Raw genomic sequence first — 65,696 nt, 5'->3', positions numbered from 1 at the left:
GGATGTCAACCAGAATTTCTTCTTCCTACAGAACAACGTACTAATAGCAGCCCCACAAACCTCCAATTCATCAGGTAGCTGCTGAAGCTCTTCTTGTCTGTATGCATTTCTCAATCATTTGTAAATTTGGGATTTGGGTAATGGAGGTGTTGGGTTTGCCACTCTTTTTATAGGGTGCATGACTATTGCCATTGCTGATAAATGGACCATGCTCTTATCTACCGTCTATCATCTCTACACTACTCTGATTCCTCCCCATATATGAAGATTTCTGTTTGTGTATATTGACCCTATCAGCACCAGTAAATTTTACAGTTAAGCAAAATGATGTAGTGGCTAGATGTTAGGCTAGGTCCTTGGAGACCAAAGTTGAAATCTCCACTGAGCCATGAAGCTCACTGGTTAACCATGGGGCAGTCACTATCTCTCAGCCTAACCTGCCTCGCAGGGTTATTGCAGGGATGAAATGGGATGGGTGAGGACCATGTACATAGCTGCCAAGTCTCCCGTTTTCCCCGGGAAACCCCCACTTTTCCGGCTGTCCCCAGCCGAAAAACGTTTTTTTTAGTTTTCCCCCGGTTTATTCTGGCGCGGTGGCCATTTTGGAACTGGGCGGAGCATGCTCAGAAGCGACTTTTGATGCTGCTCTGCCCAGTTCCAAAATGGCTGCAGCACGACTTCTGGTGCGGCAGCCATTTTGGAACTGGGCACAGCAGCATCAAAAGTCACTTCTGAGCATGCTCCGCCCAGTTCCAAAATGGCCACTGCGCTACTTCCGGTATGCTACTTCCGGTCTGGTCCCTTATTTTTCAGAGAGGAACTTGGCAGGTATGACCATGTACACCACCTTGAACTCTATGAAAGATGAAAGATGGGATATGAATGTATGTAACAACAAGAACAACCGCCACCGCCACCACCTTCCAATTAGTATCTTCTCATCCAAAACTCCTGCACCATTGAAAGATGCCTTTCACTCTCTCATGTACCATTTAACCTGTTTCTCTGTTGTTCTCCAGATGAGTTAATGGTTGTACTCCCGAACCACTCTCTAGATCAAAAAAAGCAACCTATATTTATTGGCCTCAGAGATAAGAGCTACACCCTGTTCTGTGTGAAGCCTGGTGAAGGCCAACCTCAACTAAAGTTGGAGGTGAGTTTCAGGTGTAGTTGTAGTTCAGTTTCAGTTGTTAAGTTCACTCTGTCCTGAGAGAGCTGTCGGTAGAGCATGAGACTCTTAATTTCAGGGTTGTGGGTTCAAGCCCCACATTGGGCAAAAGATTCCTGCATTGCAGAGGGTTGGGTTGGATGGCCCTCATGGTCCCTTCCAACTCCACAGTCCTATGGCCCTAAGAAATTACCTTGTCATGAAGATAGTGACTATATTCCAATGCATGTCAAGAGCACCATTCTAGAGTCTATGACACTCATCAACCTCTGTTGAGAACCAACCCTGGCCTGAATAGACAAATATCCTTGGTTTTATCTCCAGTCTATGTTTACAGTTTAACTTTTTTCAATAGTTCAACAGGTCTGAACAGACTAGTTCTTATCTAATGGAAGTTCAAAGCATTAGGAAATGAATCTAAGTAATGCTGTATCTGGTTGGATATTACCTGAACCACTTATATCAGAAATGGGTTGTGTGTGTGTGTGTGTGTGTGTGGTTGTGGTTGTGGTTGTGGTTGTGGTTGTTGTTGTTGTTGTTTTGCAATTCATCCCATCTACACTCTCTGCATGGTTATTAACCTATCCTGCTGGTTATAACATGTTTTTGTTAAAGTCTGTGACTGGGCTTTGGAAAAATAAAACTCTAGTTCCTATCTTTTCAAGAGTACTTATAGAGTTGGGATTAAAGGTGGAGTCCTTCTCGGTAGATCTTTGAACCCCTCTCTCAATAGTCAGGCAGCCCTTATACAAAGGGAATCCCCCATGTCACAGAATATGTCACAGAATATGTTTGTCCTCTATGATTAGGATTATGTATATTCTGTGCTAAAGACAGTCCTGGTATTCTGTACTAAGATGACTAGTAGTCTTTGCTTACAGAGGAGGAATACTGAGACCTAGGGATACTTCTCCACACTTTGTTTGGAATGACTATCTTTTGTTTGCCCCCTTTTTACAGAGAATGCTTACATGGATGCACATTACAGTGTTTTATATATACCGGTAACAGTAGATTACAGTGCATTCTACATATCCTTCCTATTTCTCCCCCAGACATGATTGGTGGCAGTCTTTTTTGTGACAGAATGTGATTGTTGCGCTAGCCTACCCAGTGTGGACAGGCAAAGCATAATTCCGGATTTTAGAGACTATTGTGCCTTTAATTAAAAGGTTCCTGTGCTTGCTGTTTCTGCCTGCTTCATTATGTCCTGTCAACACTGTTGGGTAATTAGTTCCAAACCGTCCTTTAATTAGAATGAACTTTAATTACTGGTTTCTGATATTTCCCCATTTATTTATTTTTTAAAAAATGAAGTAGTATAAAACACAGAGAAGAAAAACGATAATAGAAACTGTTGGCATGGAACACAAGCTTTGAAATGGACTATTTATTGTTAATCCAGAAACTATGCTGTCCAATTAATACCATGTGACTTTTCTATCTGAGTTTTCATGTTTTCTTAGGAGAGAGAAATTCGTCAGCTTTATGCAAAAAACGAGGAATTCAAGAGCTTCACCTTCTACAGCAAAACTGATGGGAGCGAAGAGACATGCTCTTTACAGTCTGCAGAGTTCCCAGATTGGTTCATAAGCACTTCACATGAGCCAAACAAACCTGTTGGTTTGAGTAAGCGAGGAGGGTCTGCAAATACTCTGTTTTATTTTGAAATAAAATAATTCATCAGCATAGATCAGAACCATTGTTTTTACGGGGAACTGAAAGCTGGAATCTGATATATTTGGGGTGTAGCAAAATGAAGTCCATTGCAGCATTATGTGGACAGATTAGGAAAGCAATTAATAACCCCCCCCCAAATCCATTGCTGATGCTATCTACTTTACAGCCCGATTAGCTGCATTTTATGAAAAGCAACAACCAACACATCAGGAGCAGTCAGAAGTTTCATGAACTAGTTATCAAGGTGTTATGTAGAGATGTGCAGAGAAATGTGTGAGATGAAGGGTTTATTTAGAAGATGTTCGTGCTTTTTCAATAAAAGGTAAAGGTAAAGGGCCCCCTGACCCCTGACCATTAGGTCCAGTCGTGACCGACTCTGGGGTTGCGCGCTCATCTCGCATTATTGGCCGAGGGAGCCGGCGTATAGCTTCCAGGTCATGTGGCCATCATGACAAAGCCGCTTCTGGCAAACCAGAGCAGCACATGGAAACGCCGTTTACCTTCCCGCTGTAGCGGTTCCTATTTATCTACTTGCATTTTGACGTGCTTTCGAACTGCTAGGTTGGCAGGAGCTGGGACCAAGCAACGGGAGCTCACCCCGTCACAGGGATTCGAACCGCTGACCTTCTGATTAGCAAGCCCTAGGCTCAGTGGTTTAACCACAGCGCCACCTGGGTCCCGCTTTTTCAATAGCCTTCAGAAAATTGTCTCAAAATGAGTACATGGTGGCATCTTACAATCAGGAAAAAATTGTATAAGAGAGGGAAAATATGGGATCTGTCAGTTTCCAAATGGGTATATGAGTACAAAGAGGCAGCTAGATATTAGAAGATAGTAGTGGGAATAATGTAATATTTCAGTGGAAAATAGAGCTCGACCCAGTGGTGTGTCTTTAATGATTTTTGTAAAGAACTGTGTCCCAGTAGAGAAACAAATCCCAATCTTACACATTGTTACAGTGGCATGAATAGCATTCGCAGTATCATGGAAAAGACTCAACATTACAAAAGATATATGATCAGATGGAAATCATTAAGTGGTCAGCTTTGAAAAGAAAGATGAATAATTATAGAAACAATCTTCTCAGCTAGTGCACAGTTATATAGGGAGAGGGAAGTCATTATTAATGGAAAAGAGAGGCATTTTATGTTTGTTATATCACTCCCCACTTCACTGTCCCAAAAGGGATCTGAGTGGGAGCACTTTTGCAAGGAGGGAGAGGCAAGAAGCTGCTACCTCTGATGTCACTGGCATTTGCCATCAGGGAGGAGGAGTGGACAAAGGCTATAACATGTCTTATTACCCCTCTCTTCCTCCTCCTTTCCTGAAGACAAGACACAGCACCCAACCCGTTTGCCCTGTATGCAGTGAGAGATTAGCTAGTCATCATAGTGGGAACTTTTTGTTCCTTTCTGAACTGGCTGGTGGAAGGAAATACTGTATTACAAGCCTGGAGCAATTAGCTGTGGGTGCCGAATAATTAGCTTGATTGGCTTCTGGTTGCTTTGCAGGTACATAAGTGTGGGGAAATGGGGAAGCAAGTGGACAGAATTGGTGCATATAATTATTACTATTAATTAAATTTGTATACTGCCCTTCATCTGTAGATCTCAGGATGGTTCGCAGTATAAAAATACAGGATTAAAAAATACATAATAAAAACAAGAACAAAACAAAAACAAACCAATAACCCTCCCTCAAACACTTTTCAGGTGAATAGTGATTCCAGAGACTTGCACAGAGGACTTTGCAACCTTGTGGGGCAAGTTATGGACCACTGACCTTTGCCACACATAATGGAATATGTTTTTTTTTTTAAAAAACATAATTTTTATTGATTTTACAAATTACAAAAGATGGTACATACATATACACCTTTTCCACCTTCTTCCCACCCCCCTCCATGGGTCCTCCCCTGCCACAGAAGTATCCCACGCAGGTGAACAGTCAGAAGTGGTCCATTTTATGATTGGGTTTCTGTCCTCCTCCCCCTCCCCTGCCCCCGAAGCCCCCCCCTGCCACCAGGGAGCTCCAGTGAACCAGGGCAGTACGCAGGAGTTCATCCATCCAACGATCTATTGTCATACCAAAAAAAAAGAAAATACAAAAAGAGAAAAAGAGAAAAAAGAGAAGAAAAAAAAAGACAAAAAGGAAAAAAGACAAAAAAAAAATTCATCATAATTGTTAAATTCATAATTGTTAAACCATATTTTGTGGGCTTCCCCACCCTCCCCCCTTCCCCGGTTTTCCTCCCTTATTTATCATCTTCAACAGTTTCATAGTTCATATTTTATAACATACACCTTTATATCTTATACCACTTTTAAACTAACTATTATCATTTTCGCCTATTGTCCACTCACTGAGAAATCAAACTCCCATTTTTTCTTCCCGTGCCTAATTTTTACCCCTCTATAGGCCTCCATATTTTCACCTTTTTCCAGAATCAATTCACTTTTTAAACCTATAATTATTCCCAAACTAACCTTACACCCCCCCGAGTACTGGCTCCACCCCACCAATCCAGCAAGTTCCCTAGTCAGCAGTCCAGTTATAGTCCTATTAACCCATCCTTACAATCACAACTTCACTTTCCCTTCACCCCACCCCCTGTTTACAGTCTTTTGCCATCCAGGCCTCCATATCAGACCCCTGAGCTTCTTCTCTTCTCTGCTTAATTTTTCCTTCTTCCCTGTGGTCATTCTGGAGTTCCAGTAAGTCCAATCGTGCCCCCCTCGAAGGGGAGGCACTCCATCCAACTTTTTGTAGAGTAAAATCATCATTTTTTTCGTGATGGGCTTCATTTTGTGTTAAGTCATCACAGTCCTCATCATTGTCATTCTCACATTCGTCTTCTTCAGTTTCAAAAGCTTCATCTTCTAAGAAATCATATTCTGCCATCATCATCTGGAATTGTTTCTGTAACACTTGCCGTTGTGTCTCCTCTTGACATAGTTCTATTCTTGCTTCCCACATTAAGGTCAAAACAGTCCGCTGAAACTCAGGCGGGTACCTTTTTGTTGACATAGTTCAGTCCTGTCAAGGTCAAAACTTGTCACATGGGGTGGAATATAATCGCAGTCTATTTTCTCGACTCCATTTTAACAAGCTGGCTGCATTCTTAAAAATAAAGTTCGAACTCACATTTCAAAAGTATATAAACCAAAAAAGAATTTCCAAAAAGTCCAGAGATAAAGATAGAAATAGAATTTAACTATAAATCCTGATCAACTCACTGGATTGTCTGGGCTGCCGGCTCCCGAGGAACAGAAAGGTCTTTCTTAGTCTTAACTTCTTTCTGCAGGGCAATCACAACCACAGTCTCTCTCCCCTTTTACCCTGCATTTAGGGGAGATTCTCTTTGATGCCTTTGAGGAATCCTTTTAAGTTGAAATCTTCTGTTTACGGCTTCGGGTTTCTGTTTACTGTCTCTTATGTTACCGTAGGGGGGGGGGTGGCTTCCTCTTTTCCCCTCTCTCCCAGGTCCAAATTGTTGCCTTAATTTACATTCCAAAGAATCCAAATTACTCACAGTCTATTCATTTGCTGAATGTTCTTTGAAGAATTGGCCACCTCCACTTCCCAGACTCGCAGCTTCGCACTCTCAGAGCAGCAATGTCAGCCTGTCCGCCGCGGTTCACCTCCTCGCTCTCGGGGGCTTAAACAAAGCCGATCCGGGGAGGAGAGAGCCCGCTTTTGGCGCCGCCAGGCAAAATCTGTCCCCAAAAAGCTCGATTTGGGGCTTTTAAGGAGGTTTCGCTTCGCTGGAACGATTCCCTCCACCTCTGAAGCGCCGAGGTCCGCTCCGCTGTGCGGACCCCCGTCTGAGCAAGATGGCGTGGTCAACCGGAAGCCCCATAATGGAATATGTATCTTGGAGGGTGGGGTGTGTCAGGAAAACCTTTCTCCTCACTTTTTTTTTTTTGAATGATAAATTTTTTATTGATTTTCCAACAAACAAACATACAAGAAAAAAAACATTATATACATCAAGATTGACAGCGCGACTTCCTTCCTTCCTTCCAGTAGATGGTAAGTTATTTCAATCTCATATCGTATTATTTAATTCATTATATATGTATCATTGTGGGAGTTATGTTATTACCACTAACGTTTTCATACCTTTATAATTAATTTTTGCATATTCAACAAATTTACTCCATTGCAATTTGAGTTTTCCTTCATCCTGTTCCCGGATTCTGTTGGTGAGTACGGCCATTTCCATATATTCCAGAAGTTTCGACTGCCACTCATTAATTGATGGCATTTCGTTAATTTTCCATTTCTGGGCTATTAGAATTCTCGCCGCCGTAGTGGCGTACAAAAAGAAATTTTTGTCAGTTTTTGCTATTTCTTTGTCTAAAAGTCCCAACAAAAAAATCTCCGGCTTTTTGGGAAAGGTGTATCTCAGAATTTTCTTTAATTCATTGTAAACCAAATCCCAAAACTTTTTAACCTTTTTGCACTCCCACCACATGTGGTAAAATTCTCCCACCGATGTTTCGCATTTCCAACACCATTTATTTTGATTTCTATACATTTTGGATAATTTTACTGGTGTTAGGTACCAACGGTGTGCTAACTTCATTACATTTTCTTTAAGAGTAGTACATGCCGTAAAGTTTAGATGTTCTCTCCATAATTTGGTCCAGCTATCGGTGGGTATATTGTGCCCGAAATCTCTCGCCCATTTGATCATACAATCCTTTGTCAACTCATCCAACGTGTACCAATCCAGTAGTAAATTGTACATTTTTGATAATAATTTTTGACTATTTTCCAATAATTCAATTTGAAATTTCGACTTTTTTGCTTCAAAGCCAATTTCTCTCCTATCCTTATTAAATAAATCATTAACTTGATAATATTGTAGCCAACCGGCGAATTTATCCTTAATCTGGTCATAAATTTTTAATTTAAAATCATCTTTCGTTTTTACAACAATATCCTCATACATAATTCCTTTCCTATCCATGTTCACTTTTCGTATAGCTAAGACATTTAAGGGGGCAACCCACCATGGTGTTTTCCTTTCTAATAGAGCTTTATTACGGTTCCATACTTCCAAAATTGGACCCCTAAATACATGACTTTTAAAGCCAGTATGGATTTTGTTATAGCACAGATAGGCATGCCAGCCGAATCTATTTGTATATCCCTCAAGGTCTAACAAATCCGTATTTTGTAACGTAATCCAATCCTTGATCCATACGAGGCAAGCTGCCTCATAGTATAGCTTTAACTCAGGCATGGCAAACCCTCCTCTCTCTTTTTTATCTACAAGGATTTTTTGCTTAATTCTAGGCTTCTTTCCTAGCCACACAAATTTAGATAGGGCTCTTTGCCACTCCTTAAATTGGGAAGTCCCTTTTATTATAGGAATATTTTGGAATAGGAATAAAAGCCGTGGCAGAACATTCATTTTCACCGCCGCAATCCTTCCCCAGAAAGATAATTTAAGTTTCTTCCAGCATTCCATATCTTTGTTGATTTCTTTCCAGACTGCTTTATAATTGTCGTTAAACAAATTAATATTTTTCGCCGTTAGCCACACTCCTAAATATTTTATCTTTTTGGCACATGAAATTCCTAATTGTTCTTCTAATCTCTCACTTTCTTCTTTTTTTAAATTTTTCAGAATCATCTTGGTCTTTGTTTTATTGAGCTTGAAACCCGCCACCTTGCCGAATTCTTCCAAAATTTTCAAGACTTCCGGTAAGCTTGTATCTGGTTGTTCTACAGTTACTGCGAGGTCATCGGCGAAAGCCTTGACTTTATATTCTTTTTCCCCTAATTTAATGCCCTTTACCTCTGTATCATTTCTCAAATGATTATTCAAGATTTCCATCACCATAATAAATAACAGGGGGGAGATAGGGCAGCCCTGTCTAGTCCCCTTAGAAATATCGAATTTTTCTGTCAAGTTGTTATTTATTATTAGCCTTGCGGTCTGTTCTGTGTAGATTGCTTCGATGCCTCTCCTAAATTGTTCTCCTATTTCCATCTTTTTTAGGTTGTACGACATAAATTGCCAAGAGACATTGTCAAACGCCTTTTCAGCGTCGACGAATAGAAGCGCCGCTTGCTTTTCGTTTCTCACCTCAAGATAATCGATTATGTTGACAATATTTCTCACATTTTCCCGCATCTGACGACCTGGAAGGAACCCCGCCTGATCTTTATGAATTATTGTGTTTAGAACTTGTTTTAATCTGTCTGCCAAAATATCTGTGAATAATTTGTAATCATTATTAAGTAAAGAGATTGGCCGAAAATTTTTAACATTTTGTGTGTCAGTATCTTTTTTGGGGATCAGGGTAATGTGGGCTTCCTTCCAGGTATTAGGGATTATCCCTTCTTTAAGAATGTTGTTCATAACTTCACAGAGTACGGGTGTAATTTCTTTTACTAGGACCTTATAATACTTTGCGGATATACCATCTGGCCCGGGGGCCTTGCCCAGTTTCATTTTGTTAATGGCTTTCTCAATTTCCTGATTAGTGATGTCTTTGTTAAGGAGGTCTTTTTGGTCTGGAGATATTTTCTGGAGGCCATATTTTTGAATGTATGTTTCGATTTTGGTCTTGTCTTCTTTTCTTTTCTCCTCACTTTAAATAAGGAGTTTATTCCCAGGGTTTATTCCCTGCAGTTTAGGCTCGCCCATGCAAGACAGGCTTAGGAGTCCGAGAGAGAATTGGTACGTTTCCCACAGATTGTCTGGTTTCCCTCATAAAGTTTTGATAAACTCTTGGGTCTCAGTGTTCCTTACACACTTAAGTTGTGGTTAATATAGTGATCATAGTTCACCCTATAACCTGCTACTTGCCTCTTTATTTCTCACCCAGAATTTGGGAGTCTAAAGTGCACAAAAAGAGGAATGAAATGCAATTCTGTAAATAGTGGTTAAATAGTTAATTTTTATGTGATTTTTGTAGTAAGTTTTAAAATCAAATAAGAAATATGCCAGAGCTCAGGCACTGATTTTGAGTTTAGTAAAGTTACTGAATGCCTCAACTTGGCTTTGCCTAGAACTATATCAGCAATGTAGTACTCAGATGCTGAAGAGATAAAGGAACAGTGTTGCAATCAAAGGAATTTTAATATTCAGGAAGTCGTTTATGAGTAATATTAACTTTGCATTCCAAGTGGGACTTGAACTAGTATTTCCAGGAACAATTTTAGGTGTGGTCCATGCTAAGTTCAGTTTTGGGAATGCTTGATAGACTTATTTGAACATGAAAGGAGTGATGCCCACATTGTTGTCGTCTGAGCATCTCACGCCATCTCACTCGCAGGATCATCACCTTGTTGTGGTGAGTGGGCTTGCCTGTTCCTATGACCCTTGTGAGCGAAGCCGTTGGGACTTAGGAATCTCGTACTCCCAGCAGGGTCACCCAAGGCGGTAAGGTCAAAGGGAAGGAGCTAGACAAAGAATGATCCAAGAAGTCCTCAACGGCAGAACAGGCGGATGATAACAAGCGGTATGTTACAATGGCTGTGAAGGCAGATGAAAGCTGCAGCAGATAGGAATCTACCGGTTTGTCGCGACTACTTCATGCCATCAGAACAGAGCCCTACTGCGAAGACTGTGTGTTGGTCAGCGTGCACTGATCTACACACATAAAACAAAATCACGCATAGGTGTCTTCCAAAAACCCAACCCAAACCCCAAAAGTCCCATGGCGATCGGCAAATGGTAACGGGGGCAGGATCGTGAAATCTGGAAGCCCCTTGGAATGTCCCAAGTGTGTCGCAAATGAAATTCCTGCCAAACACACACTCTTGCTGTTGGCCTCTGGCACAGCATCAAACTGCATTTGCAGCTTCGGGAACAAAGCACCGCTCCCCCACATCCCAAACTTGCAGGGAATGAATCAGAAGGATCCTATCTTCTCAAAGTCCATGTCTGCAAACTCTATGCAGCATCAGGGAAATCACTCCCTTCCCAGTAGCTCATAAACCAACAGCTACAGTTCTGCCTACAGCAGCACATCACATCCATGTCCCCCATTTCCATAACTCAGGGGATGGGTTGGCTTTCTCCTCCCAGTTCCCTCCATGTAAACTTAGGGAATAGGATCCATTCCTGCTCAGTCTCTGTCCCAGAGATTATATGGGGCTGGAACACTCAGAAGCAGACATAAATCAAAGCTTCTCTGTGCATGCTTTTGGGCAGCTGCACAAATACAGTCCGGCCTGCCTAATTTACTTTCTCTTTAAGGCAGCTGAGTTTTCCTCGCAGCTTTTTCTCTTCTGTCTCTGAAGAGCCTTGCCTCACACTGCCTGTTCCAGGAGACCCCAAACCGGGACAAAAAAGCCCCCGGTGCTTCCTCTGCTGGCACCGATCCCTGGGCCCATAACCTTTTGTTAGGATCTCCTACTCACAAGTAGGACCCTGGCAGAGACACATGCCTGACTGGCATGTTCCCTCCCCCCTGGCCGACCGGGAGCTTCAAAAGCGTTCTTCAGCCCGAACATCACAGCGACTGTTGCCTACTGACATCAGCACACTTACAGATCCGCAGTTTGCGCAGTTGCGTAACAGACCTCAGCAACTCAGCATTTTGCTAACCTATTTTAATTACATATAAACACACATGGAGCACTGCAACATGGCTCCCTCTCTCTCTGTTAGGTCCACCGGGGGCAGGAACGATCCACAGGGATAATGCAGGAACGAATCCAGCCTGTCTGTCCCATCAGCATTCAGTGTGCAGCTCTAGGGAGTTCTGATAGCCCTTCCCGACAATTTATTACACTCATGTCTTGGAGACACTGAGCACATATTCAGAGTCCAACAGAGATAAAATGCAGGCAGAGCCAGGCTGAGGTTGTGTAATAAAATCTACTTTATTAAGCATAAGGCAGAACAAAAAAAGCATGTCTTCTCTAGCTGAGAGAAGTCCGGGAAAAACAACAACAACAGCGGAAACAGAATACAGCAAACATCCGCCCCTGTGTTCCAACAATCTTTGCTGGAATGCATAACAAAGGCATGTGACCTGCACAGTGAGAGGAATAGAAACCTAACACCCTCCCCCTTTCTATATATATCACTGGGTAGTGTGTTAGTACAGCTCCAGTTTCTATACATACCGTGTTTTCCCGAAAATAAGACACTGTCTTATATTTATTTTTCCTCAAGAAGACACACTATGGCTTATTTTCAGGGGATGCTTTGGTTTTTTTAATTACGCGTACAGCCTCCAGAACTGCTCCTATCATTATGTCTTATTTTCGGGGTATGGCTTATATTGTGCAAATGTGTAGAAATCCTGCTACGGCTTATTTTATGGGTATGTGTTACTTTCAGGAAACAGGGTAGGTACAGTGTCGTGCAAAGTTGGTTTTCGTTGCTCCCTCCTGTATAATGTTATGAGTTTCCATCCATAGTTCTTCAGGCACTCTGTCCACCAAATTTAAATCCTTAAAACTGTTCCTCACATCCACGGTGTATTCATAAGGGATTTGGTTTAGATTGTATCTTACTGGCCCAGTGGTTTTCCCTACTTTTTTCAGTTTAAGCTTGAATTTTGCTATAAGAAGCTGAGGATCTGAGCCACAGTCAGCTCCAGGTCTTATTTTTGCTGACTGTATAGAGCAGGCATCCCCAAACTGCGGCCCTCCAGATGTTTTGGCCTACAACTCCCATGATCCCTAGTTAACAGGACCAGTGGTCAGGGATGATGGGAATTGTAGTCCAAAACATCTGGAGGGCCGAAGTTTGGGGATGCCTGGTATAGAGCTTCTCCATCTTTGGCTGCAGAGAATATAATCAATCTGAATTTGATGCTGCCCATCTGGTGATGTCCATGTGTAGAGTCGTCTCTTGTGTTGTTGGAAAATGGTGTTTGTGATGAAAGGCTTGTTCTCTTGACAGAACTCTATTAGCCTTTACCCTGCTTCGTTTTGATCTCCAAGGCCAAACTTGCCAGTTGTTCCGATTGTCTCTTGATTCCCTACTTTAGCATTCCAATCCCCTGCAATGAGAAGAACATCCTTCTTTGGTGTCATTTCTAGAAGGTGTTGTAAGTCTTCATAGAATTGGTCAATTTCAGTTTCTTCAACACTGGTAGTTGATGCATAAACTTGGATTACTGCGATGTATCGAGATTCTATCATTTTTGAGATTGCATCCCAGTACAGCTTTTGCCTCTCTTTTGTTGACTATGAGAGGGCCACTCCATTTCTTCTATGGGAGTCTTGCCCACAGAATCAGGGGATGGCTTGAACTGTTACAGTCACCCCTATCAGAATTAACTTGGTATCTGGAGTGTTGCTAGGCTGCAGGAGCCCTGCATTCTGAAGCTCTAAGTTAAGAACAGAACCGGAACCTTTTAAATTGACAGTTATAGCCTGTGGATGGCTTAAAGAAGGATCCTCGTCCTTTAATTCTCCCAACTTAGAGGTGTTGAAAGCAAGTAAAAAGAGAGAAGCTATAAAGTCTTGAGGGAGAAGGCTCAGGTTTACCAAAAGCAAGTGGCATTTTAGGGCATATTGTGCAGCAAGGAACTTGTTTGCCACCTTTGACATGCCCAGCCTGATTTCTCAAAGGTCCTGAGAGCATTCTTAGGACTTTGCTGGATTTGGCAAGAATTGGATACCAGAAATGAGGGGAGAAGCAACACATCACAACACATCACAACACGTTAACCAAAAAGGGTTCCTGGATTGAATATGGACTATAGAAATGAGAAAAGGCTTTGAAGAGTCTTTGAAGACATCCCTAGCTGAACCACCAGCGCTGGCATTGCCCAGTCCCTTTAAATCCTGCAGACCGTATGTGAATGAAGTGAAGGCTGTGGGATCGGGATCGGGATTCTGTGGCCCAATGATGGCCAACATGCTGCAGCAGCATTTGTCCTCCCTGTGCAGGAGGCTCAGAAGGTGACTATGGGAGCTGATGTTGGAGGTTATATTTTGCATGGAGTGCCTCGGATTCTCAGCACCAAAGGAAAAGCTTCTTCATCCTACTTGCCAGTTCAAGTATGAGGTTTCCCTCCTGACTAACCCAAATCTGACTTTGAAAGCGTTAACTCCTTGAACCCAGCTACCTTGTGTCACTTCCTTTTTCGGATCCAGGAAAACCCCATGACCTTCTCTTTGCTATGAATCAGAAAGTTGTTATCAGGATGTTCCTTTTAGAGATGCAGATGAAGACATGTTTGTGGATGAACCCAGCTTCATGGCCGAAGGAAGGAGATATTCAAGATTCGCTGTGGTTACGGCAAAGGTAATACTTACACAAGAAGGACTGCTCTCTCATTTTTCAGCACAAGAGGTTGAACTGATGGAATTGTCTAGGACTCTCCATATCTATAAAGATTCTACTTATGCTTCTGGATCAGTGCAAGCCCAGGGCCTTTTGTGAAAGGAGAGAAGTTTCATTACTGCAGATGGACATCAAGTAATAATAATAATAATTATTATTTATTATTTATACCCTGCCCATCTGGCCGGGTCTCCCCAGCCACTCTGGGCGGCTTAAAACAGAAAAATAAAACACAATAATCTATTAAATATTAAAAGCCTCCCTGAACAGGGCTGCCAACAGATCTCAACTACTTGCTCTCCTAGATGCCCTCTTGTTCCCTGTGATGCGTGTCGGATCCATGGAAGAGCAACAGACCCAAGCTAGGAGAAGAAATACGATGGATGAGAAACCTCTAAGGAAGTGGCAAGAATGCTATCTTATGGGTAACGTGCAACATTTTCACCAAGGACTGACCCCAACCACAGCATACTGAAGAAAACATGATCTGAACTCGAGAATAAGGAACCTTGAAGCCAAATCTGGGTAATGGACCTTTGGTGGTAAATCTTGAAGGAATTTCATCAACAAGGAAGGACACATGAATGCAGTGAGAGAATTGGGAGAATTAGTTTCTAGAATAGGCACGTTACTTTTGAACACTGAAGCCACAACACATGAGAAGATGTGAGTCCAGGAGTGAAATATATATATTCTGAGTAAGATGCCATTTTCTATTGTATTCCTCAAGATCTTATAAGTTATGTTAGTTTGTTGCTTTGCTAAACAGCTTTCATTAGGCATGTGTTGAATGCAGTTGTTTTTGTTATGTATGCCAAATTAAATATGCAGGAGGGTGAAGATACTCTTTTGGAAAGGAAGCTCTCAAAAGTCTTGAGGGAGTTCTGCCTCTAAGAAGTCTGACCCCCTTTCCTTCGGGGGCCAGGAGTGAATCTGGAACATGTATCCCAGGGAAGAACAGCATAGATTTAGGCAACAGTTTGTAGGCTCCATTGCTCTTCCCCCACCACAGCCGCAGTCTTCTTTTCCCAACGAGATTCCCCCCCCCCCTTCTTCACAGGAGCCTCCTCCCAGCACACCCTCCAAATCTGCCTTCCCATAGGCAGCCTTGGATTCAGCCCTTTGTTTCCAGCAGGGGCTGTGAAGTGCTGAAGGGACAGCAAGACCAGATTTTCTATGAGTTTTTCATGAGTTCCCATAGCCTGGATCTTGTCTCTGCCACTGGAGGTTGCAGGTGAGATGTATTTGGAGAGAACTGATAAGGAAGTGGGGCAGGATGGTGAAAAGGGACGGTTGTGAACATCCCCACCTCTGAGCGGCAGACAACTCCAGGGGTTCCTGCGCTTAGCCTGGGTTCAGTTTCCTTGGAATGAAGACTGGGCTGTCTTTGGGATATTAGGCTTTGCTTGCCCATAGATGCTAGGATGGGTCCAGCTCAGAGCAAGACAATCTCCTGCCTCTCCAGATTCCAGCATCCTCCCATCTCACCAGACACATTCCCTGCCACCAGCCTCTATGTCTCCATCTTGGGATGACAGGGCATCCCTCCAGGGAAATGTGTAGAGATTTCCCTTACGAGCTGACTTTTCACAAACCAAAAGACTCACTTCTCTTTTTAACAAAAATATTATTTATTCTTTTTTTACAAAGTGAATATTTTACACATTTTAACATAAACCATAAGATCCATATTTATCATTTAAAAATATTTTTAATAAAAGAAGTAGAATTACAAAGACATAAAGTGATACAAAGGGGGGAAGTGAGGAGGAAAAGAACAAAGATGCTTATAAAAAAGAAGGAACAAAAATAATATGCTCCCTATTTTGCCTATACTATTCTATACATCCATTCTAACCTATCTATCTTCCTAAAAAAAGTCCTGCTTGCTGTTTTAAGTCCTGAAAGAGTCAATAAAAAGTGTCCAATCCACAAATTCACTTCCAGGTGGAGGGTCGATGTTGCTCATGTCGTCTTCAGGGCGGCTCCTTTCCCAGCTGATGACATTCTTGCGGGGGTCTTCTTTTCTCCGGACGTCTCCTCCCAGGCTCCAGCAGATAGACCGCCATTTCCCATCGTGGATTTGTTGCATGCAGGAAAAAGAGAAGAGAGATTCTGTTAGAAAGGGTACTAAATCTCATGAATATCAGACCCTCTTGTTGCTGCCCCCCCCCAACAATAATGAATAAACAAAGAAATGGAAGTAAGTTGCTGCTGGGGGGTTGCCTGCCCCGCCCCCCCACTCGAGAGGACGAAAGAGTCCTGCAAGGAACCGGACCCTGGGCTTACAACAGCGACTGGGGGAGCTCCATAGAGCCTGCCTGTCCTGGGGGCGGGACCCCCAACAAAGGGCAAACAACAAAGGAAAAGTTGTCCCTTTGGGGGCAACACTTAGGGGGCGAGACCAGATTGTGGGCCAGCCCCCTTGTGATTACATTACTGTTTTAACAAGGATGGGGCTTTAAATTGGGTGGGTGCTGTTTGATTTGCAGGGTGGGGTTGTTTTAAATGGTTGTTAAATGTGATATGTTGATTTAGATTTTGGATTTGTGGGCTGGGGTGTTGCTTTGGGGCTTTTGTATTAGTCTTGTGGCTATTTTTATTATGTCTTTATTATTTTAATTTATGTTATGTTCTGATATTTTTATTATGATTTTTGCACACTGATTATTCTTATTATGGATTTTGTGCTTTGTATGCTGGAACTTGGTGTTGTGAACCATACTGAGATTCAAAATCAATCAGTGAAATAAACCCTCAACAATCAAAAACGACATCAACAAGAAACACAACAACAACAAAAAGATTTCCTACCGCTATGTATGGGGGGGGTATCGTGAGGGCAGCACCACTCCTATTGGTCGATCCTGGTGGCGTTGATGTTCCTGGTGCTGGTCCAGACTGGATCCCATGGAGAGCAGAAGATGGTATCTCTGCAGCACAACTCTGATGTTCATGTTCCCTTGGCCTGGCGCGACTGCGGATGTTCTGTCAGGAGGAGAAAGGGCTCTTTTTTAAAAAGAAACATCACCTCCAAATAGCCCACCAGACATCCAAATAGCCCACCAGATGCCTCACTCACCTGGCATGCAGCTCAGGAAGTCCCGTGGGTAAGGTTCCCTGTGAACACAATGGAGCAGCCTCCTCACAAGGCGCTGGACCCTGCCTTTCTGCCGATGTTTACAGGCCCGCTGCATGATGTTCAGGCAGCTCCTCCCTGTCCGCCTGAGCCCTTCTTCCTCGTGCTGCTGCATCTCTTCCAGCCCTGAGTGGCAAGAGAGAAAGGTTGAGCAAGGATTCAGCTTTTCACAAGGCAAAAACTTCCAAAGCACCCCCACCAGAACCTGCCTTCACCTAAAGCCCTTTCTCAGCAGAAGCATCCCTCCCTGCTCTCTGTACGTCTCACTTACATGTGCCGTAGGATGCCATGTCTTGACTGTCTATGAAACTGGCATCCCGGAAAGCCAGATGACCTAGAGAGACAGGGCAAGAAAAGGGACGTCATCGGCAGCTCGGCAGGAGGACAGGTATGCTAGAGCCTCCACCCTTGCGGAGCACTCAGAGCAAGATCTGGGCGCAGATGGAGACCTACCTAGCAGGTGGCCTGGGGACATGCCCATCCTCAATGCCAGCATTAGCAAGACGTTTCTGTCCATCCCTACCAGGGAAGGACGTTGCTTGACTTACCCAGAAGCAGAGCTGCCACCCTGGAGACTGCTGGCATCCTGTTGGCAGACGGCTTCATACATGTCAAGGCAGCACTCCGAAGGATGTTCTTGCTGAAAGTCTTGCTCTGTCGGCAAAGACAAAGGCGAAGGGGCATCAGAGAGGCTTGAGAGCGCGGAAGAAGAATCCGTCACCCCCAAAGACATCCCTGGGCAAATCTGCCAATGAAGCAGAGTGACCTTACCAGATGCTTGGCAGCCTGGTGGAGAGCAAAGTGGAGGCTAAATTTGTTGGGATGTGCCCACCACTTCACTTGTGGAGCTAGATGGGAAAGAGCCCTCCTTGCGGCCTGCAACACAAGAAGAGAAGAGGCTTACAAATTGCAGTACATAGTCTTGGAAGCTCTTGAGAACAATACCTCCCTCCTACTGCATAAGTCCACCTCCTTGGCCCTCACCTTGGCCACCTCGTCCTCGTCTTCGAGGTGAAGGAGGACGACGACCAGTTCATTAATGGCTTCTTCTTCTGTTGTTGTTGTTGTGGGAAGCTTTTTGTCTCTCGCCCAGCCCCGAAGCAGGCCCAGATGTTGGATGGCTGATGCCCGGACGGAGGCTTCCTCCTGTAGGCAGAAAAGATCAGAGGTTGTGTTTCTTATCAGATTAGTTTCCTTTCTCCTGTCCACCAAGATGTTTTGAGGCTGCTTAGCCCCCTATCCTCCTCCGGGGGGAGACTGGGGGCAGGGGGGACTCTCCCCCTGTGTTTTCCAGGCAGGCTTCCAAGAGAAGGTGCTCCAAAGGAACACTTTCCTGAAGCCAGAACATCTCTGCTTCATGCCAGTCTAAACACCACCCTTCCTCTTCCAAAGCATTCCTCCTCCCCCCTGTGTGATGTCGTGTGTTTCCTAATACTCACATGGGCAGCCAGACCGCAGTAGGTTGCGGCCAGCATCTTCAGGTCTTCCTCTCCCAGCTCCTTGGAGAGGTAGGCTTGGTGTACCAGCTCTATCAACTCTGGGAAGACATCAGCTTCTGCATCAGGGAGGAAATCCAGCAGCGACAGCCGCAGAAGCGAAGGGTCCTACACAAAAGAGAGAATCTTTTCAAAGGTCTGAAAGGCCCCACGCTGTTTCTTTGAGAACAGGCCCTTCAGCATTCTGTCAGCAAAAGAGTGCTGGGCCATGATTAGAACCAAAATCTGTGCCCCCTCCCCCCTCCCTCTGACTATCACTTACCATGTCAGAGTCCAGAAGCAGGGATATCCCTCTGACGCTGAGCTTCCGGACTTGCAGGTGGTCATGTTTCAGCCAGGTGAGGAGCTGCTCCAGTGTATCCTCACAGGGATAGACCTGCAGACGGCAGCTGAGCAGCTAAAGAGGCCCAAAGAGAAAGAAACTCTTCAGTGATGAGAGGTTGAGGCCTTGACATAAGCCGCAGAATACGGAAGGTAAATGCAGGTGCAATGTCCAGATTCTGATGGAGGCTGGATGGGGAACCAAGGACATGCAAGGAGCCAAAGAACACAAAGCCCAACACTTGGCAGAAACCAAGCCAGGGCCTCCTTGCTGCTGCACCCATTTCCTCCCGCGTCAGTCCCCCTCACCTCGATGTAGATAGCTGCCGCTACTTGTGGCATTCCGGCAAACTCCTGGTCCTCGAGAGCAGCGATGATGTTTTCTACCATGGGAGGGATCCACCAGTGTCGCTTTCCGACAGCTCTGAAATGAAGAACAAGATCTGGGTAAGGAAGGGAAAGACACTGCAGGAAGCAAACAGGGGCACAGTCCCATCCCGTGCCATGAGCTCCGTTTCCCAGAACATTGGGGAAGGTCACTGTGTTCTTCCTCTTACCTCACCATGGCAGCCAACCCCTGGCTGAAATTCTCCCGGCAGAAAAGTTGGTCAACAATGGCCGCCTCTACTTGTTCTCCAGTGGTGCCGAGAAGGAGGTGCAGAACTTCCTTAGCCCCTCTGTAACCAAAGCAAGGCCAGTTTTACCAGGAGGGTCATTGCCACCCACTCAAATTCCTTCCCCATCCTTGCTCCCTAGCAAGAGAGCCTCCCTTGGAAAACCAAGCTGGACTGGCAACCCCCCCAAAGTTGAAGGAAAAAGGACTCCATTGGCCCCTTTGCAACACACTACTCACCCGAGGAATTCCTGGTCATAATGGAAGTTGACAACCATCCCCAGGAGAGCGATCAGCAGCTGCGGGAAGTTCCGGCGCACAGCTGCCTTGTATACCTCCATCCTGAGGATGGCGTGCAACAGGCTGGTGAGATGTTGCTGGAAGAGAGAGAGGTGCAAGTTACTTTCCCTGCTTTTCTGCAGAATACAGAAACCCCTTGATATTACCCTGGGAAGAAGGAAGCCAGAAAGCAGGTGGTTCGTCCTTACCACTTGGGTGGCAGATTCCGCCAAGGGGCTTTGGTAAAGCTGCTCGGCCATGAGATGGAGCAGTTGTTCTTGGTCGGCCGATGCCAAAACCTCCTTCCATACTCTCTCGCAGTCTCTGTGAATGCAAAAACAAGATCAATGGTCAGATTCAAGGAAATGGCAGCAAGGGCTTTCTGAGCAAGCCCTGCATCTTGCCAACCTTTCCCTTAGCCCAGTAGAACCTGGAGAGCTCCATACCCGAAGGGAAACTGGAGGATGTATGCAACCACTTTCGTCAGGTGTTGGTGTGGCATGATGGACAGAGCAAAGGCGGCCATGTTTCTGCCCTGCACTGTAGGCCCCTGGGTGATCTTATAGAAGGCCTCCAGCAGCACCTCCACCTGTCAGAGAAAAGGAGAGGGTTGCTGGGAGAATACAAGGAAGCGGGGCTGTCTGCAGGCGGATCCCTCCATCTCTCATAGAAAGAGGGGCCCTTTACATGTGCCACCACAGCCATCTTCCTTCGAAGGTACCACTCAGGGTCCTTGGGAGTTTTGGACCCAGGCAGCTCCAGGGCGCCAGTTGCCCTATCCATTCTTGGCCAAGAGAAGAAGCTTGCCAGTCTGCTCCCAGGAGGAGGAGGAGGAGGAGGATTCCCCATTGCTAGACCCATGTTTCTCAGGACCCTTGGCTGAGGTTCTTGTCCTGACATTGCCAGGCCTCTCTAAACAAACATGTGTCCTGGCCACCCAATGACATGAGGTTGCCTCCCCTACAGCAAAGTGGAGAATATTCTTCTCTCCTACCTTTGCAGACACCTTACCTCCACTTTTGTGCCGCTAAACTGCTTGATGAACTCTTGCAGCAAGTGGGAGATGTCCAAGGGGTTGAAGCTGCTCTCGACAACCAGGTCACTGGCCAGGAAGCACATGGCCTCCAAGAGCTGCTCCGCAGGAAGATAGGCACCAAAGACCTGAATGAAGCAAGAGAGGAAGGTCAGAGCTGCCCACAGGGCAGGGCTGGGGAGCAGAAAGCCCAGGTGCTGTCACTGCGGAACCCAGAACATGTGGCTTGAGAGGCCGCTGTTCCTTGTGTGACAGTGACTTACCCTGGCAAGAGAGTAACAATCATTCACGAACAATTCAGGAACCGGTCCTCCGGTGGATTGGAGGACCTTCTGAGCTCGGAGGATGAGGGTTTGGTTCCACGATGTTTGTGCCAGCGTCTCTGCAAAGGAAAGCCAAAGGGTTAGTTCGGGCCTTGCTCACCCCACCCCATGCTGGAATGCATTCCTTCCAGTATTACCTTCTTTGCGCCGCAGGATGGGCAGAAGATGGCAGAGGGCCTCTGCTGCCTGCTGCCTGCACTCCGGGTCTGGATCCAAAGCACACAGGCAGGAAATAGCCACCAGTTGGCCAAGGGGGGATGCAGGAAGCGCTACCGATGGCTGAGAAGAGACCCAGAGAAGTGACTGATAAGAGAAGAGACCCATCACCATTTTCTCTATAACATTATTATTAAATCTTCAAAACATTCCAAAACATTTACAATCCTATATCAGGGAGGGGGGGAATAGTTTCTTTTTTACTTCGCACCCCTCTTTTCCTGATGTTTGCTTTTTACTTTTTACTCACTGGGATTTGCTGTACTATGGCCCAGCTCTGTTCTCAAAATTGGTTATGTGCTGCGATGCCTGATTGTCCCTTGGGCCCCTTGCAGGGTGGGCCTGGAAGGGGCAGCCTGAAGGCCTGGTCAGCCCTGCATGGTTGCAATGCTTTCCTTCAGTAACTCACATATTCCTGGATCTTCTGCAGGAGGGCGGAAAGATCTTGGAGCGCCTTCCTTCGGATCTTCCCACTCTTCATCCTGGTGACGACATCCATAAGCCTGGCCTTCAGCTGGTCCTTTCTGAAGCCGTCGGGAGGAGGATCAGCCGCGCCCAAAGAACCTGTGGTTGAGATGCTGAGGGGAGAGAGGAGGAGCACTTTTGTAAAAAGGTTTTATTGCCTCCCATCCTTCAAAGACCCCAAGCACCACCACCTTAGAAATGGACCGGGGTGGTGGCTTTTCAAAGCAATTGATTTCTGGGGGGCTGGGGGGGGGGCGGTTCGCCTAGCATTACCTTGCATAAAGATCCTCCTCATCTTCCAGGCTGATTACTGATATTTCATCCTCGTCAAAATCAATTCCCTGTCCATGAGAAAAGAGAAACAGGAACGTCAGAATGTGAAGAATGGATCAGACCCATTCATGTTTTTGTGTTGATCAGGAAAGTGCAGAGGTTGGTTGGGAAACAAACTGAAAATCTCTGTTCTCCATTTCCTTAGAGACCTTATTAATCCATTCATTTAGAGCATTGGTACCACTCTCTTAGGGGCACAGGTGGCGCTGTGGTCAAAACCACAGAGTCTAGGGCTTGCCGATCAGAAAGTCGGCGGTTCGAATCCCCACGATGGGGTGAGCTCCCGTTGCTTGGTCCCTGCTCCTGCTAACCTAGCAGTTCGAAAGCACGTCAAAGTGCAAGCAGATAAACAGGTACCGCTCCGGTGGGAAGGTAAACAGTGTTTCCGTACACTGCTCTGGTTTGCCAGAAGCGGCTTAGTCATGCTGGCCACATGACCCAGAAGCTGTACGCTGGCTCCCTCGGCCAGTAAAGCGAGATGAGCGCCGCAACCCCAGAGTCAGGGGTACCTTTACCTTTACCTTGCCCCTGTCTTAAGGCAAAAAGGCTCCAAGGGAGCCTTCCATGAAATCAAATGCAAGAAACTCCCTAATGGTGACTTCTTTTGTAATAAACAATCTGACCAACTGAAATACAACACACAAGGAAAGGGGGCAAGGAGGGCAGAGGAAAAGACAACTCGCAAGTTCAGGCCTCAGTGTCTAGAATGTTGTCATCTCTCCCACTGAGGCAGCCTGATGAAATGGCTGCCGCCAGATGACAGTTGGGGGAGAGGAGGCCTGAGGGAGCTGGCCTGTCTCAGCAGAGCCCATGGCGCTGTTTCTCATCCGTCCTTCATCCAGGAGCAGAGCTCCGCCAGGCCTCCTGTCTCTCCCTCGCCTGCACCTGGGAGCAGCCCTTTCCTGCAATGGACTCTGTGGACAGGTGGGTAGCAGGACCCCCTGCCTCAGCTCTGCAGAAAAACCAGCTCCATCCGGCACCCCCTTCCCCTCCACTTGGCCAGCCACTCACGCTTTCTTTTCTTCTTCTGTTTTTCTCTTTCCCTTCCAAATTATAGTATAACATAACATCCAGCATGTAGAAATATAAATGACGCCTCTCCCAGATTCACATGAACATAAACCAGAAGGAATCCTCTGTACAAAATAATATTCAATCGACTGCAATATAGGACACTGAATTTTCCTTTTCAGCATTCCTTCTCCCCTTCCAAAAACCTGGGCAAAGCTCAACCCTTTCTTTGATTTTGGATAGCTCTTTGCCAAACTTGGTGATACTATTAATATAGGTTCTAGAGTTAAGTCCACTGGCCATGGCAACCTCCACTTACCTCCAGGGGTCGTGGGGACGCCATCTTCTAATGTAGTGACTGAGCGAAGGTCACTACTGGCCACCTCTGCAAACCTCGAGATGTTGAGGATGCAGGACTGTTCAAACGGTCACAAGTTCCGTTGCTAGGCAGCGGCCCTTGAGAACATGGAATTCCCGGCCTCAGTGCCAATGTTCTAGGAGAGTCCATGTGGCCTAGTGGTTAGAGCAATGTGAATGCCATGCAACTCAAGGGTGATATATATTCTTTGAAATGTACAGTTTAATACTTTTTATTATTATTTTAATCCTGCTTTGCAGACTCTTGTTGTCTTCTAAAGCAGCTGACATTGATTTAAAAGAAGGTGAGACAAGTCCTGTTCTCAGGTTTAGAAACTCCAAAGACACCCAATGGAAGGGATGTGGAGGAACAAGGCAGAGGAAGAGCCCCTTTCCCAAGGCCCAAGGAGAGGCCTGAGATGGCCCCAGGCAAGTCCTGTCCTGCTGGGGCCAAGCTGACCTTCCTCACCCACAGCTCTTCTTGGACAGAGACGCAGCCACTGACCCTGTAGGGCTTCATGCCCAACTTCAAGGGGGCTGTGGGGCTCAAGCCCCTCTCAGATTCCCCTGCGGGGCTTATGTGGGCCCCACAGACAGTGCCTGGCAAATCACAGGCTCACTTGAGTTGCAACTATGTTATCCTACAGGTTCCAGGATGGGGTGGGTGGGTGTTTATGGAGAATAGGTAGCCTGGCTCCAAGGGCCAAATGCCCTCACAAAGGGGCCTCCCCCTGAGCCCTGAGGAAAGAGAGGTGAGTTTCAGCAAGACCCAAGGCAGCCATTCAGCCTCCAGGCTTCCTTGAGCAGACTTGCCAGAGCAGACTGGCTCCTCGGGCCGCTGTTAGCACAGCGAGAGAGCGCAGGTGGAGGCAGCGATGGACCAGTCAGGCAGCCGGGGAACAAGCGGCACACTGCAGGACCCGGAATTCACTGCTCACGCTTGTTTCCTCCGTTGCAGATGGCGGCCACTGGGCCACGCGGCCTCTGGGCCGGGGAAGTGGTGGGAGCTGGGGAGCTGCCCACGCCCTGGCTGGGGCGGAGAGGGGTCGGTGGCATGACCTGGGCTGGCAGCGGGACACCGCACAGCAGGTAAGGGGCGGCAGGAAGCCTGGGCTGGTGGCACTGGGGACCCTGAGCCAGGGTGAGAGAGAGCAGCTTGGGGAAAGGGAGGAGGCGCCGGAGGGACCTTTGCGCCACGGTGCTGGATTTGCTTAAGATGGCCCTGACCTCAGTTCTTGAATCGATTGTCACAGATCTACCCCTATTTATGGAAGAGGTTTATAGGTTTTTGAAGGATTTGTAAGTGAAAAGAACTATTGGGAAAGGTTTTTCCTTCGACTGCAGAGTAAATATCTTGAGTCATTAAGATGGCTTCGGGATTGCTCTGTGAACTCAAATAAAGTGTCTCTTTTTTTCAGGGAATGTTTTATAATTTTTGAATGGTGAAGGATTGGTTTTTCTCTAGGGTGCGTTTCTGCTATGTGTGCACCTTAAGTTTTGTGTAAAGCTCATACCAATTTCTGTTGCCCATCGCCTGCAAGCCCCCTAATGTGACATCATAGAATGCTTGCAATTTGTTTTTAAAAAACGACCAGCACCTGCTCATCAGGAGCAGAAGTGAGCAGCTTCTGTGAGTGAAGTGAAGGGCTGTTTCTCAGAAGAGGAAACCCTGGGAGAGCGTAGAGCGGGTCCTGCCCGCAAATTCCCCCCTCTCTGAAGAGGAGGAATCTTACAGACCAAATGTGTTTATTGGGAATGTATTGCCATCTATATTGCTAATTATTGTATGCTGTTGATACCCCATGCATTGATGGAATGTTCCTTATGTATTATATTGCTTTCTAATGTTTGCTAATACAGTACCCAATTGTGAATTGTATCTTTGTTGAGAAAGCAACTATGCTGGGAAGCACCTAGGCTTTGGCTGTGGCAGCGGGGCGCTGCACGCGAGCTCACATAGGAAAAGGCCTTGGCGACTTGCCCAAAGGATGCAGGATAGAGGATCTGGGACAGAGGTACATCCTTTGCAACTCACTGGGTCACTGTAACCCTGGATATGCCATATATGGGTGGGATGAGCTATTCCAATATGGAGCAAGGCCGGCTCTCCCATATTTGATTTGGGGTTGATCTCTTCCAAGAAGGAGGAGATGAAGTTCACAAATGGTAAACTGAATGGGCCTTACCTTCACCGATTGGTAGTTCTTTGTTCTAAATGAGCCAATCTGATTGGTTGTTCTGTAATGTATGGCTACCCAAAGATATAAATGTTTGAGACACTCATTGTTCTGGGCTCGGCTTTAGGAAGTATCCTCTGAGCCATTGCTTGCTGTCAGCAAACAATAAAATTTACTTTCCTTTTCTCTATTGCTGCGCGGCGAAGTTTCTTCAGTCTGCGTCACAACCCTACATCACTACCCTAAGGAGTCTCAAAGCGGCTAACAATCTCCTTTTCCCTTCCTCCCCCACAACAAACACTCTGTGAGGTGAGTGAGGCAGAGACTTTAGAGAAGTGTGACTAGCCCAAGGTCACCCATTAGCTGCATGTGGAGGTGTGAGGAATCGAACCTGGTTCACCAGATTACGAGCCCACTGCTCTTAACCACTACACCATACTGGCCTGGTTTCTGCATTTGCATCCGATTCTGTTCTGAGGTCTGGTTTCTGGTGGTTTCTGTGCCAAACTTGTCTTTGTGGTAATAGAGCTCTCTGATATCTGGGGGTACCTCACTCTCCAATTCAAAATGGTCCTAAGAGACCAGGAGAGAGCCTCTGTCTGTAGAAGACAGAAAGGTCTGAGAAAAAGAACAGCCTGTGAAATCCATTTTACTTCACAAGGAAAATGGAAAGGTCACTTTGAAAGGACATGGGATCCATTCCCATGAACAGATTGTGGCAGGATGTGATGTGGAAAACCCAAAGCTTGGTTACAAGAATGCAGGGGGGAAATGTCAACTCGTCAATGGCAAAACTTGCAGGATGAATAGTCAAGAACCAGGTCCAAAAGGTGGGGGAAATGAAGGGTGTGAATTAGTGAAGGGAAAGTTAGAAGAAGAAGGTCTGAGTCAGTGTGTGTTGTGGCAAAAGGGACAAAAGTTTCCAGAAGGTGGTTGCAAGATGGTAAGAAGACAAAATCTGAGGTTATTAGATAGAAGAGTCAGGAAGAAGGAAAGTTTTTGAAAGAGTGATGAAGTTCAGAGTAGAAGGCCTACAGGAAGTCCCAAGTGTGAAGAAGATTTTTCAGCTTGCCTTTCGTTGTGAGTTTGTTCCTTACCTCAAATTATTCCAAAATACGAGGAATGTGTTAAAATGCCAAGTAATCTTTTTTGAACTATTTCAAACTTTGAAGTCTCTATCTGAGAAATTGGAAGAGGAAATGAATGTTAACGAACTGCTACCACCAGGTTGAGAAGCATTGACATTGCTATGTATGTTTGATTAACATCGCCTGCATTGCAAAGGGGTTAGAGTGGATTACCTTTAGGGGTCCCCTCCAGCTTTGCAGATCCATGATTTCATGATGCCAGGCAGATTTGATCAGAGAGCCAGTGACCTGGAGGATAGCTGTGTCAATTGGGAAGCCAATTGGGATTCTAATGCTCTCCACATGAGAAGCAATAAAGAAAGGAGAAATCTATTTGTGTGATTATGATTGAGAGAGGCAAGCCAAGTTCAGAAAAGGATTCCACAGATCCTGAAATTTGGATAAGTGATAGGAAATGGGAAATGGAACCTCCCTATTACAAATATGACAGTCCCAAAGGGGCCCGAGGCATGGGCGTACCCAGGATCAAAACTAGGGGGGGGGAAGGGGAGGGGCCAAGGCACGGAAGGGGAGGGGCCACAAAGTGGGCGGGAACAGCGAACTCGCGCTCCGCCGGGCTGTGCCCCTCCCTAGAAGCAGGGCTGGTGGGCGGAGGCGGAGCCCAGCCCAGCGGAGCGCGAGTTCAGCGTGCCCGCCCGCCGCGCCGCGCTCTCTGGTTTCCCGCCGCGCTTAACCTTGCCAGAGGGCGCGACGGGGAGCTGGAGGGAGGGCGCAGCGCGGCGGGCGGGAACGGCGAACTCGCGCTCCGCCGGGCTGTGCCCCTCCCTAGCAGCAGGGCTGGTGGGCGGAGGCGGAGCCCAGCCCAGCGGAGCGCGAGTTCGGCGTTCCCGCCCACCGCGCCGCGCTCCCTGGTTCCCCGCCGCGCTTGGCCTTGCCTGAGGGCGCGCCGGGGAGCTGGAGGGAGGGTGCGGCGTGGTGCGGCGGGAATGGCGAACTCGCGCTCTGCCGGGCTGTGCTCCGCCTCTGCCCACCAGCCCTGCTTCTAGAGTAGGGCAGCTGCCCTAACTTGCCGCATGGTGGGTACGCCCTTGGCCCGAGGTTAAAACAAAAGTAAAGAGGTGCTAAAATGGCCAAACCTTCCCTGAAAAGATTGGAAAAACCAGAAGTGTGGCTATAAAAAGTAGAAAAAGCAAAGAGTCAAACCTTGCCAGCTAGTAGACCCCACTAACAAGGGGTGTGTGTGTGTGGGAGGGATTCAGCCTTGCACCATGACTTAGCGTTTGCTAGCACGTGACCAGTGGAGAGTCTGGAGAGACCTGTGAACTAAGTTGTAAACTCAGAGATTTTTCAAAGATGGAGATGGTATTTTAAATCCCCAGCAGCAAGGTTCCAAATTATCAATTGGTCTTATTGATATATGAACAATAACATCTTTCCACTGTACCAGAACCTGAGATGAAAGTGTGGATTATGATGATCATCTGAACTGAATTAGCCCATTCCCGTCCATTTTGCCCAGGATGTCAATATTTATTCTTGCCATCTCATTTTTGACCACATCCAGCTTACCATGGTTCATGGATCTTACATTTCAGGTTCCTATGCAATATTTTTCTTTACAGCATTGGCTTTTCCTTTCACTTCGAGGCACATCTGCAAATGAGCGACCTTTTGACTTTGGCCCAGCCGCTTCATCAGTTCTGAATCTACTTTTACTTGTCCTCCGCTCTTCCTCAGTAGTATGTTGGACGCCTTCCAACCTGAGGGGCTCATATTCCAGCATCATAACTTTTATATGCCTGTTGTTTTTGTCCATGGAGTTTTCTTGGCAGGGATACTGGAGTGGCTTGCTGGTTTCTGCTCCAGGTGGATCATGTTTAGTCAAAACGCTCCACTATGACCTGTCTGCACGGCATAGCTCATAGCTTCTCTGAGTTATTCAAGCCCCTTTGCCATGACAAGGCAGCGATCCATGAAGCAGACATACTGAATTAGTCTCTGCTAATTAGGTCTCAGGTTACAGCGAGGATTCTGCAATAAACCCAGGCTCTTTCTGGCCAATTATTATAGTCAGCATAACCTTGACAGAAGAGATGACACAACTAGTTTAAGCCAGCGGAACTCAGCTTCTCTGAAGGAAAAACCCAAACATCATGAACCTTCTGCTTGTTTCTTTCACACAGAGAAGCTTCCAGAACCCTCTTGAGTTAATTAGAATAGGAAAGATCTCTACACATCAGATCAATACTTTCTGCACTAAGAAATGCAAACTGACAGAGTTGTCCCCAAAGGTGACTGGGTTGTGTGTGTGTGCAAAGAGACAAAGACAAGGGCCAAGTATCCTCATCCTCCATGGGATAACCCATCCCTTTACTTCTCTAGTTAGGCACTAATTAGCTCTGGTCTTTGCTTGTTGAGGCTGGTGAGAGTTGAAGTCCAGCAAACTCTTCTCGCTAAAAGAACACTACTTCTGATCTACGAAAAATGGCTTTTGTTCCAAAGAAGAGAAATGATTTCATCACCTCCTTAAAATATAACTCCATAATACATGCCTCCCAAGGAAATACAAAAACTTGATTCAGTTGGCTAGAGTGTGGTGCTGATAATGTGAAGGTCATTTCCATGAAAGCAGGGGGTCACTGCAGCAGAAGGGATAAGGCTTGTTGGATTTCCAATCAGTTAAAACACGCAGTGTTTGGATGGCCCTAGTTAGCTCCTTCACCAATGCAAAAGTGAAAATCATTTGCACATCCCATGTACAATCAACTTATACAAGGCTCTGCTTCCACCTCTCTCTCCTAAAGACTTTAAAAAAATGGTTATATGGATTAAGAGGTGTTTCTAATCCTGAACACCTTTTGAATACAAGAGGTAAAATCCACCTGGGCATTCTCAAAAGGGCCTGAGAGATGCGGAAGTAGGTGAGGGAGGAGACTCTTGCTTGTAAATGCTTGTTGCTTTACTTCACTTTTCCAAGTGTCAGCTTCTGGGAACAACAGGAAGCCACAAGCCTTACTCAAGCATCCTGATACACAAAGTTTCCTTGAGCATGCAAATCACACCCACCAGTGTTATTAAGCAGGTATGAAATGTTGTGTAAATCCCAGGAGAGACTACCGAGAGGGATCTTTCACATTAAGGCACAGTACTTTCTCACATCAGCGCCTTCAATTATTGCTCTGGACTTTCTACCCATGTGTTAGAACAGGAGCAGATTTTGGTAATATGTTGCCGTGAGCAAAGGTATAATTTGGCACCCCCTCTTGAATATTTCTTATTTTCACAAAACTTCATTTTGGTGCAATTGTTTTTTATGAATCTTCTCAGTAGGTACCCGCATAAATATAGGCTTCCTTCCTTCCTTCCTTCCTTCCTTCCTTCCTTCCTTCCTTCCTTCCTTCCTTCCTTCCTTCCTTCCTTCCTTCCTTTCCTTCCGCACCCACAGTGCCCTAAATCTGGCACTGGTTAGAATGTTAGCTTTCCCCAACCTTCTGCTTTCTATACCATCTACTGAGCTGTGTAAGTATGATGCTCTGTGGGTGTGATATGAACTAGATCCCATGGAAGGCAACATCCAAACAGGATTTCTATGTAATCAAAATGTAAAGCTACATGCATTTATGGTGATCTGAGTCTACCTGGCATTTAAATGGAGCAAGGGGAATAAAAATACAGTGGAACCTTGGGTTATGAACACCTCGGTTTACAAATTTTCAGTTTACGAACGCCGCGGACCCATCTGGAACGGATTAATTCACTTTCCATTACTTTCAATGGGAAAGTTCGCTTTCAGTTTATGAACAGACTTCCGGAACCAATTACACCCATGCTTCGGGTTAAGTACGCTTCAGGTTGAGTACTCCGCGGACCCGTCTGGAACGGATTAATCCACTTTCCATTACTTTCAATGGGAAAGTTCGCTTCAGTTTATGAACGCTTCAGTTTATGAACAGACTTTCGGAACCATTTGTGTTCATAAACCGAGGTACCACTGTACTGCTAAAACTAGCAAAAAGCATCAATAGTAAACCGCTGGAGATTTCTTAGGCAAAGGTCTTTCTTCACGGCTTGGCAATATGGTGTCATGTCCGGGTGGGCTCCAAAATACATACAGTAAATGGTTCTTGTAACTCTTCGATTTCAAGTTATATGCTGCACTAGCTTCAGTGAGAAAGCAATCAAACCTCCCTTACATCCTTGAATTTTGCTTGAATTTTGCAGACCCTTCACCTGGTTTTGACAACTTATTCTATCAGGGCAGGGTCCATAGTTCATTGGGGATGAAGTTGGAGGAGCAGCTGCACAGAAATTTTCAAACTCATATAGATGGAGGGAAAGTGGCTTCTTTAGTCTAAGGGCTCCCCTAGATTACCTGTTCATTTAGCACTCTTCCTGATTTGCTTGTGCAGAGGTTATACAACGCCCGCTCTTCATTGAGCGTTTGTTCTTATTTGTTTGTGGGGTGGCTATATAACAGCGCACATCCTTATTTGTTTGCACAAAGGTTACTGTATGTGATGGACTCTAGTCACCATCATCCCTGGCTGGCTGGGCTGACAGTAGTTGGAGTCCACCAACATCTGAAGTGTCATGGGTTCCTAACCCCTGGACTTCAATATTAGTACTGTATTATTTATAGACTCCCTTCAGAGCATAAAGCCATGTACAAGAGAAAGCAGCAACAAAGAGACAACCACGGTGATGTTGGCGAAACAATGAAAAGGTAAACCACCGTGAGGTGCAAATATTTAAATGTATAAACGACCTTCACATATACAAGGAGATTCAAAAATGTGTGCAAAGTCTCATATTCAAAGTCTTAAAAGTCCAGTATAAAGTGCAATAAAGTCCGACAATAAAGTGCTATGATGTATCATGTGTTCTTATCTCTTCCCATGCGTTCTTATCTCATCCAACGGGTGGCCAGCTTCTTTCCCGTTTCACAGGAATGGTTTCCTCAGGGTGTGGACTCTTTCGTAAGTAATAAGAAATTCATATGATGCACCATAAATATGCACCATAAACTTTTGAGACTTTGAATATGAGACTTTGCACACATTTTTGAATCTCCTTGTATATGTGAAGGTCGTTTATACATGTACAAGAGAAAAGCAGAATAAAACATGGAATTCTGGAAGTGCTGTTCCTCCTTTGTTCCACAAAGTGGAGATATTGATCCAAATTCTGTCCAGGAGCTTAGCAGTGTTGTGTAGGAAATATTCTGGCAGTTAGTATCCTACCACCAAATAAATCTCCCTCCACATATCTGAGTTAGCCAGTTCACACCGTTGTTGTTGTTGATGATGATCATGGGGATAATGGAGGAGGAATTAAACTTTAGAAGCACATTGGAGGCAAAACCCAGGATCATATTTCCTCAGCAAGCATTCCAAATCACTTTGTCTAATAGGCTCTTGCCCCCACCCTTTCATGAGTTTTCTGACTTCATAGGTTGGGAGTCTTTTTGCAACAGAACATAATTGCAGTGGAAGCCTGCCCTGTCTGGAGAGGCAAAGCATTATGCAGACTTTTAAGGGCTACTGTCCTTTTAATTAAAAGCTTTGTGAGTTTCAGTTATTATTATTTTTCTTTTCTTTTCTTTTCTGTAAAACTGAGAAAAGAAAAAGAATAAAGTAAACAGGTACGGTAATTAAGGGTTGGAGACATTGCTAATCCAACAGCCACACTGTCTTATTCACACAAGTCTTTCATTTTTAATTAAGTCATTCCATTTTTAATTCATAATTTCTTAGGAAACATGCATTACAGAGCTTTAAAAAACAAAAACAAATCAAAATGAGGCTCACTATTTACTGTAGATCTGGAGAGAGCTAAAGGACTCTTGAATCCATGATGTTTCTGGGTTGGTTCATGAGCACCCTTTCTGACCCAAACAAGCCTCTTGCTCAGAGTCAGCAAAGAGCTGCTGAGATCACTTTATTTTATTTTTAAAACAACAACCATTTTTAATAGATCAGATCCACTGGTATTGGGGGCAAAAATCAGAAGGTTGCTGCTACCGGTATCCATGCTTGGCATCTGTCTGTCTTGAGAGACAATGGGTCAGTGTACCTTTGGGGGTGAGGACAAACTGTTGGAGAATTACAGTGCCTGCTGGAGCTGTAGAGACCAACGCAGGAGAGACATGTTTTGTTGCAACTGGGGCAGATGAAGGTGTCCGATTGTACTGCTGCAGATGCACCATGGTGCTTCTTCTGTCTGCGCTCCTCCCAGAGGTCATTTTTTCTCTGGTCACTGCTATGGATACACAACTTGACTGCATAGCTGTCAACCCTCCCATTTTTTGCGGCTAAAATCTTTCAATCCGTTTCCCACAGGCAGCCAGGATTGTAAAATATCCCGCAAATCTCCTGGATTTCAAAGGAAGCAGCTCCTCTCCCTCCCTACCGGCCAGAGAGGCTCCACTTGGCGTCCCCCGCGAGCGAGCAGCCAGCCGCCATCCGGTAAAATGCCTCGCTCAGCAGCTGGCTGCTCGCTCACTTGCCGAGTGCTGCTGGAAATCGCCTCTGTGCATGCGCAGAACCAGTTTTCGGTGCCGCTCTGTCCATGTCTGGGCACCGGAAATTGCTTCTGCGCATGTCCGGGCATGCACAGAAGAGATTTCCGTTGCCCAGACATGCGGGCACGGGCACCCTGGCACCAGAAGTCGCTCCTGCGCATGTCTGGACATGTGCAGAACTGATTTCTGGTGCCCCGGACATGGGCAGAGCCGGCACCAGAAATCGGGCATGCGCAGAGGCGATTTCTGGCAGCACCCTTATTTTTAAATCCTAAAGTTGACAGCTATGCTTGACTGACTGTCTCCAGGTACCGTGGTTGTCTGCAATGGATTCCCAGTATCGATGTTGTCAGCCTTCATATGACACGTTTTCAGTCATCTTCATAATGCAGAGTTGGTCTGTCAATTGAACACCAGGCTTGGATTAAAAGCTCTCCCAGGAAGCTGTCTAAAACCCTGTGAGATGCATTTTAAATAAAAGGACACATTCTATTCATGTAAAAACATGCTGATTCCCGGACCATCCGCGGGCCGGATTTAGAAGGCGATTGGGCCGCATCCGGCCCCCGGGCCTTAGTCTGGGGAACCCTGATCTGGAGCTTTTTGTTTCTAGTCCAAGTATGTTATCACCCCCACCCCTAAGTTATTACTCTGTGGCAACATCCCCCCAACATACATTCCAAAATACATCCCCAGGTTACTCACATGTGATGATCCTGAACACCATAATCAAGGTTCAAAAATCCTTAGGTAGTATAAGGTGAAGCCTCAGACAATGGTTGCAGGCTTAAAAAAAAGAAATATCTAGATGGGATGGTGCCATACAGTTAGACTGTTAAAGCATGACATTACAGCCAAGGCACAAGAGCTGGAAAGTTACCAGCTACTGAGTGAGGAAATGGGAAATACCTTTTGCAATTTCACAATAGTGTAATTCCCCCTGGTCATTTTAATATTTGGTGTTGGCGGGTTTTGGTGTTGATAACCACAAATATGTCGGGTCAACATCTACAGTTTTGGCCAGAAATATTTATTAGGTCCACTCCCAAATCTAACAAAATAGTGTGTTACAAAAAGCAGTGGGTGGGAAGAGGAGGAGGAAACAACAACGGAAGGTACAGATATTAGGCGGATATTATAGGGATGAACCAACGTTTAGAATTAATCCAAAAATGGAGGCTGCATACTGAATTAGTTTCTGCTAATTAGGTCTCAGGTTACACCAAGGATTCTGCAATAAATGACTGTTCCTCATTTATTAAAATGAAACAATAGAATGTAAGAAGAGGCTGCTGGGTCAAGCTAGTAGGTGATCTAGCCCAGCATTGCGTTCCCACAGCTGCTAGCCAGATGCCATTGGGGAAGCACACAAGGAGGACCTAAGCACATTAATGATCTCCCTAGTCCCCAGCAAATGTTATTCAGGTACTGAGGAAGCAAAGGAATGATTGTGTTGTAATCAAAGGATTCTTCATAATGTTCAGGGAGTGGTTTATGAATATTCATTCTTAGCATTCTAAGTAGGATCGGAGGCAACCTTTCCAAGAAGTACTTTCAAGGTAGTTAGTTTTAATGTCATTTTCGAGTGTGCAAGATGCACTTGCTTGGACACGAGATGCATAATGCCCAATGTGCTACCATCTTGTTCTTGTGGTTGGTGCAGACTATGAGCCCAGCAAACGTCAGCCTCACCCCCAACGTATTAACTGTTGACCAGAGTAGATTTGGGAGAGAGGAAAAGGTGGGGATAAGTGTTTGGAGAAGGGTGGAATGGAGTATTCCTTCAGGGAGTTGATAGCATAAGGAAGCTTCAAGCTTTTGTCTCTGGAATTTTGGATTCCTTACTTTGTAAAAGTTGGCGCCAGGATGCTAGAAATCAATGCTGGAGATCAAAGCAGCCAAATGAATGAGGAAGCAACAGCATTTAATTGAGATGGTGGACGAGGCTTGTTGGTCAATCTCAATCAATTAAAACACTCAACAGCCGAGTCTTCCTTGTTACTTCTCTTTGCAACGCAAGTGTGACACTTCCTGTATACAACAGATTTATGCAAGCAGCATTGCAGAATGATCTGTCTTCTCTTTTCTCTCAAATGTTTTACCTTGTTCAGAAGTACTTCTATCATTGAACTTCAAACAAACAAAAAACAGATGCAAAATAAAAAAATTCCTTCAGTAGCACCTTAAAGACCAACTAAGTTTTTATTTTGGTATGAGCTTTCGTGTGTATGCACACTTATCTGAAGAAGTGTGCATGCACACGAAAGCTCATACCAAAAGAAGAACTTAGTTGGTCTTTAAGGTGCTACTGAAGGAATTTTGTTATTTTGCTTCGACTCAGACCAACACGGCTACCTACCTGTAACTAAAAAGCAGATGGAAATCCAACTAGGCATTTCCCAAAGAGCCTATGGAGTTTTGTGCAGCTGATAGACCTGAAAAACTGGTTAAATTAGTATTTCATGTGCTAAGAATCTGACATGTAAATTAGCATGAAGCATGCAAACCACACCTACCAGCCTCACTGAGCAGCAATAAAATGCTGTGCAAATCCCAGGGGAGAGCAGAGAGAGAAGGATCTCTCCCAAGGCACGGGACTTTATCACATCAGCGCAGGTACCACTTCCTTAATTACTTATCTGAACTGCCTGTCTCTGTGTTGAAACGTTAGTCATCTACAACCTGCTGCTTTCCAGATACTATTGGACTGCTATTCCTATCTTCTATGAACGTTGGCTATGCCGAGTTGGAGTCCACAACATTTGGAAGGCTCCAGGTTAAGGGAAACTATGCTAGATTGTCTGCTTCCACTGCCAAATCATCTGTGAAGCAATGGAATTGTAACTGGCCTTTCCTCTTGCCAATGTTCCCCATCTATCATGCTTCTTTTTGTGCAGGATATATATTTCGAAACAAGGCAGCTTCAAACTATGGGCTGTGTCGGACAGTCGAACGGATTCCCTCGGGAGGTGGTGGACTCTCCTTCCTTAGAGGTTTTTAAGCGGAGCTTGGATGGCTATTCCTTTGTACAGTGGTACCTTGGTTCCACTTGGTGAACTTAATCCATTCTGGGAGTCCATTTGACTCCTGAAATGATTTGAAAACCTAGGTGCAGCTTCCCATTGGCTGTAGGAGCTTCCTGCAGTCAAGCGGAAGCCGCGTCGGATGTTCTGCTTCCGAAAAGCATTCGTAAACCGGAACACTTACTTCTGGGTTTGTGGCGTTCTGGAGACAATTTGTTCAGCAACTAAGCCATTCAGGAACCAAGGTTTGACTGTATGGGAAATGTATCGGGAAGACAGAATGTATCCAGGAGCTAGTGGTCTGACAAGAAGCCCTTCCTGCCTCTATTACTTCCCTTTCCCTCTCTCTTGTTAAGTTTTCTGATGGAATGTATTTTGGCTTCTCATTGCTATTTTACAATATGAATGTTTTTGAGAACAGTCCTAAATGTTTGGGAATGTTGGGAGGAGGTGAAGCCCCCCTCTCAGAGCTGCCTTATAAGTTGTGGAGGATAGTGCTGGGTACCTTCTTTCATGTTTGTTGTGGTTTGAGAAAGTGAGGCATTGGGAGGGGATGGCTAATGGATGATCTGCACGTAGCCAGTCTTGAAGGCTACACAGGTTGTCTATAAAATCGGATGGTTTGGGCAGAGTTTCTCTGAAGCTTGTGCATGGACTGATCGGCTGGAGGGCTGTGCAAACTGAGGTTACCTGGGGGAGTCACTTCACCACTTCTTGAGGGCTTCCAAGTGGCAGATTAAAGTGCTTGCTTGGTATGTATACATTGCTTGCTGTTTTAGAATAAAATCTTTAATCTTCTCACTCACTTGTGTATTTTGTATTGCTTCTGAATCTCATTTTAAGATAAAAATAAATGTTTCTGGTGGCACCTTAGAGACCAACTAAGTTTGTCATAGGTATGAGCTTTCGTGTGCATGCACACTTCTTCAGATACAGTGGAACCTCGGTTTATGAACACCTCGGTTTATGAATTTTCGGTTTATGAACACCGCAGACCCATCCGGAATGGATTAATTCACTTTCCATTACTTTTAATGGGAAAGTTCGCTTCAGTTTATGAACGCTTCAGTTTATGAACAGACTTCCGGAACCAATTACACCCATGCTTCAGTTTATGAACGCTTCAGTTTAAGTACTCCGCGGACCCGTCTGTAACGGATTAATCCACTTTCCATTACTTTCAATGGGAAAGTTCGCTTCAGTTTATGAACGGTTACTCTGCGGACCGTCTGGAACGGATTAATCCACTTTCCATTACTTTCAATGGGAAAGTTCGCTTCAGTTTATGAACGCTTCAGTTTATGAACAGACTTCCGGAACCAATTGTGTTCATAAACCGAGGTACCACTGTACACTGAAACAGAAGTCACCAGACCCTTATGTATAGTCAGAGGGTGGGGAGGGGTATTACTCAGGAGTGGTAAACCTGTTGACGACGGTTAAAGACTGCAATTGGTCTTGCAGGAAAAAGCAAGGGGTGAATCCAATGTCCTTATTCAGACCAGGTCTATCCATGGTTTTAAGCTTGGTAATGAGTTGCAATTCAGCAAATTTTCTTTCCAGTCTGTTTCTGAAATTTTTCTGTAATAAGACAGCTGCTTTGAGATCTTGTATAGAATGTCCTGGGAGATTCAAGTGTTCTCCTACTGGTTTCATTTTAAAAGAACCACCTTGCCTTTGGCAAGACACTGTCCTGGATGCTTTAGTTGAGATTCCTATATTGCAAGGGATTGGATTAGATGACCCTCACAGTCCCTTTCAACTCTACCATTCTATGATCTATAGATGAAATAAACCAAGTTTATCGCAGCTTAAGATGCCACTCTCTTTTAAAAGCTCCCCCTACAGAAATCTGAACTTCATATAGTCTGAACCTCAACCACTCTTCAAGAAGAAATGGAGAAAATGGGGGAGGCTGAAATGATGAAGTCCCACAAAACCGTACAACAGGAAATGGACGATTTATTCAATCATTTTAAGAAGCCACGTCCAGGTGAAAAATAGTTCTTTACTTTTCTATTCACCGCTCAAGCTCAGTTTCCAAACTATGCCAATCAGCATTATACCAATAGTTTACATTATTATTATTATCATTATTATCATTATTATTATTATTATTATTACCTTTTTAACCATCCAGGTACGGTTGTGATCCAGAGATTACCAGATCCCTGGTACTTCAAAATTTGGGATATTAATCAGAAGTACCTCTTCTTAGTGGGTGACCGGCTGCTCTCAGCGCCCAGAAATTCCAACTCACCAGGTAACAGCTCCTACCATGCTTCACAGCTCCTCCATCCCAGGTGGCTGGCTGTTCACAAGTGGAACTAGGTAACCTAGTTTCAGGGTGGTGTCTGGTTCAGCAGGGCTGGCCCAAGACATTTTTCTGCCCGAGACAAAGGACAAGCTAATGCCCATCCTTCATTCCAGGCATGGAAACTAACTGGACTGGCAGTTGAATATTTTTTTAATGCTAGGAGCAAGATAGCCTCACTCTTCCTAATGGTAGGGCCGGCCCTGTTGTCTTGGGTGAAGGACAAGATAGTGTCTTCTCATTCCACATATACTAGAATCGTGGCAGTTGAATCTTACTTCATCCCTAGTAATGGGACGACATCCTTGACCACACCCAGGGGAAATGGACTAGCTTAGGTACACAGGGATTTGCTGCCTGAAGTGAGTGTCCCACTTTGCCTAGTGGCAGGGCCAGCCCCGTGATTCGGCAGTATTTTCTTAAACAAGGCTCAGCAATGCTATTGTGGGATTTATCCATGGGGTTCATGAGAGCCATTGTGAAATGGGGAAGAGGAGAGTTCTGCAATGCCTTTAGTCACTAGTTACACAGGCAGGTGCCTTATACCAAGTCAAACCATTGCTCCATCCTGCCCAGATTACTGGTCCATTTTTGTCTCATTCCAAGGCTAGTCCATGTAGTCTCACTTATTCCAATTGGCAGTGGTTCTCCAAAGGTATCAGTCAGAGAAAGATCTGTTGGCCAGTAGTCAAGGGTGTTGGGAGCTGTAGTTCAGCAATGTTGGGGGGGGGATAAAGCTTTCCCACACCTCTTATAATGGTTGATAGGGAAGGGCTGTAGTTCACTGGTAGAGCACATGCCTGCAGAACAATGTGCGCTACCCCTGAGCTTAGCACCCATTTTAAGAGGTATCAATATTTTTTTTTGGTAAGAATAATCCGTAAGAAGACCGAAGGTCACTTCAAGATACAAAATTGCCTGTGCACTGTGCAAGCTACCTGTGCTATGTACCGGTAGTGGACCTCTCATGATATGAACATTGGCCATACTTCTAGTATAGGGGTTGCACTCCTTTCAAGAGACTTGTACTTGTTCTTGTGGATCACTTCAACAGCTTTCAATCTGATTGACGGCCTTCCAGGCACCTAAGACTCCTGTACCAATAATGCTCTCTCTCTCTCCCTCCCTCCCTCCCTCCTCCTCCCTCCCTCCCTCCCCCTCCCTCCCTCTTTCCCTCCACTGATCCTGTTTCTGAGCTGCTCACCTCCAGCGGGGTTAATTGCTGTGGTCCCAAATGAAGCCATTGGGAAAAAAGATGAAAGAACATCCGCCATCTTTATGGGTAACGAAAATGGGCAACGTACTTTGTCCTGTGAGGAAGTTGGTGGTCAACCTCAGCTAAAGTTAATGGTGAGTTTCATTTGCGCTTCAATGTCTCTTTTGATTCCATATTTGTCACCCCTAGTCTGTATGAGAAGCTCAACATATCAGGTCTGAGCTGGCTGCTCCAAACTCAGACCACATGGCTCTAACAGGCCTCCCTTGAGTTCCTGTACCAATAATTTAGGAACTTTCACCACTGTAACTAAGCCAATTTTTACTGCCTGTGTCTTCTGACTGATGTATGGAAGAACACATGAACCTGGCCTTTAAAGTGTTTGTAAGTAAACCAGTTTTTAACTTATTAAATGTGTGGCCTTTGGGGGAAGAGATGAACTTCGAAGGAACTTAGAAAGGCACATTTTAAAAGTCTGTTATTGTTGTTCAGTCGTTTAGTCGTGTCCGACCAGAGGCGCAGCAAGCTCAGGTGGTACCTGGTGCGGTGATTATTTTGTCACCCCCCCACACACACATTGAATTTTTGGGGGAAGGTTGCCCAGAGTGTCAGTCCTTCAATCTCATCAGACTAGATTCACCCCCCACCCGCACGGGCAAAGGCTGGAGAGGAGAGGTAGCATTAGATTAGCTCCATATACTTTAGAACAAGCACCTCCAACCTATCAAAAACTCAGTGATCTACCACTCCTCCGAATGGACAAATATTATTTACAAACATCTGAGGAGCTTTTCTCTCTCTCACCCTCTCCCTTCTGAGTAGCTTACTTCGTTGCTCCGTGATTCTCCTTCCTGCCTCTGCCTCTGCCTCTGCCTCTCTCTCTCTCTCTCTCTCTCTCTCACACACACACACACACATGGCATTTTCACTCAATCTCTCCCTCAACCTCAGTCTTTCTCCATCTGGAGCTTTTTGTTTCTAGTTCAAGTATGTTATCGCCCCCACCCCTAAGTTATTACCCTGTGGCAACCCCCCCCCCCAACATACATACATTCAAGTCCTCCCTCACGGCACCGCGTCCCCCTCACCCCACTGCTGGTGCTCTAACCCACCCACCCACAGAATGCAATGCGGAGCGGGCCGTCAGGGAAGGGAGGAAAGCAGACTTCCTCACTGGAGGAGCAGCAGCGCAGCTCCGGCTTGCATGAGACAGGGCAGAGCGATTGCTGCTGCGTCCCAAGCTGCAGAGAAAGGCTTTTCTTTCTCATTCTGCGATCAACGAAAATCAGCCAGCAATCCATGAGTCGATTGCAATCGACATGTTGAACATGCCCGCTTTAGAACATAAAGGAGGGGGAGGAACAGTGCTCGGTCCTCCTCACGGGGAAAGGCGGCTGGCCGCCCGCCCCGTCTCCTATGATAGCTAGTCAGCCAGCCCTCTTCTGCGGATGCGTGGAAAGTCTCCGCCCCTGCCCCACACCCGTTCTCCTTACCTCCGCCTGCTGCTAGCATTTGCCCCACTTCATCCCGCCATCTCACCCCCCACCCCACCCCACCCCCGCACAACTTCCCGGGAGAAAACTCCTTATTCAATAATGAGCCAGCCTGTGCCCCATAGCTTCGCGCTCATTCACCCAGCCATGCCGAGAGGAGCCTTTCTGGTGCCATTTCCCAAATGTGTGCACCTTCTCGCAAGGTCCCGGTGCCAAACTTGGGAGGCACGGGCGGGGTGGGCTCAGGATGGTACCCCCACTACAGGATGCTGCCCGGGGCGGTGGGCTCCCATCGCCCCCCTATTGCGACGCCACTGTGTCCAACTCTTTGTGAGCCCATGGACCAGAGCACTCCAAGCACTCCTGTCTTAAAGGTCTGAGAGCCTATATTTCCACCCTTTACTTTGCTACATATTTTGTGATTTTAAATTTCTGCTGGGGTTCTCTCAATAAAGAGTACTTGCCCCAAACCTGCATCTTGGCATCCAGGAATTCTCTTTCAATACCTATAATTTTTTCCCTTGCCACCAACATAATGGAGTTGGGAGCAGGGGTAACTTAGGCTGGCTGGTGTGAGTTCTAAAGGGTAAAGGCGCCCCTGACTATCAGGTCCAGTCATGTCCGACTCTGGGGTTGCGGCGCTCATCTCGCTCTATAGGTCGAGGGAGCCGGTGTTTGTCTGAAGACAGCTTCCCGGTCATGTGGCCAGCATGACAAAGCTGCTTCTGGTGAACCAGAGCAGCGCACGGAAACACCGTTTACCTTCCCGCCGGAGCGGTCCCTATTTATCTACTTGCACTTTGATGTGCTTTCGAACTGCTAGGTGGGCAGGAGCTGGGACCAAGCAACGGGAGCTCACCCCGTTGCAGGGATTCGAACCGCCAACCTTCTGATCAGCAAGCCCTAGACTCTGTGGGTTAACCCACAGCGCCACCTGGGTCCCCGATGGGAGTTGTAGCATAGCAATATATGGATGGCCACAGGTTTCCCCATCCCTGATCTAAGCCCTTTCCCTACCTGGATTCTCGTTCCGTTCCTATCCCTTAGTTCTACTGTGAGTTCTACTGTCTTCCTATACTTAGGATTGCTCAGTACTGCCATGCCTCCTTCCTCCTTAACCCTGCAGAGGGTTTTAATGAAGTAACAGAGGGTCTCTTGTTTTGATGAATGAATTTAAATAAATTATTTTGCCAATTGCTGTGAAAATGTTTTTGGTTTTTTTTAAAGGGAGAAAAAATTATGGATCTATATAATAAAAATCAGGAATTCAAGAACTTCAGTTTCCTCTGCAAGACTGCCAGCGGCAAGGAGACAGGCAGCTTTGAATCTGTAGCATTCCCAGGATGGTTTCTTAGCAGTTCACCGGAGCCAAACAAGCCTATTGGTTTGAGCCAGCAAGGAGGTGCTGAGATCACTGAATTTTTCATGGAAAAAACAAACTCAGGGGCGGGTGGTGCTGTTGTCATTCTATAGACCCTGTATAGGTGGTGTGGTAGAATGAAGTCCTGTGGAGATATAATTTTTCCAGCCTTAAGTTCAATACCCCACATTTTCATGCCTGCTATACATTTTTTTAAAGTCCTACTGAAAATTCATTAGCATTTTATGCATTTCCCCCCTACTATACACATTTAATGCTACTTTGCATATTTTTTTTGCAAAGCATTTCACCTCAATACACGGAATTTTTTGTGTTATTTTTCACTAGCATGTGCAATTTTCTGCACACTTTAACATTAGCATGTGCCTTTTTGTACACAAAAATGGAGCAAGGGGAATAAAAATACAGTGGAACCTCAGTTTATGAACACCTCGGTTTACAAATTTTCAGTTTACGAACGCCGCGGACCCATCTGGAACAGATTAATCCACTTTCCATTACTTTCAATGAACAGACTTCCGGAACCAATTACAGTTTATGAACGCTTCAGTTTAAGTACTCCGCAGACCGTCTGGAACAGATTAATCCACTTTCCATTACTTTCAATGGGAAAGTTCGCTTCAGTTCATGAACGCTTCAGTTTATGAACAGACTTCCGGAACCAATTGTGTTCATAAACCGAGGTACCACTGTACTGCTAAAACTAGCAAAAAGCATCAATAGTAAACCGCTGGAGATTTCTTAGGCAAAGGTCTTTCTTCACGGCTTGGCAATATGGTGTCATGTCCGGGTGGGCTCCAAAATACATACAGTAAATGGTTCTTGTAACTCTTCGATTTCAAGTTATATGCTGCACTAGCTTCAGTGAGAAAGCAATCAAACCTCCCTTACATCCTTGAATTTTGCTTGAATTTTGCAGACCCTTCACCTGGTTTTGACAACTTATTCTATCAGGGCAGGGCCCATAGTTCATTGGGGGTGAAGTTGGAGGAGCAGCTACACAGAAATTTTCAAACTTATATAGATGGAGGGAAAGTGGCTTCTTTAGTCTAAGGGCTCCCCTAGATTACCTGTTCATTTAGCACTCTTCCTGATTTGCTTGTGCAGAGGTTATACAACGCCCGCTCTTCATTGAGCGTTTGTTCTTATTTGTTTGTGGGGTGGTTATATAACAGCGCACGTCCTTATTTGTTTGCACAAAGGTTACTGTATGTGATGGACTCTAGTCACCATCATCCCTGGCTGGCTGGGCTGACAGTAGTTGGAGTCCACCAACATCTGGAGTGTCATGGGTTCCTAACCCCTGGACTTCAATATTAGTACTGTATTATTTATAGACTCCTTCAGAGCATAAAGCCATGTACAAGAGAAAAGCAGAATAAAACATGGAATTATGGAAGTGCTGTTCCTCCTTTATTCCACAAAGTGGAGATATTGATCCAAATTCTGTCCAGGAGCTTAGCAGTGTTGTGTGGGAAATGTTCTGGCAGTTAGTATCCTACCACCAAATAAATCTCCCTCCACATATCTGAGTTAGCCAGTTCACACCATTGTTGTTGTTGTTGTTGATGATGATCATGGTGATAATGGAGGAGGAGGAATTAAACTTTAGAAGCACATTAGAGGCAAAAGCCAGGATCATATTTCCTCAGCAAGCGTTCCGAATCGCTTTGTCTATATCACAAAATAGGCTCTTGCCCCCACCTTTTCATGAGTTTTCTGACTTCATAGGTTGGGAGTCTTTTTGCAACAGGACATAATTGCAGTGGAAGCCTGCCCTGTCTGGAGAGGCAAAGCATTATGCAGACTTTTAAGGGCTACTGTCCTTTTAAGTAAAAGCTTTGTGAGTTTCAGTTATTTTTTTGTCTTTTCTTTGCTGTAAAACTGGGAAAAGAAAAAGAATAAAGTAAACAGGTATGGTAATTAAAGTTCCCAGGGTTGGAGACATTGCTAATCCAACAGCCACACTGTCTTATTGATACAACAAGTCTTTCATTTTTAATTAAGTCATTCCATTTTTAATTCATAATTTCTTAGGAAACATGCATTACAGAGCTTTAAACAAACAAAACAAATCAAAATGAGGCTCACTATTTACTGTAGATCTGGAGAGAGCTAAAGGACTCTTGAATCCATGATGTTTCTGGGTTGGTTCATGAGCACCCTTTCTGAGCCAAACAAGTCTCTTGCTCAGAGTCAGCAAAGAGCTGCTGAGATCACTTTATTTTATTTTGAAAACAGCAACCATTTTTAATAGATCAGATCCACTGGTATTGGGGGGGGGGGAATCAGAAGGTTGCTGCTATCCATGCTTGGCATCTGTCTGTCTTGAGAGACAATGGGTCAGTGTACCTTTGGGGGTGAGGACAAACTGTTGGAGAATTACAGTGCCTGCTGGAGCTGTAGAGACCAACGCAGGAGAGACATGTTTTGTTGCAGCTGGGGCAGATGAAGGTGTCCGATTGTACTGCTGCAGGTGCACCATGGTGTTACTTCTGTCTGCGCTCCTCCCAGAGGTCATTTTTTCTCTGGTCACTGCTATGGATACACAACCTGACTGCATAGCTGTCAACCCTCCCATTTTTTGTGGCCAAAATCTTTCAATCCGTTTCCCACTGGCAGCCAGGATTGTAAAATATCCCGTAAATCTCCTGGATTTTAAAGGAAGCAGCTCCTCTCCCTCCCTGCCGGCCAGAGAGGCTCCACTCGGTGCCCCCCATGAGCGAGCAGCCAGCCGCCGTCCGGTAAAATGCCTCGCTCAGCAGCTGGCTGCTCGCTCACTTGCCGAGTGCTGCTGGAAATCGCCTCTGTGCATGCCCGGGCATGCGCAGAACCGGTTTTCGGTGCCGCTCTGCCCATGTATGGGCACCGGAAATTGCTTCTGCGCATGTCCGGGCATGCGCAGAAGAGATTTCCGGTGCCCAGACATGCGGACACGGGCAGCCTGGCACCAGAAGTCACTCCTGCGCATGTCTGGACATGTGCAGAACCGATTTCTGGTGCCCCGGACATGGGCAGAGCCGGCACCAGAAATCGGGCATGCGCAGAGGCGATTTCTGGCAGCACTTGGCAAGTGATCCCTTATTTTTAAATCCTAAAGTTGACAGCTATGCTTGACTGACTGTCTCCAGGTACCGTGGTTGTCTGCAATGGATTCCCAGTATCGATGTTGTCAGCCTTCATGGCACGTTTTCAGTCATCTTCATAATGCAGTTGGTCTGCCAATTGAACACCAGGCTTGGATTAAAAGCTCTCCCAGGAAGCTGTCTAAAACCCTGCTAGTAAACTTGTTAGGTTACTCACATGTGATGATTCTGAATGCCATAATCAAGGTTCAAAAATCCTTAGGTAGTATAAGGTGAAGCCTCAGACAATGGTTGCAGGCTTAAAAAAAAGAAATATCTAGATGGGATGGTGCCTTACAGTTAGACTGTTAAAGCATGGCATTACAGCTCTATGCAGCTTGGAGACCCTTCCTCTAATTTCTCTAGTGTGAAAGTTTTCCAAAGTTAGTGGTGAAAGAAAAGCACTCTGCACATGCTTAAAGGCAGCTTCTTCTATTCTTAATTTGCATTAGGAATACAAATACAGAGATGCCAGGTTGTGCCTTGGTGAATCCAGATGAAAGTTAAACCTTGCTTCTATACCTTCTCCTGGAGTACTGCCAAAATACTCTGTTTCCATTTCAACCATGAAGGCAAAGATGAAATCACTCCCACACAGCCAAGGCACAAGAGCTGGAAAGTTACCAGCTACTGAGTGAGGAAATGGGAAATACCTTTTGCAATTTCACAATAGTGTGATTCCCCCTGGTCATTTTAATATTTGGTGTTGGCGGGTTTTGGTGTTGATAACCACAAATACGTAGGGTCAACACCTACAGTTTTGTCCAGAAATATTTATTAGGTCCCAAATCTAACAAAATAGTGTGTTACAAAAAGCAGTGGGCGGGAAGAGGAGGAGGAAACAACAACGGAAGGTACAGATATTAGGCGGATATTATAGGGATGAACCAACGTTTAGAATTAATCCAAAAATGGAGGCTGCATACTGAATTAGTTTCTGCTAATTAGGTCTCAGGTTACACCAAAGATTCTGCAATAAATGACTGTTCCTCATTTATTAAAATGAAACAATAGAATGTAAGAAGAGGCTGCTGGGTCAAGCTAGTAGGTGATCTAGCCCAGCATTGCGTTCCCACAGCTGCTAGCCAGATGCCATGGGGAAGCACACAAGGAGGACCTAAGCACATTAATGATCTCCCTAGTCCCCAGCAAATGTTATTCAGGTACTGAGGAAGCAAAGGAATGATTGTGTTGTAATCAAAGGACTCTTCATAATGTTCAGGGAGTGGTTTATGAATATTCATTCTTAGCATTCTAAGTAGGATCGGAGGCAACCTTTCCAAGAAGTACTTTCAAGGTAGTTAGTTTTAATGTCATTTTCGAGTGTGCAAGATGCACTTGCTTGGACACGAGATGCATAATGCCCAATGTGCTACCATTTGTTAAGCTGAGCACAAGAGCTTGTTCTTGTTCTTGTGGTTGGTGCAGACTATGAGCCCAGCAAACGTCAGCCTCACCCCCAACGTATTAACTGTTGACCAGAGTAGATTTGGGAGAGAGGAAAAAGTGGGGATAAGTGTTTGGAGAAGGGTGGAATGGAGTATTCCTTCAGGGAGTTGATAGCATAAGGAAGTTTCAAGCTTTCGTCTCTGGAATTTTGGATTCCTTACTTTGTAAAAGTTGGCGCCAGGCTGCTAGCAATTAATGCTGGAGATCAAAGCAGCCAAATGAATGAGGAAGCAACAGCATTTAATTGAGATGGTGGACGAGGCTTGTTGGTCAATCTCAATCAATTAAAACACTCAGCAGCCAAGTCTTCCTAGTTCTTTTAGCAACGCAAGTGTGAAACTTGGTGTCACATCCTGTATGACTTATGCAAGCAGCATTGCAGAATGATCTGCCTTCTCTTTTCTCTCAAATGTTTTACCTTGTTCAGAAGTACTTCTATCATTGAACTTCAAACAAACAAAAAGCAGATGGAAATCCAACTAGGCATTTCCCAAAGAGCCTATGGAGTTTTGTGCAGCTGATAGACCTGAAAAACTGGTTAAATTAGTATTTCATGTGCTAAGAATCTGACATGTAAATTAGCATGAAGCATGCAAACCACACCTACCAGCCTCACTGAGCAGCAATAAAATGCTGTGCAAATCCCAGGGGAGAGCAGAGAGAGAAGGATCTCTCCCAAGGCACGGGACTTTATCACATCAGCGCAGGTACCACTTCCTTAATTACTTATATGAACTGCCTGTCTCTGTGTTGAAACGTTAGTCATCTACAACCTGCTGCTTTCCAGATACTATTGGACTGCTATTCCCATCTTCTATGAACGTTGGCTATGCCGAGTTGGAGTCCACAACATTTGGAAGGCTCCAGGTTAAGGGAAACTATGCTAGATTGTCTGCTTCCACTGCCAAATCATCTGCGAAGCAATGGAATTGTAACTGGCATTTCCTCTTGCCAATGTTCCCCATCTATCATGCTTCTTTTTGTGCAGGATGTATATTTCGAAACAAGGCAGCTTCAAACTATGGGCTGTGTCGGACAGTCGAACGGATTCCCTCGGGAGGTGGTGGACTCTCCTTCCTTAGAGGTTTTTAAGCGGAGCTTGGATGGCTATTCCTTTGTACAGTGGTACCTTGGTTCTTGAACTTAATCCATTCTGGGTGTCCATTTGACTCCTGAAATGATTTGAAAACTAGGTGCAGCTTCCCATTGGCTGTAGGAGCTTCCTGCAGTCAAGCGGAAGCCGCTTCAGATGTTCTGCTTCCAAAAAGCATTTGCAAACCGGAACACTTACTTCTGGGTTTGTGGCGTTCTGGAGCCGATTTGTTCAGCAACTAACCATTCAGGAACCAAGGTTTGGCTGTATGGGAAATGAATCGGGAAGACAGAATGTATCCAGGAGCTAGTGGTCTGACAAGAAGCCTTTCCTGCCTCTGTTACTTCCCTTTCCCTCTCTCTTGTTAAGTTTTCTGATGGAATGTATTTTGGCTTCTCATTGCTATTTTACAATATGAATGTTTTTGAGAACAGTCCTAAATGTTTGGGAATGTTGGGAGGAGGTGAAGCCCCCCTCTCAGAGCTGCCTTATAAGTTGTGGAGGATAGTGCTGGGTACCTTCTTTCATGTTTGTTGTGGTTTGAGAAAGTGAGGCATTGGGAGGGGATGGCTAATGGATGATCTGCACGTAGCCAGTCTTGAAGGCTACACAGGTTGTCTATAAAATCGGATGGTTTGGGCAGAGTTTCTCTGAAGCTTGTGCATGGACTGACCGGCTGGAGGGCTGTGCAAACTGAGGTTACCTGGGGGAGTCACTTCACCACTTCTTGAGGGCTTCCAAGTGGCAGATTAAAGTGCTTGCTTTGTATGTATACATTGCTTGCTGTTTTAGAATAAAATCTTTAATCTTCTCACTCACTTGTGTATTTTGTATTGCTTCTGAATCTCATTTTACGATAAAAAAATGGTTTCCAGTAGCACCTTAGAGACCAAGTTTGTCATAGGTATGAGCTTTCGTGTACATGCACACTTCTTCAGATACCCTGAAACAGAAGTCACCAGACCCTTATGTATAGTCAGAGGGTGGGGAGGGGTATTACTCAGGAGTGGTAAACCTGTTGACGACTGTTAACGACTGCAATTGGTCTTGCAGGAAAAAGCAAGGGGTGAATCCAATGTCCTTATTCAGACCAGGTCTCTCCATGGTTTTAAGCTTGGTAATGAGTTGCAATTCAGCAAATTCTCTTTCCAGTCTGTTTCTGAAATTTTTCTGTAATAAGGCAGCTACTTTGAGATCTTGTATAGAATGTCCTGGGAGATTGAAGTGTTCTCCTACTGGTTTCATTTTAAAAGAACCACCTTGCCTTTGGCAAGACACTGTCCTGGATGCTTTAGTTGAGATTCCTATATTGCAAGGGATTGGATTAGATGACCCTCACAGTCCCTTTCAACTCTACCATTCTATGATCTATAGATGAAATAAACCAAGTTTATCGCAGCTTAAGATGTCACTCTCTTTTAAAAGCTCCCCCTACAGAAATCTGAACTTCATATAGTCTGAACCTCAACCACTCCTCAAGAAGAATTGGAGGAAAAGGGAGAGGTTGAAATGATGAAGCCCCACAAAACCGTACAACAGGAAATGGACGATTTATTCAATCATTTTAAGAAGCCACGTCCAGGTGAAAAATAGTTCTTTACATTTCTATTCATCGCTCAAGCTAAGTTTCCAAACTATGCCAATCAGCATTATACCAATAGTTTACATTTTTATTATTATTTTTGCCTTTTTAACCATCCAGGTACGGTTGTGAACGAGAAATTACCAAGTCCCTGGTACTTCAAAATTTGGGATATTAATCAGAAGTACCTCTTGTTAGTGGGTGACCGGCTGCTCTCAGCGCCCAGAAATTCCAACTCACCAGGTAACAGCTCCTACCATGCTTCTCAGCTCCTCCATCCCAGGTGGCTGGCTGTTCTCAAGTGGAACTAGGTAACCTAGTTTCAGGGTGGTGTCTGGTTCAGCAGGGCTGGCCCAAGACATTTTTCTGCCTGAGACAAAGGACAAGCTAATGCCCACCCTTCATTCCAGGCATGGAAACTAACTGGATTGACAGTTGAATATTTTTTTTACTGCTAGGAGCAAGATAGCCCCACTCTTCCTAATGGTAGGGCCGGCCTTGTTGTCTTGGGTGAAAGACAAGATAGTGCCTTCTCATTCCACATATACTAGAATCGTGGCAGTTGAATCTTACTTCATCACTAGTAATGGGACAACATCCTTGACCACACCCAGGGGAAATGGAATAGCTTAGGTACACAGGGATTTGCTGCCTGAAGTGAGTGTCCCACTTTGCCTAGTGGCAGGGCCAGCCCCGTGATTCGGCAGTATTTTCTTAAACAAGGCTCAGCAATGCTATTGTGGGATTTATCCATGGGGTTCATGAGAGCCATTGTGAAATGGGGAAGAGGAGAGTTCTGCAATGCCTTTAGTCACTAGTTACACAGGCAGGTGCCTTATACCAAGTCAAACCATTGCTCCATCCTGCCCAGATTACTGGTCCATTTTTGTCTTATTCCAAGGCTAGTCCATGTAGTCTCACTTATTCCAATTGGCAGTGGTTCTCCAAAGGTATCAGTCAGAAAATGATCTGTGATACCACCTGCCACATGAACTTCTTAACTTGGAGATGGGGAGCCTGTCCCCCTCCAGATATTGCATGGACGATTGGCCATGTTGGCTGGAAGTTGAAGTCTAAGAACAACCTTGAGGGAGGCACAGGTCCTCCATTCCTGCTTCAGTTAGAGATGACAGATGGAGCCAGTCAATCAGCATTGTGCAAACCTTGCTTCTCATCAGGCAAGAAAAAGCAGTCTTCATGCTACAGGAAAAGATGTTGCATGTGTGTTGAAACTGTGGTGAGTGGCTTCCATAGTTAGCAACCCATAGAAGGAAGGCACAGCTGGCAGGGTCCAAATTTAGGGCTCTTGTTTCAATTGGAACAACCCATACAGCTTGAGAACAGCTCCCCAAATGGAACAAATAACTCTGAGATTACAGAGGGAAAGACCGGTATGGACTAAAATGAGGCGCCATGGACAAGATGCATGCAGCAGGCACTGCACAGAAGCAACCAAGAACAATGTTATGAAACAAACCTCTAATGCAGGTGCAGGGAAAATTTGACCCTCCAGTTGCCCTAAGAGGCATGGCCAGTAGCCAAGGGTGTTGGGAGCTGTAGTTCAGCAATGTTGGGGGGGGGATAAAGGTTTCCCACACCTGTTATAATGGTTGATAGGGAAGGGCTGTAGTTCACATGCCTGCAGAACAATGTGCGCTACCCCTGAGCTTAGCACCCATTTAAAAAGGTATCAATATTTTTTTTGGTAAGAATAATCCATAAGAGGACTGAAGGTCAATTCAAGATACAAAATTGCCTGTGCGCTGTGCAAGCTACCTGTGCTATGTACCGGTAGTGGACATCTCATGTTATGAACATTGGGCATACTTCTAGTATAGGGGTTGCACTCCTTTCTAGAGACTTGTACTTGTGGATCACTTCAACAGCTTTCAATCTGATTGCGGGCTTCCAGGCACCTAAGACTCCTGTACCAATAATACGCTCTCTCTCTCCTCCCCCCCTTCCTCCCTCTTTCCCTCCACTGATCCTGTTTCTGAGCTGCTCACCTCCAGCGGGGTTAATTGCTGTGGTCCCAAATGAAGCCATTGGGAAAAAAGATGAAAGAACATCCGCCATCTTTATGGGTAATGAAAATGGGCAACTTACTTTGTCCTGTGAGGAAGTTGGTGGTCAACCTCAGCTAAAGTTAATGGTGAGTTTCATTTGCGCTTCAATGTCTCTTTTGATTCCATATTTGTCACCCCTAATCTATATGAGAAGCTCAACATATCAGGTCTGAGCTGGCTGCTCCAAACTCAGACCACACGGCTCAAACAAGCCTCCCCTGAGTTCCTAAACCAATAATTTAGGAACTTTCACCACTGTAACTAAGCCAATTTTTACTGCCTGTGTCTTCTGACTGATGTATGGAAGAACACATGAACCTGGCCTTTGAAGTGTTTGTAAGTAAACCAGTTTTTAACTTATTAAATGTGTGGCCTTTGGGGGAAGAGACGAACTTCGAAGGAACTTAGAAAGGCACATTTTAAAAGTCTGTTATTGTTGTTCAGTCATTTAGTCGTGTCCGACCAGAGGCGCAGCAAGCTCAGGTGGTACCTGGTGCGGTGATTATTTTGTCACCCCCCCCCCCACACACACATTGAATTTTTGGGGGAAGGTTGCCCAGAGTGTCAGTCCTTCAATCTCATCAGACTAGATTCACCCCCCACCCGCACGGGCAAAGGCTGGAGAGGAGAGGTAGCATTAGATTAGCTCCATATACTTTAGAACAAGCACCTCCAACCTATCAAAAACTCAGTGATCTACCACTCCTCCGAATGGACAAATATTATTTACAAACATCTGAGGAGCTTTTCTCTCTCTCACCCTCTCCCTTCTGAGTAGCTTACTTCGTTGCTCCGTGATTCTCCTTCCTGCCTCTGCCTCTGCCTCTGCCTCTGCCTCTGCCTCTGCCTCTCTCTCTCTCTCTCTCTCTCTCACACACACACACACACACACACACACATGGCATTTTCACTCAATCTCTCCCTCAACCTCAGTCTTTCTCCATCTGGAGCTTTTTGTTTCTAGTCCAAGTATGTTATCGCACCCACCTCTAAGTTATTACCCTGTGGCAACACCCCCCAACATACATTCCAGTCCTTCCTCACGGCACCGCGTCCCCCTCACCCCACTGCTGGTGCTCTAACCCACCCACCCACAGAATGCAATGCGGAGCGGGCCGTCAGGGAAGGGAGGAAAGCAGACTTCCTCACTGGAGGAGCAGCAGCGCAGCTCCGGCTTGCATGAGACTTAGGGCAGCAGCGATTGCTGCTGCGTCCCAAGCTGCAGAGAAAGGCTTTTCTTTCTCATTCTGCGATCAACGAAAATCAGCCAGGAATCCATGAGTCGATTACAATTGACATGTTGAACATGCCCGCTTTAGAACATAAAGGAGGGGGAGGAACAGTGCTCGGTGGTAAAGTGGTAAAGCACCACCGTGAGTGGCTGCTTTGCTAATCAATGTAAGCTTGGGAGGCACGGGCAGGGGGGGCTCAGGATGGTACCCCCCCTACAGGATGCTGCCCGGGGCGGTGGGCTCCCATTGCCCCCCTATTGCGATGCCACTGTGTCCGACTCTTCGTGACCCCATGGACCAGAGCACTCCAGGCACTCCTGTCTTAAAGGTCTAACAGCCTATATTTCCACCCTTTACTTTGCTACATATTTTGTGATTTTAAATTTCTGCTGGCGTTCTCTCACTAAATAGTACTTGCCCCAAACCTGCATCTTGGCATCCAGGAATTCTCTTTCAATACCTATAATTTTTTTCCTTGCCACCAACATAATGGAGTTGGGAGCAGGGGTAACTCAGGCTGGCTTGTGTGAGTTCTACTGTCTTCCTATACTTAGGTTTGCTCAGTACTGCCATGCCTCCTTCCTCCTTAACCCTGCAGAGGGTTTTAATGAGGTAACAGAGGGTCTCTTGTTTTGATGAATGAATTTAAATAAATTATTTTGCCAATTGTTGTGAAAATGTTTTTTTAAAGGGAGAAAATATTATGGATCTATATAACAAAAAACAGGAATTCAAGAACTTCAGTTTCCTCTGCAAGACTGCCAGCGGCAAGGAGACCGGCAGCTTTGAATCTGTAGCATTCCCAGGATGGTTTCTTAGCACTTCACCAGAGCCAAACAAGCCTATTGGTTTGAGCCAGCAAGGAGGTGCTGAGATCACTGAATTTTTCATGGAAAAAACAAATTAAGGGGCGGGAGGTGCTGTTGTCATGCTATAGACCCTGTATAGGTGGTGTGGTAGAATGAAGTCCTGTGGAGATATAATTTTCCCAGCCTTAAGTTCAATACCCCACATTTTCATGCCTGCTTTACATTTTTTTAAAGTCCTACTGAAAATTCTTTAGCATTTTATGCATTTCCCCCCCTACTATACACATTTAATGCTACTTTGCATATTTTTTTTGCAAATCATTTCACCTCAATACACGGAATTTTTTGTGTCATTTTTCACTAGCATATGCAATTTTCTGCACACTTTAACTCTAGCATGTGCCTTTTTGTACACATGACTTGGCTGGGGAAACTGCAGTGCAAAATTCAGAAAGGCAAATTTGGAAGGATGACGGTGTTTCAATTTATGCATTGTTTCCGAAAGAGTGAATTATTTATGTGAAATAAAATGATCTTATACCCCTTTAAATGTGTTTGTGGAAGGAGGAAGGGTTTTTTGGGTTTTGGTTCTTTTTTAAATTATGTAGTTTGTGTTTTTATCCTGCATTTTTATTTTGTGAACCACCCTGAGATCTACAGATAAAGGATGGTATACACATTTAATAAATCATTCAAATGGATTGGATTGAATTTGTCTGACATCCCTACCTACAACAACCCTATGAAACAAGTGAGACTGGGAAATGGTGACTGACTGGCCATAGGGCACCCTGCCAACTTAATGGCTGAACAGGTACAGTCGTACCTTGGTTCTTGAATGCCTTGTGACTCGAACATTTTGGCTCCCAAATGCTGCAAACTCAGAAGTGAGTGTTCCATTTTGTGAATGTTTTTTTGAAGCCAAATGTCCGACGCAGTTTCCACAGCTTCTGATTGAGTGCAGGAAGCTCCTGCAGCCTATCAGAAGCCGCACCTTGGTTTTCAAACGTTTTGGAAATCGAACGGATTTCCGGAATGGATTCCGTTCGAGAACCAAGGTATGACTGTATTTGAACCTCCTACCACACTGACTCCAAGTTTACAACTTGTAAAAATCTGCAAAGGAGTTTTTCAACCAATTCTCTCCAATACTAGCCATATAAAAATTTATGCTCTAAAAATTTTGTAAGATGCTTAGAGACTCCTTTGGGGCACGTGACATTATCATAACATGAGCCCCACTTTGGGCAAAAGATTACTGCATTGCAGGGGATTGGACTAGAAGACCCTTAAAGTTCCTCCCAACTCTACAATTCTACGATTCTATGATAACCGCACCGGATCTCCCAAATTTATAGCTTGTAAAATAGGTATTCCAATCGGAATGGAAGTTTTCATTCTTCCAGAACACAAACACTGCTCCTGATTTTCATCATTGTAGGTGTCATAGTCTTAGATATCAAGGAACATAGCTCAACCCCTGTGAAATGGTCCATATGTGTAGCATCTTCTGTTTCCCAGTACAAGAGCCCATGTACTAGTGGATGGCAGAGTTCAAAGGAATCCAATGCAACAACTGTGCGACTGGAAGCTTGTTGCACAACAGCAGATCTTGCTACAAAATCTGTTGCACAACCATCTTTGGTAATGTCCTTGTGTTTTCCCTTGCAAAACCGATATATCGCCGTTGCCCCTGGTCACGCAAAAAAGGATTGCTTTGTTCTTTTCACACATCTTTAAAAGTGACAAGGTGGGTGAGGGAAGGTGAAACTGAAGCAACTTCCTTTTTAAATTTGAAACATTTCCATTCACACCCACCCACACCCTCTTCATTCCTGAGAGGGGCATGTCACTAACTATTGGTGCGATGCACAATTGATGAAATAAACGGGTGGCAGCATTAGCTCAGAAACACGAGAGGCTGCAGATCTCTCCTTTTTATTGCAGTAACCATAGAGGCCTTCGTCACAATAGAATTCAAATTGCTCTGCCCTGTGATAAATGAACCTGGGCAAATGCAGCAGTGGAGGACAGGAGGGAAGAGTTGACAGTCTCTGGGGATCTGAAAGAGCAGAAAAGGAAGGGGACCTTGGCAGAAATTCTGTGCTTTCCAGGTCTGCAAACTACGGAGATGAAGGGTGAGTCCAGCGCTACAGTGAAATGAATTGTTCAGAATGAAGAAGAGCACCTGAGCACTGCTTTTTGTTTTGTTTCTATTTTAAATATGGCACAGTGGAGCTAGACTGATCCTTGTAGTTAGCTACAGAGGTGTAGCATGGGTTGCCGGGGCAGAGCAAGTGTTGCGCCTCCCTAGTGAACTGGGGAGCTGGGGTGGAGGCATGCGCCGGGAGGCTACATGGAGCCTATGAAGCACATGACTGCTGCTGCTGGTGGTTGTGGTAGTGGCTGCGCGCACCTTTTCGGCTTGGCAGCTCCACCACCTTCTGGCTCGGCCAGCCCAGGGGTGAGGCATGCAGGTGTACCACCTTGTTGCACCCCTATCAGAATTTTGCACCCAGGGTCACTGCCCCTCTGCCCCCTCCCCATGCTATGCCACTGGTTAGCTGTTACTGACCACTAAGCCAGCATGTCCTTGTCTCATATCGCAGCCTAGAAGGAGCAAGCCTTGTGGCAGGAATGTAACGTATAAAGTGCTAATGGTAGCCTGGGATGAAACTCTCCTCCCTGCATCTGTTTGGTGTTTTAGATTTCTTACTCATCATGGATTGCTTATAATTTGACACTGTCTCATCTTATATCTCCCAATTCCCATCACCCCTGACCACTGGCCACAGAAGCAGTTTTAGGTTCGGTCACACTGGGTGTCAGCACCACAAGGGGCGCTGCAACAATGATGTAAAATGGAGTGCTGGGGAGGGGCACCTAATTTTAAAGTCACACAGGGCGCCGCTGAAAGTTGAGTCCTCCACTGCTGGCAATGCTGAACATAAGAGTGTTAGGATTTCATAGTAGATTCTGTTCCACCTTAAACAGGAACAGGCTTGGACAGGGGTCCCCAGACTATGGCCTGCGGGCCAGGTGCAGCCCAATTGGCCTCCCAATCCGGCCCGCGACAACCCCCGCCGCCCGCTGCCGCCGCCCGCTCTTGCAGCGCGCGGCGCGGCGCCGCCATTCCAGATCTGAAAAAATCACCGAAAATTGTTTCTGGGCATGCGTATGGGCCTCTCCCGACCCAGAAGAGGTCATTTCCGGTGCACTTCCGGGTCGGGGGAAGTGCACTTTCGGGTCGGGGAGGCCCATACGCATGCGCACAAACAATTTTCGTTGATTTTTTTTGGCCTGGAAGCGTGCCACCGCGCCAGTAAATGGGTATGCGCATGCGCACTGGCGCGCGCTCCCCCACCCTCCGCCCCGGCCCACTGCGCGCATACTCCCCCGCCCTCCGGCCCACCGCGCGATCGGCGCGGCAGCCACCGACCCAAAGGCGGGTAAGTCTGGGGACCCCTGGGCTTGGAAGAGGATGTTGAATGTGTCACATGATGTATACTTCTGTTTGTTGTGCTATTGTAATGTTAGTTAGTTGCTTTTGCTTTGCTGATGAAGAAAGACACGTTTGGTCTATCTTCTGAGATGCTTTAGAATAAACGCTTGTAAATATGCAAGAACTTCTCTCTGAGTCTCTTCTTCTTGTTGCTGCTGCAAACTACGCTAACGCTGGATGAACTCTGCAGATAACGTGTCCAGACTCTGAGAGCCTAGATCGTGTTACAGTTGGCTACCAGAGGGAGAAGACACCTGGCAGATGCTTACCAGGGGGCTTGAGGCCCAGGTCTTCTGTGTGTATGCTAACAAAGAGACCTGCTGGGTCAAACCAAAGGCCCGTCTAGTCCAGCATCCTGTTCTCACAATGGCCAACCAGATGCCTATGGGCAACCTAAGAGTAGGACCTTGGTGCAACACCCCACTTGTGCTCCCGAGCAATTGAAGGAACAGAGATAGCTCAGTCAGTAGAGCGTGGGACTCTTAATCTCAGGATCGTGGGTTTGAGCCACACATTGGGCTAAAAGATTCCTGTATTGCAGGGGGCTGGACTAGATGATGCCCCGTGGTCCCTTCCAGCTCTACAATTCTGTGAGTCTGTAATATGCAGAGACCTACAGCTTACTTCAGGGCCAGATTCACGTGCAGGCGATCCAAACTGGAGGCTCTGGGCTTATGAAGGTGTGTGTGTGTGTGTGTGTGTGTGTGTGACCTGCCATTTATTTTAATTACATCCCACCTTTCCTCCAAGGAGCTCATGGTATCCTGTATGGTTTTACCAATCCTCTCCCACCATATCTTTTGCCTTTACAAATATTGACTGGCCCGAAGTCATCCTGTGAGCTTGATGGCAAAGTGGGAATTTGAACCTGGGTCTCTCTAGGCCTAGGACAGGGGTGGCTAGCCCACAGTTCAGCAATTTCCGGATGGCCACAACGACAACATCAGCCAGCATGACCCAGGATTATGGGAGTAATAGTCCAGCAACGTCTGGAGAGCCACAGGTCAGCCACTTCTGGCCTAGTATGATGTATCACCCCCTGGGGCTCTCATGTGTTTAGAGGTGATGGGAGCTCTTCTACCAGTACCTGGGGGGGCGGAGGTTTCCCATCCCTGCAGTCAGGTAAGCCAAGAGAGACAACGAAGGCCCTCAACCCCCTAATGAACTTTAAGACGGAACAAAGATTTAAACATGATGCTTTAGGTGTGTCAAACAAACCCAATATTCTCCACCCAGCACCACACTGTGATGATTGCTGCTCAGTTACACCCACCTCCCTGTTGCGCTGTCTGACAGGACTTGGAGGAGGGTAGGTGCCGGGCAGAGTGGGAACACGAATTTCAGCAGGGCGTATTGGCGGGTGGCTGCAACTTTGTGGAAGAAGAGAAGTTAAATCACTAGTTCGCAGCCGATTCCCTTCCCTTCCCTGCCTTTGTCTAATGAGCCACTATAATGAATAAACACATCCCCAGTGGAAAATAAGCAATAAGGCAGGAAGGGAAGAGAATCGGCTGCCACCTAGTGATTTTACTTCACTGATTTAACTTCTCATCTTCCACAAAGTTGCAGCCACCCGCCAATACGCCCTGCTGAAATTCGTGTTCCCACTCTGCCCGGCACCTACCCTCCTGCCAGTCTCCAATGACTCCACTACAGCCCAGGTTGGGTGAGATGCTTCAGGGACCAAACATGCTACTGGTCCCTGGCACATTGCCGTCCGGCTGGGTGAGAATGCCAATCCAACACACTGGATAGCTTGAGAAGCACTGCTGTACACTGTGGCTCTGTAGGGTTTCATTCTGGATGCTGTCCCAGACCTACATGGAGATACCAGAGCAGAGGTGGTTTTAGGGTGGCCCAGTTGGTACGGTTGCAGTGAGTGCCATGTTGCAGAGGGTGGCCAAACAATGCTGCAGAACAGAGTGCGGGGGGCAGGGTATTGCACAGGGCCCAAACTCCTTCACTAACTGAGGATTGAACCTGAAAATTTATCCATGTAAATCTGCAACTCTACGACTGAGCTATGTCCCAATCCTTCTCCCAAGTCCGTTTTAAAGTAAAAAAAGCAACATCTTGAGGTGCAAGGATGCTATGTCCTCTACCCTTCTCCTCTGTTGTTTCTACATGCTCTGTAGACTCTGTGGTTAACCACTGTCTCATTAATTCCTACCATCAATTCTAGACATGTCTGACGTTCTGTTTACCCAGGCTCACCCCATATTTGCAGATGTTTTCATGCACCTGAGTGCTTTTGAAGGGAACAAAAGAGCTGCTTGACTTTGTCTACTGTAAATTCATGGTTGGGCAATACCTATGTTAGGAGCAGCCACAATGTTCCAAAACAAGGGCAAGCTTCCAAGTTCTCCAGGATTCCTCATCATGGATAAAACTCTATGCAAAGCCGGGGCGACGGAGGAGTGAGTGGGTTAAAAAAATGCAGAAGGTTGATAGTGTAGGCATGAGGTTGGCCTTTGGACCCAAACTGTGCACATGACACATCATATCTCAAAGCACATTCTTTCCCCACAACGAATTATGGGCCCATAGTTAACCCCCCACATAGCCCTGCCCCTCATGGGCTCTGTAGTTTATCCCTTACAGTTCCCAGCAATCTTTAACAACCCCTTTTCACAGTGGCCAACCAGATGCCCATGGGAAACCCAGAAGCAGAGCCTAACTGCAACCGCACTCTCTTCACCTGTGATTCCCTGCAATTTGTCTCCAAAGGTATGCAGCCTTTGACAGTGGAAGTGACAGCGCTATTTTTCTAGAAAAAGAGGTGCCCGCCCTCACCATGGAATGCTTCCTTTGTTCTCTTATAATGGCAATGGCACCTGCCTGAATGGTGCTGGAACTGAGTTCCGGTGAGTTCCAGCTGGGGAAAAAAAGCCCTGGAAGACAGCCACCATACCTAGTAGCCAGTGATTGTCAAACCTCTTTTAAAGCCATCCAGGTTGGTGGCCATCACTATCTCTTGTTGATGATTCTCGAAGACATTTGTTGCTGGCCCTGTAGCACCTTCATACCATTTTCAAAACTTCCAGATACATTTTGAGCTCACTTTTTCATGCAAACGTGAATCCTTCGGTTTCATCTGTGAGTGTAGTGGGGCATCCAAGAGTCCTTGGGGAAGCTGCCCTTGTTTCCTCAAATTCGCAGATTAAGATGCAGCAAGGCTGTTTTCCCCATTGCATTTCAAGTCACGTTTACATGCTGTTTTACACACACACACACTCCATGTGCATGATCTGTTTGGTTTCCTTGTCCCTGCAACCCCCAACTCCTATTCATGAAGCTATCATCTGCTTATGCCCAGTCACCAGGGCCGTCTCTAGGCCTGGGCTGGGTTGCGCCATGCACCAGGGCGCCTGGCCACCAGGGGGCGATGCCGCCAGGGTTGGGATGGAGGAGGAGCAGACCCGTCTTTCCTGTTGTGGCTACTGGCGTGTTGTGCCAGGGCACCACCTCTCAGGGGCACCCCAGCGAGTGGGGGAGCTGCACGGAGCAAGCGCCCCTCACCGTCCACGTGCGCTCTGGAAAGAGCTCCGGCGGCTCCCGAGCCTGGCTCCTTCACGGTGGCTCCCTGCTGGAGGAGCCGCCAGCAAGCCCTGCCAGCAGCGCCGCCCTCGCCCGCCTCTTCTTGGGCTGCGGGCGCCGTTGCGGGGAAGCCGGCTGCGAGCCTCCCATCAGCACAGTAGCCAGGGCTCCCCGGACAGCAGCGCCGTGCAGCCGCTTTGGCCGAGGAGGCGGAGACGAATCACAGCTGGCAGCACCCCCGCCTGTCAGGCCACCCCCTCCAGCGGCCCATTACGCCTGGCCCTGCCTGGCAGAGCGTGAGTCCGGCGTCGCTGTTGCCAGTCCTGCTTGCGGCGGGTGAGAAGCAGAAGACATGGCATGGCGTTGTCGGGGGGGGGGAGTGGCGCCTCGGAGGTGCATGAGGCACAGTTGCTAAAACGAAGCGCGCACACACACACACACGTCCCCAGGGCAGCGCGTGGCTTTGGCTTTCCAGCTGGCAAGGGGGCGCCGGGGCACTGGAGGGATCTCTGAACCATGGAGCTGGATAGGGTTAAGACGGCCCTGCCAGTCACCTATGCTTATGACTACCCAGGCAAACATACTTGGTACACTCTGACCGTTAAAACATTGCTGATGAAGAATTGTCGAAACAGGGCCTTGTCCTGTGATTTTTTTTCACTGGAATTTATTTTCATTTGCCTCACTATCATACTGGAATTGATTCCTATTTGAATTCATCATTACATAAATAAAACATTTTGAAGACTTACTTGAAATTCATCTTCCTCCTGGCCTGAGTTCTTGCAATTTACTGTTTATTTCCAGTCACCCATGCATGCACAACAACTGCCTCAAAGATACACACTTCCGTTTAACGGTGAAGTGGATGTGGCCAAAGTTTTCCTTTCAGATTGAAGTTGGTTTGAGGGGAAATTCATCAGACAGCAGTACCGTATTTCTCAAGGAACTGCAGGATAGCTCTGCATCTTGCATGATGTTTTGTGTACATGTCTTTGAAAGCCAGCGGTGGGAGCGCACTGGAACCAGAGTAAATGGAGATGTGTACACTGCCTAAGAAAGTACTTATGGAGAGAGGCTCATTAACCTCCATGTTGCTGTAGCCGAACAAGTGCTCCTTGAAAGAGGGCCTCTAATGAAGTGGCCCTTCTGGTCCTGCATTGGTCTCCCTTTCAAAAAACAATGGCTCCGGTCTGCACGCCAAGGACAAATGTGCCAGCATAAGTAGAGGCTGACGTGCAGATAAGAGAAACTAACATGCACAATGCTCCTAAAAAGATAAAGGTAAAAGGACCCCTGGATGATTAAGCCCAGTCAAAGGCGACTATGGGGTTGTGGTGCTCATCTCGCTTTCAGGCCGAGGGAGCTGGCGTTTGTTCACAGAGAGCTTTCTGGGTCATGTGGCCAGCAGGACTAAATTGCTTCTGGCGCAACGGAACACCATGATGGAAACCAGAGCGCATGGAAATGTCGTTTACCTTCCCGCCACACTGGCATGCTTTTGAACTGCTAGGTTGGCAGAAGCTGGGAGAGAGCAATGGGAGCTCACTTCGTTGCATGAATTTGAACTGCTGACCTTCTGATAGGCAAGCCCAAGAGGCTCAGTGGTTTAGACCACAGCACCACAATGCTCCTAAAGCCAGACATCACATATACTAAGCACTAACCAAGTTGCTGCTACTGGTAAGCTTCCTTAAGAATCCCTAAATTTGTAATTTCAAAGGAAACCAGACCTCTAAGCATCCCACAGAACAGAAGAGCTGGGTTCAGCTGGAAGGGGAGGGGGTGATGTTGAAATGCCTCGTGTTATTTACACCTACACAACTCTGATGGGTTTAAGAATGCACGCAGGACTTGCAACAAAACATTGCATTCAGTGTCCTAGCCAGCCCCTCTCCCACTCTATTCCTTCTGGCAGAAGAGGAAGCAGCAGGAACCCATCCTCTTAACACCTCTGTGCTCCTGCTTAGGTAACTAAGACATCTCTTGGGGTTATATTTTGCAGCAGCCCTTGCTAGAGTCCACTCCCTGGAGATCCAGGCTGACTCAGAAGTCCAGGCCTTTGTGGGTGAGCCTGTGATCCTGAAGTGCTGGTTCAAGTCCTCCTTCCTAGTCACAGAGACGCTCACCATCAATTGGACATATTGACCTCTTGCAGGGGCCAATTTGGAGCTGGTGAGTGGTGTTTTCACTGTCTGTCTCAGCCCTGAACAGGCACTTACAATTAATCCTGTGGCCACTAAGCTTCAATCCTCAGTGACAGTTTTGGGGTTATTTTTTTTTTGCCTCCTCTTAGGGCAGGGCAGGGCAGGGAAAACTCTTTCAGCCTGAGAGCCACAGGCCCTTCTATAACAACCTTTCAAAGGTCACATGCCAGTGGTGGGCTGGGCCACAAGACAAAGTAGGCAGAGCAGCAATAAAGGTGGATTTTGCCTTTGAACATTTGGCTTTCACACCCCTCTCCATCCAGACATTATTATTCAGCCCCTGAGCCTGAGGTTCCCCATCCCTGATTTAGAGTTTTAGTAGTGTTTCTGGGCCAATAACCTGTTAGCAAAGTCACTTAATGCCGATAGAGGACAGAGAGAAAAGAAATGGATAATCCTTTCTTGAATAAACTCAGTACATAATATGAGAAGAAACACACAGAGTGGTTTATTCTTTCTTAGTCCTTTCTATAGCAGGGTTCCCACCAAACATACAGTGGGAAGCTCCCTCAGAACTACACCAGCCAATCAGAGCAGTGTAGAGACCACACCTTTTGACCGATTGCTAAGCAACACTTCCACCCAGTTCCCTTCTTGACTAGTTGACTTTAACTCCTAACAGAATTAACCCTTAAGTTGCATACTGAATGATCCTTGCTGTTACACTTCCCCCATACCCCCACATACTTTTTGTATTTCTGCAAACCTTGGGGTTCAGTTGAACATATTAATACCTCCCTTTTGTTTCGCAGTTGCCCTGCTTCAGCTACAATCCTGTCAGCACTCACCAGCTAAGTCAACAGTATGAAGGAGTGATGGCTTCCGCAGTGCGTTATATTAAATCATCAAAACAAGCTTTTGCAATTGATGCTTTTTTGTGCTCTTCGGTACTGTTCGAATGTGAAAACACCGTATGGGATTTCTTAAATGTCTAAAATAATTGTGAAGCTATAAGTAAAAACCTTGCAATTCCATGATACTAATGAATTTAGAATTGTATGTGCCATCTGTGAGACTAAGTGAAAATATAATGATGCAGCAATATAAGATTGCTGGGTGGAAATGTCAAAACTAGGTGCACTTAAAAAAAAAAGTGGGGGGAGGTGTGGCCTGCCTCACAACCTCCTTGAGTATTTTTGTCTGGCTAGAATATGCCCTTGAACTCTAGGTGGACTGTGAATACAGAGGGGTTTCTGAGTGTGTGCAGAAACTAGCCAACTGTGCAAAGGCAAAATGGGAACTTTTTGCTTCACCCAGCAGTGGCATATACCTGCCCCCAGAAGGTTGCCCAGAAGGGGAAGTGGCTCTCAGGCTCAAAAAGCTTCCCCACCACTTCTGTAAAGCAATATCAACAAAACTAGAGGTAAACTCAATGCCCAATTGTAAAGCATTGACATTTCATTGCCGTTCCTGATAAGGGTGTAGGAGTGTCCATGTTTGCACCTGCGAAGTGTCGAGGGATGGGGGTGGACAATACGGTGACATCAAGACTCCCTTGGGAGGTGGTGGACTCTCCTTCCTTGCAGGCACTGCTTTTTCCCTGGGGGTGGGGGGTACGCAGGGGTACGCATACCGCTAAACATTTTGTGAATCTAAGTTTAGCCTCATTGAGGGGCAGCATTTCAATATGAGTAGGAAAAGTATCCCTAAACATTTTTAATAGAAAAAAGCACTCCTTGCAGGTTTTTAAGCAGAGGTTGGATGGCCCCGTGCCATGGATGCTTTAGTTGAGATGTCTGCATTGCAGGGGGTTGGACTAGATGACCCAAAATGCTAAAGGATTGCAACTCCCATCATTCCTGATCATGGGTTGTGCCGGCTGGCGCTTGCTGTGAGTTGTAGTCAACAAACCACATTGGCTATTCCTGTTCCAGGATATACAAGGGACTATTCTGGTATGTAGTAGTGAATGCAAATATATTTGACCCTCAGCCCTTGTTTCCTGTTGGGGTTTGCTGCTGGAGGAGTTAAAGTAAACCCTGGTAAGATTGCCATGCCTGTCCGATGCAGCCGAAATGGAAAAGCTGCTTGTTTCTTGTTTCATGAGAAGGTAGTCAGTGAGGGACGCGGGTGGCACTGTAGTCTAAACCACAGAACCACAGAAGGTCAGTGGCTCGAATCCCTGTGACGGGGTGAGCTCCCATTGCTCGGTCCCAGCTCCTGCCAACCTAGCAGT

At 45.9% G+C, this 65,696-nt stretch overlaps 4 protein-coding genes and 1 long non-coding RNA gene across 7 annotated transcripts in view; 4 read left to right on the top strand and 1 right to left on the bottom strand.

Moving 5' to 3' along the window:
- Positions 1–2,859, top strand: part of LOC118097305 (interleukin-1 family member 10-like) — a 10,837-nt gene extending 7,978 nt beyond the window's left edge. For both annotated transcript variants that reach the window (XM_088657851.1, XM_035140047.3), the window contains 3 exons: positions 1–74; positions 1,020–1,153; positions 2,635–2,859. The exon at positions 1–74 is cut by the window's left edge and continues 67 nt beyond it. In XM_088657851.1, the coding sequence (XP_088513977.1) occupies positions 1–74; positions 1,020–1,153; positions 2,635–2,847 (421 nt within the window). In that variant the 3' untranslated portion in view covers positions 2,848–2,859. The remainder of the gene's footprint in view (positions 75–1,019; positions 1,154–2,634) is intronic.
- Positions 2,860–8,017: 5,158 nt separating this feature from the next.
- On the top strand, positions 8,018–9,130 carry LOC148683486 (uncharacterized). The gene is made up of 2 exons (XR_015947052.1): positions 8,018–8,563; positions 8,862–9,130. It is a non-coding gene; the product is annotated as an uncharacterized LOC148683486 (long non-coding RNA).
- A 7,615-nt stretch (positions 9,131–16,745) lies between these two features.
- On the bottom strand, positions 16,746–22,054 carry LOC118097306 (uncharacterized). The gene is made up of 17 exons (XM_088657852.1): positions 21,950–22,054; positions 21,462–21,603; positions 21,265–21,383; positions 20,980–21,129; positions 20,415–20,557; positions 20,178–20,292; positions 19,930–20,066; positions 19,634–19,753; positions 19,386–19,500; positions 19,018–19,152; positions 18,699–18,863; positions 18,244–18,405; positions 18,031–18,135; positions 17,808–17,913; positions 17,531–17,593; positions 17,203–17,385; positions 16,746–17,108 (listed from the first exon to the last, which is right to left on the bottom strand). The coding sequence occupies exons 1-17, from the start codon at positions 22,037–22,039 to the stop codon at positions 17,074–17,076; spliced, it is 2,085 nt and encodes a 694-aa protein (XP_088513978.1). The 5' UTR covers positions 22,040–22,054; the 3' UTR covers positions 16,746–17,073.
- Positions 22,055–35,848: 13,794 nt separating this feature from the next.
- On the top strand, positions 35,849–44,775 carry LOC148683485 (interleukin-36 alpha-like). The gene is made up of 5 exons (XM_060268454.2): positions 35,849–36,107; positions 38,351–38,507; positions 38,655–38,777; positions 40,039–40,178; positions 42,765–44,775. Exons 2-5 carry the CDS (start codon positions 38,411–38,413, stop codon positions 43,008–43,010), a joined length of 606 nt encoding a protein of 201 aa, XP_060124437.2. The 5' UTR covers positions 35,849–36,107; positions 38,351–38,410; the 3' UTR covers positions 43,011–44,775.
- A 1,018-nt stretch (positions 44,776–45,793) lies between these two features.
- Positions 45,794–64,374, top strand: LOC118079474 (interleukin-36 alpha). Of its 2 annotated transcripts, none has more exons than XM_088658015.1 (7): positions 45,794–48,199; positions 50,011–50,167; positions 50,288–50,410; positions 52,180–52,319; positions 54,157–56,412; positions 63,322–63,488; positions 64,273–64,374. In XM_088658015.1, the coding sequence occupies exons 2-5, from the start codon at positions 50,095–50,097 to the stop codon at positions 54,370–54,372; spliced, it is 552 nt and encodes a 183-aa protein (XP_088514141.1). In that variant the 5' UTR covers positions 45,794–48,199; positions 50,011–50,094; the 3' UTR covers positions 54,373–56,412; positions 63,322–63,488; positions 64,273–64,374. The 2 variants fall into 2 exon arrangements, with proteins under 2 accessions (XP_088514141.1, XP_034995945.1); XM_035140054.3 differs by having other exon boundaries at positions 63,319–63,488.
- Positions 64,375–65,696: the final 1,322 nt, after the last annotated feature.

This window comes from Zootoca vivipara, chromosome 14 (genome assembly GCF_965207765.1).
Source record: "Zootoca vivipara chromosome 14, rZooViv2.hap1.1, whole genome shotgun sequence".
Lineage (NCBI taxonomy): Eukaryota > Metazoa > Chordata > Lepidosauria > Squamata > Lacertidae > Zootoca > Zootoca vivipara.
This window is presented reverse-complemented; position numbering and strand designations above follow the sequence as displayed.

Coding starts and splice junctions, on each gene's coding strand:
- LOC118097306 (XM_088657852.1), bottom strand. CDS start 22,039: ATGGATGTCGTCACCAGGATGAAGAGTGGGAAGATCCGAAGGAAGGCG. Junction 20,067..20,177: donor CGGAATCTGCCACCCAAGTG/GTAAGGACGAAC, acceptor TCTCTCTTCCAG/CAACATCTCACCAGCCTGTT. Junction 19,153..19,385: donor CGGCAGCTATCTACATCGAG/GTGAGGGGGACT, acceptor GGGCCTCTTTAG/CTGCTCAGCTGCCGTCTGCA.
- LOC148683485 (XM_060268454.2), top strand. CDS start 38,411: ATGGAGAAAATGGGGGAGGCTGAAATGATGAAGTCCCACAAAACCGTA. Junction 38,778..40,038: donor CAGAAATTCCAACTCACCAG/GTAACAGCTCCT, acceptor GCTCACCTCCAG/CGGGGTTAATTGCTGTGGTC. Junction 40,179..42,764: donor AACCTCAGCTAAAGTTAATG/GTGAGTTTCATT, acceptor TTTTTTTTAAAG/GGAGAAAAAATTATGGATCT.
- LOC118079474 (XM_088658015.1), top strand. CDS start 50,095: ATGATGAAGCCCCACAAAACCGTACAACAGGAAATGGACGATTTATTC. Junction 50,411..52,179: donor CAGAAATTCCAACTCACCAG/GTAACAGCTCCT, acceptor GCTCACCTCCAG/CGGGGTTAATTGCTGTGGTC. Junction 52,320..54,156: donor AACCTCAGCTAAAGTTAATG/GTGAGTTTCATT, acceptor GTTTTTTTAAAG/GGAGAAAATATTATGGATCT.